Source organism: Camelus bactrianus, chromosome 23 (assembly GCF_048773025.1).
Source record: "Camelus bactrianus isolate YW-2024 breed Bactrian camel chromosome 23, ASM4877302v1, whole genome shotgun sequence".
In the NCBI taxonomy this organism is placed as follows: domain Eukaryota; kingdom Metazoa; phylum Chordata; class Mammalia; order Artiodactyla; family Camelidae; genus Camelus; species Camelus bactrianus.
This window is the reverse complement of record NC_133561.1, coordinates 6,629,035-6,701,123: the sequence shown is the minus strand read 5'-3', so window position 1 is coordinate 6,701,123 and position 72,089 is coordinate 6,629,035. Positions and strand designations below refer to the sequence as shown.

Here is a 72,089-nt window from a genome sequence, read left to right as displayed (position 1 = left end):
ACGTAGCTGAGGAAGAATGAGGGCTGGAAAAACAGAAGGTGGCAACGAGACCCATGTCACTGGAGGGAGAGAGCCAAAGGTCGTGTGAAGGAGACAATGTCAGAGAGGTGACGGGGGACAAATCCTGGGGGACTCAGCTCACTCCAGCGCGCAGCTGTAGCACCAAGTGGGATGGAAATGGGAAGGTCTGAGTGGAAGAGAAATACGATCTGACTTACATGCAGATATTTTAGCAAATATTATATACATATAAACAAAATAAACAGTGAAAATCGATGTGAATCAGTCTTACCAAATTTTTTTGAGGCGGGTTTCTTAAGAAAGTACTTAGTGAGAAAAAGATATTTCAGAAATATGTGTAAATGTTTTAGTGTTCAAGTTATAAAGAATTCTAACTCAGATAAAGAGCAGGTCAACTATAAAAAGACAAAATGCATTTTTTTCAATTAATAAAATCAGTGCCTTTAAGTAACCCAGTTAAGCTGTTTATATGAAAATTCCATCAGTAAAATTAGGGATTAGTTTAATCTACTTAATTTAGGATCTGCAAAACAAACAAAGAAAAACTCCTTTGTTTTACTCATACGCGTCTAATTTTTTGGTAAAATTTCACCGCATGTCAAAGTCTTCAGTAAATCTGATCACTCCTCACTACTTCCATTGCTGTTACCTTCATTGAAGCTACCATATATTCTCACCCGAATTATTTCAGTAGATTTTTACCACTTCCAGCTTTTCATTCTATATACAATACCTATAGGGATCTTATTATAATATAGCTTTGATTTTGTCCCTCCTATGTCTTCCCAGCTTACCAGAGAAATGGTAGGAAAAAGGAGAAAAAAAAGAAAAGGGTCACCCTGGTCACCAGGGTGAGAAAAGACTGCAGGGGTGAAGACAAGGACGGGGCACAGAGACAAGAGCTGTCATCCAGGGGAGAGAGAACTGACGCTTGATCAGTGTGGTGGTGATGGATGTGAATGAGCAAAAGTCAGGTGGTGGATGCATTTTGAAAGTAGAAGCAAAAGAACTTGGTAACTAAATGGAAGAGGAGTGTGAAAGAAAAAAAAGAGTTAAAGGAAAAGTCTACAAAGTCAAAATTATTTCCTCTCTGCAAGTCCCTGAGAAAATTCTAATGAGATAGCTAGAGATTATTCTTTCCTTATTTGCACTTAAATATGTGACAGATTGGTATAATAAAAGACTCTGATAACATTCTGAAATCAAGGACATTGAATTACTTCTTTCATAAGATTTACGGTAGTTGCAAATGAAAAATCTATTATCATCTTTCCAAGTGTATATTAGACACAAAACAAAACACATGATTTCAATTTATGATAATACTAGAGTACTGAATTGTTCCCTGTGAGCATTTGCTAAATCTGTCTTCCAAATGTCCCTTCCTTAAGTCTTCAGACATTTACCATTAGAATCCCAATTCTATTTAACTATGAAATTTCAATTAACAATGTTTCAGTAAAAACATAAGAAGGTTGCCTAATTATTCAGAGTCAACATTATATCCAGATTCAAATCACGAAGGAAGTATGGGTGTTTCATGGCAACACATTTCAAGTCAACAGTGTCTGTAACTCGGACAGTTCATTTGTTTCAAAGGCATCCTGTTGGCCAAGTTACCTGATAGCCACCTCTGCATCAGTTCTGATATCCAGATATGCAATCAGCTGCTCCACAAGAGATGCCCTGGTGGCACGCTCTCATTTCCTTGTATTTCCTCCAACTCATTTTGTCTTTCTAAAAGTGGCCATAAATCCTCTTGCAAGCTTTTGCTCTCTCTACCCACTACGTGCAGACCTTTTTAGGGAAGTTCTAAAAAAAAAAAAAAAAAAAAAAAAAAAAAAAAAAAAAATTCATCCTACAAAACATTCTCCTGAAGTTTTTGGCAAAATAATTTTTCTTGAAGAAACTTCTTTCCTGTTTCTATTATACTTTTTTCTTTGACAACATTGCTTCCTTCAACATTTATCCCAAGTTCACTCTGTTCTTTTTGATCACTGTATTCATTTTAACTTCATGCACTTAAATTATTCAATTCTAAGTGCAGTGATCTTGGAAATAAAAATCCTTTAAAAATACAGCCTATTATTTATTGTACAGAGTAACTCAAAATGAAGACAGCTCTCTTTAAAACTGCTCTTTGTGCGTGCATGAGTGTGTGTGTGTGTGTATTCTTATAAGGAGCTTTAAAAGGTCCTTCTCTTGATTCTGACCTTCCATTTTCAATATCCTTTGCTTCTCGCTGGATTGTGAATGCCCTTTTCCTGTGTCTGAAAATCTTTCAACCTTCACCATTCATTCTAAGAATCAGCAATATGTTATGTTTTTATAGAACCTTTCTTCCAGGGAACAGAGAGTGTTTCATATATATTACCACATTCATCCTTAAAATTTCTCTCACAACACCCATAGCCCCGGCGAAACTATGCCTCGGTTGAAACCTCAATCCGTATCTTTAGTTCTTCCTTCCTTGACTGCCTTTCCTGTAAACTCTGTAAATCACATTTTCAGAATCCTGCATCTGGAGAAATAAGCATAATTCTATCACTCAAATGACGTTTCTTTCTAACCTGGTTCTCAGGATTCACCGTTTTTATTTTAAAACTTTACCACCATCGACCTGGTGGGCCTTTGGTACTGAAGTCTTGCCACTCCTCTCTGGAACTTCTCCTTCAGGAAAATGAAATAATTTGACTTGATACCATGTGGTACCTGCTTTCTCAACTGTGTCACTCACATTGCTCTAAATTATAGCTGTGTCCCATTTCAATTTATTTTCTTTTTCTACTAATGATGAAAAATTAAAAGTCTAAGTTTTATTTGATTTTTATGTACATGCCAAATATGTGTTTTGAAATGCTGATTCCTTGCTAGTAACAGACAGCATTTGTAAATGTTTACCACGAAGTAGTTGCCTGTATAAATGCTCAGGTCAACTGACTGATGTAATTTTCACTATAGGCATAAAAGCTCAGTCCTACTTCCTATACATTAGAGATAGAAAAACTAAGGTTTTCAAAGGTTAAATAACTTGCCCCAGAGGATTAACATAGAAAGGAGTTGAACATGGACTTGGACCGAAGTAGCCAGAAGATATCACTATTTGCCACTCTACGTCATCTCTACACAACGATCTCAGGTTGAATTTTTTAAAGCAATATTACTTTTCCTCAGAATTCATCAATTATCTATAAAACACTGCATTTCATGGCTAACTCCTGGAATTCAGAAAGTCGCTCTGAAATCTGACCATTTACTTAGACAAGATTGCCAGTACTCAAATGTCAAAGTTTTTTCAGGCTTAAAATAAGCCATTTAATTCTTTAACCAGAATTAAACTAATTAATTACCTTCAATATGTATTTTAAAGTAAAGTAAAGCCACTAGGGAGCTCTTAAGAGGAGTGAGACATTCTACAGAGGATACGTTTCCTGTTTCTCTGTCCTGAGCTGTCCGGTCCCGCTTTGTTCTTCTTGATGAAATGGCCCGCTTGTGTCAGCTGAAGCTCCTCTGTTACAGACGGCCTGCCTCATTATCTGGCATTGACTTTCCCCTTTGATTTTTCAGTTCTGAGGACTTAGCATTTCCACATGAACTGGCTTCTTCTCATGAAGCTCACTTCTCGAGTCACTGTATGTAGCCCCCTAGGGGCCGAGAACCACGTTAAATGCTCAGACACTGAGACAGAAGCCAAAATTAAGAGTCAAATTTCAAGGATTGTTTGGGTAAAGCTAACAATTGTGCTCAGCATTTTCCTTTACAGGTGTATCACGTTGCTAATCCTTCACTCACAGGGCAAAATGAAATGCCAAGTGCACTACCAAATAAAAGAATACGAATCTCCCTCCCCACGCAACGTGATACTGAAGTAACATTACTCAGTTTGAGGGTATGTGAGAGAGAGAAGAGTTAATTATTTGAACTAAATCCGGAGAGGTCGGTCAAGAGCAAAAAACAAAGTGTGATAAGCTAATCTATTTAGCTTTTTATGTAACATCAGTGTTACACAGAAGATAAACCATATTCCATAAATTAATCTTTAGTGCCTTTAAATGCTTGAATAGGATGGGCATTAAAAATGATACGACAGCTATACCACTGCCAGATTGGGTATTTTATTCCTACAAGGAAGATTCAAAGATCTAGGCAGATGCAGTGCCTATTTCTTCCTCTTTCACCACTTCAAGTAAGTCTCTCCAATTTTAGGCTCAGTCCTTTTAAAAAAATACTCTTGTGTGACAATTTCCCTCCAAGTCTATTTAACTTGATGAAGATGGTGTTTATGCATTAAAAATTATTTCCTAATTAGCTGAAACCATAAAAATGGTATGTAGCTTTTAAGTATTTTCTATGTCCTTCAGATAAGCTTTGAATCATTGAAACTAAAGACTATAAGCCATGCAGATGTAAAATAAAAGATAAATTTCCTATGCAAACATTTATACCATATGTTAGTCATGCAAATGCTCCTTTCAGAAGCAGGAAAAAAAAGCTTGTTTTTTTTTTTCTCAAATGAAGCTCGTTCCTCAGAGCACAATTGCAAAGTTGAGATTTACATATTTTTGACTGAAAAAATCATTTACATATCACAAGGTAAGTGACTTCACAATGTGAAGATTTCAGGACCCACTGACACTATACGTACCAGACAATTAAAAAACGACACTCAGATAGTTAAGATTATTGTTGAACTTGATTTATTATACACTTAGAAGAAACACCACCCAAATCTAAAATCTAAACATCTTGAGTATGGAATGGATTCAGTGGTGTTTAGATATTAAACTTGACCTCAAAAATAACGCAGTTAGATGAAGATTGTGTACGAAAAAATACGATAGGCAATATGTCAATATAGAAAAGCTTCCACTTGGAAAAAAAATTCATCTAAAAGCAACACAGATTCTTCCATCCATCTGGTCAACAAAGAAGAAATCAAGGGAGCAAGAAGGAAAGCAATTTTCCCTGCACTGCATTGGTGTGAGTACAGAGATTTAACGTTTGTTATATAAATGAACTTGCTACCAAGACTAAAATGATGACATGCAAAGATAAAAATGCCAAATATTAGATCCTACTCATCAAACTCAGCAAGTTTAGAATCATAAAATGGAAAACTTTTAGTAGCTATTCATTTGGTAACATTTGCACAAAATAATATATTGTCACAGATTGTCAGAGAACTGATAGTCTGCCAAGAAGTCTTTGATTCAAATTTGTAAAAGAGTAAGGTCCACAAAGGACATCAGACTTCACAGGGAGGAAGAAAAGAGGCAAGACGTAGGCTCACAGAACCCACAGAATTTTGGAACTAGAGAAAACGTAAGAAACTACCGCATCCTTTTCCTAGATCTTTTTAGAAAAGCAACTAGAACGATACTAAGTAGACCTTACTCAAGGGAACGGTGAGCAGGTGGCTGATTACCATCGTCTCAAGTAATGTATTATATAAATAAAGGAAGTGTGATGTTATTTAGAGTATACAAGGCAAGTTAAATATAAAATTATTTTTCCTCTATCTGTATTCATGTATCATTAAATAACTTAAGCAGAACTTAAAAGGATTAAAAGTACTACTTTTACAATGTTTAAAATTTTAAAGATACATTTATCTTAGTATTTTCACTATTCTTCAACTTTTTCTTTTTAAAATAATTTTGAAAAACACAGCCTCATACCATCATAAATAAAAGTGTAAGTCTTTTAAAATAATGCATTCCTTATAAATAGTTTATATATTTTAACTGGTAATTTAGTAAGATTTTGGTAGTCAGCATGCACATTCTAACTCAAGAAGTGGTGTCACCATATTTGTACATTTACTATTACATGTACTGTACTAGCATATATGTGCATACAGTCACATATTAGTGATTGGTAACATGCTCTAAAATGTATAGCATCAAATGCTGACACCTCTTTCCCTTTGTTTCTAATATATATCATATTATAAAATATTCATAATTAATTTCCTCATTTATTTGTATTTTAAAGAAACCCATGCCTTGCTATTTCCAGACACTCAAAATATTGCATTATCCAAAAAACATAGTCATTAAACTTAGAAATGTCAAGTATGCTTTTGGGTCTGTGAAGGGGACACTACAATTTTCCATTTGACTTGAAAATAAATCAAGCAGCTACAACATCCTCGAAGTAACATTATTAATTACGTCTGCTAATTACCTCTGAGCCAAGTGCACACTGTGGGGCAGAAGCAGAGTGGTCTCCTATGCGGTTTGCTTTGAGGGACGTCACAGGATCTCACTCTATCAGCCTGTCTCCAACTTCCCCCTGCCCTGGGGCTGGACTCTGACCTTCCTATATTAGCAAGATCTGCCAAACTTTGTGTTGAGTTCAGCTCTTGGTTCTGGCCCTTTTGCAACATTGTTCTCTCCTGGGATTGGTCTACGTAGCAGAAAAAAAGGGGAAAGATATTTCTCATGGAAGAGAAACTCCTGTGCCAAACTGAATTTACTTCCCAGTCTTGGCTACACTACGTCAGTTCCGTCTTTATTGGTGGGATTTGTCATCTGGGAGACATTCTGATACCTGCACTGTTACTGACTCACCATCACGTTCATCACTGCTCAAGCATAGGAGAAAAACTATCTATGGAGAGAACAAGAGAGTTTCTGTTCAACAATATTCAGGAATTCTCAAAATGGTCCTTCCAAGAACTAATAGAGACCCTTAGTAACTCCCTGTCACAATCACCATGAAGACCTGCAGGTCGTTTTCACTGAGAGGTAAATGGGAGACAGAAACAATGTTCTAACTTCATCTGGGTGTCCATCTGTACACCAACAAACACAGGAGGGCCAGGTCCAAACCTTCCGCGTGCAACAGGCTTGGTGATACGAGATCCCGTTTCCAACTGATTTATCAATTTAGTTTTGATGTTTGTTTTCTAGGAAAATGAATCTCCAATTCATTTTTAAAACATGTATTTTCTACTCTTGATACCTCCCAGAGGTTATTTAACAATAAGAAAACACAGACGTATAGAATTTGGCATTTGAAAAGAATTTCACACAAATCTTTGCTAAGGCTGACGGTGCCTGTAGTTTGCGAGGAGTTAAACACCTGGCTCATCCAGCCAACTTGCCACAGTCTTTTTATTTATTTATTTAATTTTAAGTAGATTCATTAAAATGAGATACTGTGGTTTATTAAGAAAAACATGAGCTTTGGGGGCCGACCAATATTGGTTGAACTTCAGACTCTGTTGATGAGGAGTGATGAGAATTCAGGCTGCTTTTCTAATTTGTTAGAAGAGAGTGATTTTAGCTACTTCAAAGGGCACCTAAGTGGGCAGAGTTAATTACTGAACATAAAATTTCTGCTACCGTGCCTGACACGTGGTGGACACTTAACAACTGCCGGTTCCCTTGCCACTTCAGTCTTGACTAGATGCATACAACATGGTATTTTCAGCTCTTTCATTGCACACTATGCACCTTATTATAATGCTAATAGTTTAGACTGTTGTATCAACCACTGAGTTATTCTGTTTAAGCTAAGTATTAAAGGCTAGTGTAGTCCTTCCAGAAAGAGCCATTTGGACTGGATTGCACAAGATGGCTTTGAAATCAGAACAGTGCACCAGAGATGCTGGGAGCACTGGGGGAGTCTGGGGGTGGAGTACCCACATTCTAATCCCAGCCATGCAATCCTGATGAGACTGTGCAATTCTCCAAGCCTCGGTCTCCTCATCTGAAAACCAGTGATGGAGGGGAGTCAAAGGAGGATGCTCAGTTGAGCTGTACCTGTGGCTGCTGGGAGCTGGAAGCATTTGATTATAGGGCAGATGGGGGAGGGGTGAAGTGTATTACAGAGCAACATGTTTGGGTCTTTTAAAAAAGCATAAAACTGAAGAGAGACATTAAGAAACAGGATGAAATACAGCACAAACATCATTTAGTTATTTAAATTGAAGTATATGCATACACATAGCAATGCACGTTTTGCAAGAGTATATGCCCACGCAATGTTTCACATTTCAATGATCGCATGAGAGGTGGAGAATCAGAGGACAATATACAGTAGAAGCTCACTAAATGCTAATTCTGTAGCATAAAAAATGTAAAGGAAAGAATGTGTGAGAATGTGTAGTCATGCTTCAAGTTTTTCTGGTAAAAAAAAACACTGGTAATCTAAAACAGGGCTACAAACGATGGATTTTTAAAACATCAGAACAAGGTATTTATAATTTACTATACTGTTATTTTAATTTCCTTCTGTGATATTAGCAGTTTCAGGAAAAAGTGAGAATAAGGAAATAGCACGAGAGCAAACAAAGCCAATTTAGAATTAACTAACTAAAAATATTGAAAAATTCTTTTTCAGCTTGGCTGATCTCAAATTAATCATTTATATGCTTTTAAATCTGGCTAGCAAAAAAAAAAATCAGAAAGGCTAATTACAAAGCTTAAGGATTTACAAAGGTTTTAATCTCCACGTCTTTTTGTAAAGCTTGCAATTAGCATATTTTCAAAGAACAGACCATACAACAGGTAATATTATCATGACTTGGTCTTGAATTCATCTAATTATCTTTTAAAAATGAAATCTAATATAATGCAGAAAAATTCTAATATTTAAATTCCAAGCTAAGGCTTTACATCTTTAAAATAAGTATATTAAAGTTTATTAATAAAATCAAGTCAATATTTATAACATTATTTTATTGTTAAATTGAGATTTCTATTAAACCCATTTTTCTACTAAGCACTTACTTAGAAGAGGAAAGAACAATACACCTGGATTTTCCAGAAGAAATTAACTCTTTTAAACTGTCCATCAACTAATGAAACCACCAATTTAATTACTTTCCTCATTCTCAAGAATATAAAATGCTCTAATTTATCATTAGTGTTGTTATGACAAATGCCTGATAAACTTATGATTTGACATTATGGCTGAATTATCACTGGAACTAGTGGAAAGGTTTATGATGTGAGACTTTTCTAATCCCAAAGCATATTGATAAAACCCAGCTCCAATAAACAAAAATCATCCTTGGCCTTGCTGTTTTCTAGCTACAACTTTAGGTATTAAACATTAAAAATATAAATAAGAAAGTTATTGACACCTTATAAGAAGGAGTAAATCCTAATTGATTTTCTTTTTATGCCTCACTATTGCTTTTTTATGAATTATTTATATATTCAAATATAAACATGATGATAAATTAAAATATGTACTATATGACTGCACAATTAGTATAAATCAAAATATTTTCTCCATAATACTACCTACACACACTGATATAAAAATAAGAGCCCTCAGCTGAGGATAATGTGCTTTCTGAGTATGTTTTTCATTTTTAGTACTTGAACAAACCCCTCATTTTCAGCAGCACATTATATTATCTTGGAATGGAAAATTTAACTCCATAAAACAACAAAAACACAAATCCACACCCAGAAACTCTTTACCTCCTCCACACAGAGATTATAGCATGCAAATCTTTTGTTAACATCTCATTTTTAAAAAGGAATTTAATGCAGGTTTTTCTTATGATGTCCTTGGAACCACACAATATGTTCCCAGGAAATTAAAAGTGGAACAGCTAATCCAATATCCTGCCCTTGCAGGGGTCTACATCTGATGCTTCCAGGGAGGTTGACAACACACAGACAGTCCCCCAGCTTCCTATGTAGATGAGCCAGCCAGAGAGTTCAGTTTGTCCCTTTAGATTCATTTGAATCTAGAAACCTGACATTCAGATACTTAAGGTCAATCATCAGTTTTGTGGCAGCTGAAGAAAAGCCTATCATGACAAGACAGTAATCAGACTAGTTACTCTGAGTGTCTCTTCCCATCCTCACACGGGTATCTCCTTCAAATGCACAAAGCGTCTCTTAAGAAGACATTTGTAGAATTGCAGTCCTAGTCAATGGTACATATACTTTTATTTTTTCTTCAAATATCTTCCCACTTTGGACTTGGAACAATCTGATCATTATCTATGAATCAATAAATATTATTCACAAACTAGGGATTGAAATGTTGGCTTGCAATGATTCATTTTGCTCCTTTATTCATTGCCACCTTCACATTATATCTGCTGAATCAATTGTCCTCAAGGTGTTTCCTGGTTTCCCAGGGCCTCCCACCAATGCCATACCCAGCCTGGCCTGGATCCCACACTAGAGCCGACACTCCAACACCCCAACATGCTCTACCTAAATTTTGCTGCCTACTGTCCTATTCTGCATTCATTTCTGCAGAGTATAAACAGTGATTGGCTCATTCATCTAATAAACTGTCTTAAGTTTTCAATAACTACATTTAATTTTCTTTATCAATGTAAGTGTTGTCTAAAGGCACTGTAGCATTCTGACATGGGTCCTGGAAGAGAAGAAGGAAATCAATGGGAAACCAGATGAAATCTGAATACATTTTGGAGTTTAGTTAACAGTAATATGACAATGCTGGTTTCTTAGTTTTGATAAACATACCATGAAATGTAGTGTGTTAAGGGTGGGGAGGGCAGAATAGATGAGGGGTCTAGAATGGACTCTGTATTAGCTTTGCAACTTCTCTGTAGAACTAAAACTAGTGCAAAGTAAAGAGTTTATTTTAAAAAACAAGTACTGCATTTTAAAACAAGACTTCAATTAATTAACACAAAGAATGAGGAAGATGGAAATTTCAGATACAGTGATGGTTCTGCAAAGAGAGATATTTGAGAAGGAGAAACTCCAGTCACTCCTTGCTTTACCTTTTAGAGGCAGCTGCCTGTCTCTGCCTTTGCATAAAGGTTGGCTGTGAAGGAAATTGCACTGATTTGCATGACATCTGGTCAGGCACCGACATCATCTCAGATTTACTTTTCAGAAAGATTAACCGTATTGCTTCATGGAGCGTGGCCTTTAGAAGTCAAGAGGACACCAGGTGAACAGTGTACAAATATCAGACAAAAGCTGTCCTGAACTACTGAAAACAAAGAGAACGTAAAATGATGAATCAAGAGACAGCACGAGACTACTGTATATAAAATAGATAAATAACAAGGTCCTACTGTATAGCTCAGGGAACTATATTCAGTATCTTGCAATTAACTATAAGGAAAAAGAAAATACATACACGTATAACTGAGTCACTAAGCTGCACATCAGAAACTAACACAACACTGTAAATCAACTAAACTTCAATAAAAAAGAAATTTGAAAAAAAACTACAGAGGAAGTGAGAGAGGACTCCCAGACTGCTTTTGCTCAGGCCACCGAGTAAATAACAGGACAACTGACCGACGAAGAAATTACAAAAAAGAGAGCCACTTAGACAGAGGACCAAGATGATAAACACACACAGACTTCAAAGGCTACGGAAATTTTATTAGAGAAGCAGCTCAGGAGAAAAGGCCAAGCTACAAATGAAGGTTTGAAAATCATCAGCCTTAATGTGGTGTGGAGGAATTTTTTGAAGATTATTCAAATAGTTACTGGGATGATGCAATTAGAATGCCCATTCAGAACAGAAGAAAGTCAACTGTCAAGTCAGAGAAACGCACAGCCTATGATCAGACACCAAGTTCTTTATTAGAGAAGATTCATAGCCTTAGGCTATGGAATTTATACAAAAAAGTGTAGCTTGTAGGGAAAGACTGATTGTTAAAAGCCAATTCTGCCTCATGTAAATGATTATATTATGTTTCATTATTCACTCCTAATAAATACCACAAATGATAAAGAAAGGCAAATACATAAATACAAACTGAAAGGAACCACATGCAATAGGTATTGTTTCCACAGACACATGTATATTTCTCTATAAGTCATAGTGTCAAAAATTAGCACACAGAGTTTTCTTTAATAGTAAAAGTACCATGAGTCTTGTGACCAACTCTATATAGTTTCATTTTGGTTAAAATGAAGTTGGTAAAACCCTAGCATGATGATGAATTCTATGAGAATAATTTTACAATTATTCTACTTAAGTCATTTTCTCCCTAGGAGAGTTTTCACCTCACTTTGATTATTAGTCTACATTTGGTATAATTTTCCCCTTACTTAGGTTTCTTTGTGAAAGAGATCTATTTCACAGAAGGATAAGACATTAGTAGTTGCACTTAGTAGTGATTTCATGTTGTACTGGTTGTGAAATCGAACTAAAAGTCAAAAACATGATACGGTGTTCCCTTTGGAATAGTATTTCACCTTGATGTGAATTTCACACTGGGAAAATAGAAATAATGAGTATGTCGCACTTGGAAATCTACACATAAAAAACCAAAAGTATTCACAGAGGGATATATATTTATAAAATTTTTAACCTATATAAGAATCTCTATCCACACAAAAAAAATATACTGGCTCCATCTATATTAGTTAAAAACTACTTATCTCTTTTAACTTGAATGTTGAAAAATAAGTTATATCAAATCTCACCAAAGGTAAGCCTACAAAATCTATCCCATGCCAACAAATGTCTTAGTCACAAGGTAATCATTCAGTAACTGCCCTGAAATAATAGGAAACTAATGTTTCTAAGAACAGACTGAGAAAGTGAGACTTCTTAAGCTATGAAAAATCACTTCCCAAGAGAACAAGAAGACAAGTAACAAGTCACAAACTGCGAAAAAAAACTTGGAGAAGACACATCTGATAAAAGGCTGTTATCCAAAATACACGAAGAACTCTTAAAAATTAATAAGAAAACAACCTGACTAATAACTAGACAAAGATCTTAACAGACACCCCACCAAAGAAGATAAACAGATGGCAAATACATATAAGAAAGATGTTCCACACCATATGTCATCCAGGAAACGCAAATAACACAATGAGATACCACTACACACCTACTAGAATGGCTAAAATCCAGAATGGCCAAAATCCAGAACACCGACAACAAATGCTGGCAAGGACGCGAAGCAGCAGAACACCCATTCTTTGCCGGTGGGAATGCAAAATGGTGCAACACTTTGGAAGACAGTTTGGTGGTTCTTACAAAACTGATCCGCTTAGCATACAATCCAGCCCTTGGGCTCCTTGGTATTTAGCCAAAGGGGTTAAAAACATACCCACACCAAAATCTGTGTACGAATATTTATATCAGCTTTCTTTATAATTGCCAAAACTTGGAAGCAGCCATGATGTCCTTCGGTAGGTGAATATGTAAATCAACTGTGATACATTCAAACAGTGAAGTGTTATTCAGTACTGAAAAGCCATGAAAAGACATGGAGGAAACTTAAACACATATTACTAATTGGAAGAAGCCAGTTTGAAAAGATTATCTACTACATGAATTCAAATATATAACATTCCACAAAAGACAAAACTAAGAAGGTAGAAAAAAAGATTGGTGGCTGCTAGGAGTTGGGGTTGGGGGGAGGGTGTGGGAGAGAACAGGCAGAGCACAGGAAACTTTCAGGGCAGTGAAAATACTCTATATGATGTCATGATAATGGATACATGTCATTTTACATTTGCCCAAACCCATACATAGAATGTTCAACACCAGTAGGGAACCCTAAGATAAATCATGGATTTTGGGTGGTTTTGTTTTATCAGTGTAGATTTTTCAGATATCATTTGTACCAAATGTCCCACTCTGGTGGGTGATGTTGACAATGGGGAAAGCCATGCATATGTGGGGCAGAGGGTATATGGGAAATCTCAGTACCTTCCTCTCAGTTTTGCTGTGAACCTAAAACTACTCTTAAAAAATAATGTCTTTCAAAAAAAACATTTGTGATAGCAGGGATAAAATTTCCCTCTTCTCTCTGTCTTTAACTTGCACTATTCCTGTGAATAAAGACATTCTAGCTTGTATATCTTACTATTATACTTTAAAAATGTCTTGTGATGCCAAAAAGAATTTTGCTTTGATTAACTGGAGACAGATCCTGAAGGAAGAATATGGATTTTTTTAGGTTATTTTGTGAAAAAGAAAGAATATCCTATGGAAGATTGTAACTTTATTTATTACATTGTAGAAATAAAATATGGCTAGTCTGCAGCTAATAATTAATACTAAAAGGTATGTATCCTATAACTATTACAACTCTAGCATAAAAAAATTTAGAATGACTTGTCTAAATGGACTGACAAATCTGTGTAAGCTCTGTGGGACTGGATTAGAAAAATGCTAGGCATGACCTTAAAGTGATGGTATTCCTCTTTATGTTGTATCATTTGATGAGACAAACCTTATCTTAAAATACAGTTATAAGATAAACAATGGTGGTGTACCCAGGCTACTGGACTGGATAGGGAAAGGAAGAAGCCAAGTTAGTCTCCCCCAAATCTTTTAGACAAACCGGGGTTCCAATTTTAACTCTGTTTGCTAGTTTTATGAACTAAGTGAGTCAATTTCCATACTTAAAAAAAAAGAAGCCAGTTATCTATCTCAGTGTTAACTTTGAGATGATTAATGGAAATAATTTTCTAAGTACTCAAATATATGTGTGTGCTTATTATTTTTAAGTTGTACTGGCTAATCAAACAAAATCAACCAAGAAGGTTGTTATTTACTTTGATGAGTAAAACCCAAATAATTGGCAGTGTGAATAATCCATATGCAAAAATGAAATACAATTTTCTCAATTTTAGAAAGTGAAAGCATACACAATGATACAGTTCTGTTAAAATTAACACTAATTTCACATGCAGGATGTACTAACTCCATTTATAACATGCATACAACTGCTTTTTCAAATACAGCATTCCTCCTAAGCTTTGAAAGTTGCATTTAGATGTACCTACCCATCATTCAGGTCAATAAGGACATCAAATGTACCAGCCACTTGCTCAGAGCAGGTGAGTAACACCAATAAATAGATGTACATATGTGCATAATACCAACACAGTAGAAAGTGAAGTCAACAAAGCTTTCCAAAAAGTTCTAGCAGACAGAAGGCTCTAGTCCCCATTGGTCTGTTTTAGAGTATTATCAAGGATGGCAGGAGAACCAAAATATGCTTTGTCTTCTGATGAAATGTTTACTACAACGGCTCCTTTAGCAATGTCAACAATTTCTTTCAAAAATAGAATCTCTGGAAACACATTAACTCTTTCAATATGCACTAAATAATAGGGGTATTATTAAACTTCTTAGGAAGCTGTTAAGAATCAGACAAATAGCCTTAATAAGCAGGTAGATATGTGTGTTACCAAATGGTAAAGGGCACTGTGTGAAAAGAAACAAGGTGGGAAAAAAAAAAAAAAAAGAGCAGAGCCCAGGAAAGTGCCTACAGCCTTGCAGAAGACATCAGGAGGAGCAGGGACGTCACAACACTCGAACCACAAGCAGACTATACAATGTACAGATTGTATAAAGCAGATCTAGAAAGCAGGAAATTAAAAAGTAAAGAATACTGAATCTCAAAAATACATGAAATAAGGACTATTGTATTTTTGAAAGGAAAGTGAAAGTATCTTACAAGAATTTGCTATCCGGAAATCAGTTTTATTAAATAGTTAACTGAGTACTTAGTGCATATGGAAAATCAGTTATAACCTCAAAATGACGACATGAGGAAAAATCATCATGACAAAAAATTGAAATTCTGGCTTCATCATTTGTAGCAATAGAGTATTTAAAATTCCTTATGAGATGTGTATTATTTTTAAGTCACATTGCCTAATCAAGTGAAAACCAAGAAGGCTGTCTTTACTTTGATGAGCAAAATGCAAGTAATTGCCAATATGACTATATCCCATATGCAAAATAAAATACAATATTCTCAAAGTAAAAAAAAAATGAACACATACACAATGATGCAGACCTACTGAAATTAACACTAATTTCATATTATGATTATATACATATTATGTAATTTTATATTATGAACTCAACTTATAAAATTGGAGGTAAAAGAACTGGAGACAAAAGTTAAACACAGATGGTTATCACTCACCTGAAATTAGTTGGTTTTATTATTTGTAATTTAAGTGCTTAGTAAGTTCCGTGAATAATTTGTCTCTATGTTTTTCTCTTGAATCAGACATATTTACAAGTTGCAAATAAGAGTTTCAACCAAATAAGCCATTCCTTATGCTGTGACGCTTTATCACTTCCTTCAATCAGAATGGCAAATATGTAAAAAAATAATAAAAACTCATGGTACAAAAAGTTTGGGGAAATGCTACTGATGTAAATGCAAATTGGTAAAAAGTTTCAAATGGGCAGTTTGACAGTAAGTATCAAAATATATAAATTATGCATAAAATTTGATGCAGCAATCTCATTTCTAGGAAGTTACACTGATATAGCGACACATGTGTAAAACATGTACACACAAAAATACTCACCACAGTATTACCTTCAATAGTGAAAAAGGGAAAACAGGCCACAATTTATAGAGGATTGATTAAATAAATCATGAAATAATTTGCAGACACTAGCTACTATGCTCAAGAAGTATGTTTATTGATATGGAAAGATTAAAATTTGATACTAATAGGCTGTCATACTTCATAATATACACATGATTAAATTTAATTGATTTGTGAAGCATTATATGATTTTAGATGAATTCAAATAGATCAACTCTTACAATAATTCCATGAGCCACTTTTGTCTCCTTTTAAACAGAGATTCAGAGAAGTTAATGGCAATCAGAGTCATGCAGATAAAAGTTATCTCATCTAATAAATCACAAATTAAATATTAACAAATGGACATTTAGTGACTTAATATCACCAGGTCTAATCGGAAATAAATGATTAGCCCCTCGCTAAATTCAGTGAAAAAAAGTAGATATCGGGCACCCAAATTATATAGGACTGACCCATTAGCATGAGCACAAAATCCAATTCCTTATTCTCTTTTTCCCCTTGGATGTATGTTAGCTTTGTGATGAACACAAACTGTACATCATTCCATTGTTAATTTTGCCTCTCAAGGCCATTACCCTGAGATTAACCAGGTCTCCTGCAAGCATCAAAGCAATATTGTGACTGCTTCTGATTCTGAGTGTCCATTTCTGAAAAGAATAAAACACGGAAATGTCTTTTAATTTATCTGCTGACTACTGTTAGGAGGAAAAAGAGGTATCTATGCAAACTGCAACTTACATAAGAAAAACATCCCTGCTACCCTGACTTGAAGCAAATATTTCTGAGGAATTAAAGTTTTAAGGCAACGTCATGGACTATCTAAAGGAGAGGGATGTTTCTCAAATGAGGTGTGTTGTGCAATTAGTGTAAAACTGTAGTCAAATCTTTGTGCTATAATCTTTCTGCCTGAGGCCGTAATACAAATGAGGAAAGGTGGTCAGCAGAGACAGGAGAGAGCACAAAACTGAATCTTTCCCAAACTCCCCAAATCTACACATACAGGATAAGACATTCCTCGCCTTTTCCACATGATGAACAGGACTAGGAGAGGAGTTTATTTTATTAACAGAGATATTTTAATTCAATGATAGATTCCACCTTGCAGATAGGTTCATGGCAAGTTAAAGCCATGTTGCCTTGAAAATCTCCCTAGCAGTTGAGGGAAGAAGGAAAACATTAGTTATTTTTTATTCTGTTCTATTGAATTCTATTCTTACATCCAATGTTAGTAATATTACATGTCAACCAGTTTTGTTGTTAGGTATCAAGTAGAATGCTAGGTACAGAGAAGAACTTCAAAGCTGAAATGAAAACCAAACTTATCCTCATGGATAAAAATCTAGGAGAGACAGTAGAAGCACCCCAGGTAGAACGCGATTATGTGTTCTGCAGCGGCTGCGGACGCTCAGTGGAACGAGATCACTTGCAGTTCTGCAGATCCCAGACAGGAAAGGACGCAAACCAAACTTGAGTCATGGACGGAATTTAGAAAATTAAAGATGGTGAGATTTAAGCAATTTCAGAGGGAGGTTAAAGTATGGACAAAGGTACACAGTGAATAAATTAAAGTGGAGAAAAAGAGTTTTCCTAAAGCACAATCTACTTTGAGACACTAAAATGGAGAGAATCAGACTGAAACCAGGTTGTGGAAGATGTTGAAAGTCATCCTAAAAGGATTATACATAATTTACGAATAGAGAGACATCTAAGGTCTTAGGACAGAAAATAATGAGATTCTAACTTTTCTGTAAGACTCTTTCTTCTAAGATGTGTAGGATGGGTTGGAGAGAAAATAATCTGGAGACAGTGCAATCAGTTCAGACAGACGTGTTGGTTTAGTTGGTTACTTGAGTAATGTCGAAAGACTTGGGAGCTACACATAAACGTGAGAGATGTTTAAATGAGATCTGATAATATATTACCTTTGTGTGATGTAACATTGATGATGACTATTGAGTTTACATCTGAGACACTGAGAGCACAGCTGAGTCATAAGCAAACACTGAAGAATGAATGATGGAAGATGGAAAATGAAGAATTCATTTTTTTGACATATTGAATTGATGAGCTGAGGGATAACCAGGATGGAGGTGTGTAACGATTGGCAATGGGGCACCGAGACTTATTTTGGTAATTAATTGAGTGGTTATAACATAGCAGAGTGTACTGATTCCTATATATATAGTTTTAGCTAATAGTTATGGTGGATGTACACAGTTTGGCAGTGCCACCTAGAACACTTACAGTGGAGCACATGTAGCCCTGGGTAGACAGGATTTTCTGCATTCCTGTTTAATCTAGCTGCATGGAGCCGTGCAAACTTTGCACAATTTACTTTCTCCCTTCTTCCTGGACCAAAAAGGTATAGGTGATCTGATAAAAATTTTACTACTTTAAATAAAAGTGGGTGTGTATAATTTAAACTGTTTTTTTCAGCTTTATTGAGATATAATAGACAGGAAGGAATTGCGTACATTTCAAGTATACAACTTGGTGTTTTGATACAGGTCTACATTGTGAAATAATCACCACAGTCAAGCTAATTAACATAACCACCATGGCATACAGTTTCCAATTTCTTCCTTTGTGGGTCTGTGTGGTGAGAACATTTAGAGTCTATGCTCCAGCAGACTGTAAGCACACAATTCTGACCGTAGTCACCATGCTGTGCATTAGCTCTCCAGAACAAAGTCATCTTACATAACTGAAACTTTGTAACTTTTGACCAACATCCCCCATTTCCACCTTGTGTCCACCCCTGGCAACCACCATTCTATCCACTGCTTCTACAAGTCTGACTATTTCAAACGCCACATATAAATGAGACCATACAGTATTTGCCTTTCTGTGTCTGGCTTATGTCACTTAGCACAATGCCATCAAGGTTCATCCATAGTCACAAATAGTAGGATTTTCTTCTTTTTTAAAGAAATATATTGGAATATCATTCAGTCTTAATATATATGCATATATATGTATCACATTCTCTGTTCATTCATCCATCAACAGACATTTAGATTGTTTCCATAGCTTGGCTACTATGAATAATGATGCAATGAATATGGAAGTGCAGATACTTCTTTGAAATCAAGATTTAATGCCCTGTGGATATATATCTGGATCATACGACAGTTCTATTTTTAATTTTGAGGAATCTTCCTACTGTTTTCCATAGTGGCTGTACCAATTTACATACCTGTCAACAGTGTACAAGGGTTCCCTTTTCTCCACATCCTCATCAACACCTGTTATCTCTTGCATTTTGGGAATAGCCATCCTAACAGGTGTGAGATGATAGTTCACTGCGGTTTTGATTTTCATTTCCCTCATGATTATAGTGATGTTTAGCACCTTTCATATACCTGTTGGCCATTTATAGGGCAAGCACAGGGGAAGACGGAGTGAAGGGTATCTGGGACCTCTCTGTTCTATCTTTATCATTTCCTGTGAATCCATCATTATGTCAAAATACAAAGCTATAAAAAGTAAAATTAAACATATTGTATGACTTAAAATATAACTCAAAATTGTATCACTCATCTTATGGAAAGAGTGAACTACTTTAACATATGGCTCCCTAAACATGCTGTGGTTACAAAAAGACAGATTTCCTGTATATAGAGCATCGCCTCCGAGTCTGCATGTCCTTTGCTAATCTAGGCACTTCTATGGGAAAACTTCCCATCAGAAGTGTAGTAGAAAACACACTTATATTTAGTGAGCTCTGAGCTTCAATCCAAGATCCAGCAGTTATTCATTTACAAAGTTCACTACTTGTGTAACCGTATGTAAAACTATTAATGCATTTCCTGAGCTTCCATTTATAATCTTTAAAAAGTAGATAATAATAGTGATTGTGTGGCTTTGTGGTCCAGATAAAACACAATTTATGAAATGACTTCGACTAACATTCTTCCATTTTAGTGTTAGAACTGAATCTATGTTGGGAAGAACTTACATCCCTTCACAGAACAATGAGTATAACCTACATTTATGACTGTCATAAAAGGCCACCTAACATGTGCTTTTTTTTTTTTCTAATTTAGAAACTTTATCAAATAAAGAGAACAAGTAATGTTTAAATTATGCTGGAATATAAGCAGGAGAACTAGGACTCCCCCCACATCCCTCACTCCCCACCCGCAAAAAAAAAAGAAAAAATCAGGGAAAGACAAATGCTGAAGAGGGAAAAGATGTTTGAATAAAGAATGAGTTAAATTCTGAACAGACACAAGGAGATAATACATGGTGATTACCAGTGTGTGTATTTAGCTAACCAAGTAATAAAGGCATGAAGTGTGTGAAATCACACTGTTACAACTGCAAAAGAAGATGTGCTCTGTACCTACCCCTTCACTTTCTTTCCCTTCTCCCACCAAGACTGGGTTGACACCAGAGTAGCACTTTCAAAATAAATCATAAATCATTATGTCAGTGCAAAACTTAAAAGTTTGCTAATGAGATTGCCTAAATCCTATTTAAGTTGTATTTCATAAACTCTTCCAATTAAATATTTATGACCATATCTGGACTTTCAAATAATAGTATTCAGATATGATCTTGAACAGACGTGTTCATTATATTATTCTCACACATGTCTTCCATAAAATAACAATGTCACAGTCATCAGAATAACACCTGATACTTTTGTTCTTTTAAATTTACGACAAATACCTTCACAGCAAAGGATGCATATAATTTGAGATTTTAAATCACGCGCAAGGAGAGAATATAGGTTTCGGAATCAGTTAAGCCTGTATTTGAATCCTTGCTCTGTCACCTAAACCAAGTGACATTTGGAAAGAAAGAACTGATTTTTTTAGCTTGTTTCCTCATATACAATGAGAATCTTAGAACTTGTATGGGAGTGAACTTGAACACTCTGTGTAAAGCTATACATCCTATCTGGCATACAGCAGAGGCTTACTAATGGCAATCACTTTCATAATTACTTTATATATTAGCCTCCTCCTCATTGCTACCTGTGGGTTCATTAGCACTTTCAGTGTGCCCCTTAGTTTTACGTATTAGTTCCTACCATATCCACCTCACCTTATTCTGTTCACAAACATTCAGTGGGCATTCTTGGAGCACAAGTTACTAAGCCATGTGCTGTGAAATGCCCACGACTACAACTCTGCCTCACACAAGAAAGGACAACTGGGACACAGGATCACACGTAGGAAACAGGTGGTTAGTATACTGCGGTGCTACCGGCTGAAGGTGACTGACAGGATGATTTTTTTTTGGAGAACACCAAAGGCTTCTAAGTAAAGGCAATTTTTTAAGCTACACTCTAGACATATTTCAGAAGACAAAAAATGGATAGAGAATTCCAAGTAGAATCAATTCCATAAAGAACAGTGGTTAGATTGCGGGGGGAATACAGGAAGTCAGTTTGTCTAAAGGAAAAAAAAATCTGTGATTTAGAGAAATGGTTTACACACTGCTAAGCTAAGAACTGTGGACTTACTGGATAAGCAATGGGAAACCAGTGCTCAGGAAAGTGTACTCGCTGTAATAGCATTTAGGTTAACAGCTCCATATAACATCCTTCTGTGTAAAGCATACTGTCTAAAAATCAATTGATTGAAAATTAATGTACGAATGACATTTCTGAATTTCCTGTAGCCAGTCTATAAGTCAAGCCTAAGCACCACTGATCAGAAGATTAAAAGGCTCAAGTAGTCAAAGAATGATAAATTCAATGGAAGACGTTGCTCCTGTCTGATTCCCAGCAGTGCACATACTTGATGACTTCCTGCCTACTTTATAATGTTGAAAAGAGAGTTCTTCCAGCAATAATCTGCAAATTAAGAGGAAACCCATTCAACCTGTCAAAAAAATTAAATGGTTGGATATCTCTAAGTACGCAGTCAGATATTTTACTAACACTTGCTACAAAGAGTGAATAGTTTTTCATTGCCTTTGTTCCTTCCCCATTCTAGCAAAGTAAATTTCACAAGTTTAAAAGTTAAAATATATACATATATATGTATATACTCACATATATACTATATATGAAAGCAAATTATTATGCAAAGGGAAATACATGGTTATGAAGACAACAAATAAAAATAATCTTGCTATGGGTTGAGGGAGAAAGTTGACTGGTTTGGTGAGAATTTTTTTTGCCATTTTCCTTTTTTATTTTGGCTAACTGATAAGTAAGGTGGATCAAGTTATCCCGAAGCAGGAATTTGAATCTGGCTGTAATAACAGAATTAAATAAACTTTAATTTATATCACTGTTTGGATAATTGATTCTAGTAATACACAATGAAAGAAATGGAACCAGTGCCTTATAAAATCGTATGAGATATTGTATGCTATTTTTAAAATACACTTGGATATAACAGAGTTTCAATTTAGACATTCATAGTGTGAATTTGTGTTTCACCCTTTCTTTTTGGGGATTAATGCCGTCAAATACAAGGAGAACTTTAGCATCTTCTTTCTATTGTGTATTTTAAAATTAAAATGTACAGAGAATCATTCTTCTCATCACATCAAAATTCTGTTACTCAGACTGGTACTCCCTACTAAAATGTCTTAAATATTCTGTTGGGTCATAAAAAGTGACCAAAATATTTTTAGCCAAAAGATGTACACAGATTTCAGTTGAAATATTCTTTTAAAAGTTACAGTACTTAGCTTTATTAACATCTCCCATGACTTACGTATGTTTGCATTGATTACTGAAATCTCAGGCAGTAAGGAAAGGGAAGTTCAGCTCAGGGGAAAAGTCAGAGAGATGCTGCGTGTACAAGATGGCAACACACAAAATGGTTATTTTTCTCTACGTTGTTAAAATACACAGCTAGAGTAAAGAAAAAGCACAAGGAGCCAATTAATAACAAATATTATAAAGACTGTGCAATTATAATGTAGTGGTAAACATTCTTTACCAAAGGAAAAAATAGCTGATGTTTTGATTTGGGTAATACATGTAGCTTTACTCATTTCTATCATCTAGTCAAGTTTAATCCTAATTAATTAACTTAGGTATATGAATCATTACAATGTGAAATGGTATTTAAACTTTAAAATGTGAGAGACATTTCTGCTTGGATCAGAAGCTTGGTAAACTAAAGACTTCACTTCATGGAGGCAGATGTTTGACTCTATCAGTGACTTGGTATTCTGAGATAACAACAAAAAAAGTACATGTAGGACCTACAATCATGAGATGTGACGATGGCTGATTTGTCAGCCATCACTGACTTGGCCACCCAAATGAGCATGCTATTTCTAAGCAGCTACTATGGGAGATCAGACGTATCTCAGTGGTGATAACAGTGCTCAATATGTTGCAAACTTCTCCTTTAGAATGCTCTCAGGAATGACGGATGAAGCATGCAAGACTCGGGCTCATTGCTTTATAAATTGCGCCTCATACAGCAGCAAAATGGGGCAAAGCAGAGCTGAAATATACAATTTTCTCCTCTCTCGTTTACAAAAAGAAACTCAATTATCTCTCAGTGCTCAATTATTCAGTTCCCAAATAAACTGCATTTATAAGCCTATTATTTAAAGCCAGAAAGACAATTGTAAAAATAATACAAAAATCATCATCCTTCCTTTCCCCTTATAATTTGAACAAGAACATAGTATAAACTAGTAAGCCCACTTTTTTGTAAGCTGCCTCTCTCACCTGATCTCACTCTTCATGCTTCTATTTGCTCTTCTCGTGACCACCTCAGCCAATTCCAGTATTTCATTTCTCCTCAGTCTTAACTTCTCTTAGTCACCCGATGTTCTTGATCACCCTTTCCCCTCTAAAATCCCATGAACAGTGTTCTTGAAGGAAACTCCGTACCAGTCTACATCCTTAGTCTTTCTCTGACTTACTGTGCTATGTCTTCTTCCCTAGTTTAGGTGTTTCTTTACATTCAGAATTACTAAATTGTTTAAACAATGAATGAATGAATGAATGAATGAATGAATGAATGAATGAATGAATAAATAAATAAATAAATAAATAAATAAATAGTTAAGCTCTTGGTTCTCTGCTCTCTTCTTCTGTGCTGTTTCCCTTATTAAAGTAAATTTTACAGGTTTAACTGCCACCACTACTCAAATATTATGTCCCACTTCTCAGCCTCACTCCACCCCGTCACCTTCTAGCTATGTAACTGTGACCACGTTATTTAACTTCTGAGTCTTGGTTTTCTCATATGTAAAGTGACGACAAAAATATTGTTTATCTCATGGAGTAATGACTAGAGAAATCACGGTTAGGAAGCTTCTGATAGATTTTAAATGTTGAATTATTTTTAAATATTGTTTTTTTTTCCCAGATCCTTCAGGACATCCTCACTTGGATGTCACAAAAATCAATTTAGCGTATTTTTTAATGTAAACATTTTCTAGAACTTGCACCAAATTAAAATGTTATGCTTTCACTAAGATTAAATTATGCAAGTACCCAGTGTTAAATTATTTAATTATTTTTCTCCTACCTTGAGTAGTGAAGTGTAGACAGCAATAGTTTTCCTAGGTTAACAGAGAGGCTTCAGATAGACACAAAAGCTCTGCATTTTCTTGGGGCATGTTGTCAAAACGCTGTGACCTTTGACTGTAAAGTTCATCAAACCATGTCAACATTCTGCATTATCTCTAAGCTTTCTTTTACCTAGTGACTTCCCCAAACGTGCTTTTCTTATTTTATTGCCATGATCACCATTGGGAACACCATTCTTTCGGGCTATCAGGTTTGAAATCTGGTCCTTTGACCCTCTCTATCCCACCCCTTCTACCCAGGCACCACACGACTGATGCTCACTTTTCCATCCCTCTCTGATCGCCCTTGTCCAAACCCTTGTCATCCCATACATGGACCACTATACTCTACTTCTAACTCTCCCACCGGCCTTCTTCCTCACACTTTCAAATCATTCCACACACAGCCTCATCATTTTCCAAAATCATCAATTTCATACTGCCTGATTAAAATTTCATATTCCTATCATGTCCATCATATTGTACACCTGTAATTTATTACACAATGTAAACTGTCAAAAATTTGTATCCTTACACAGACACCTGCATTGATTGACAGTAGTGTTGTCTGCAAGAGTCCCATGCTACATGTTAACTATGGTTCTGCGAATGTCAAATAAGGGGAAAGGATATGAAACAAACATGTACAAGTAGCACTACGTAAGATGCTTTGTCTTAGTATATTTCCATTTAGTCTCACACAATAACCTGCGAAAAAAGTACTGTCTCCATTTCAGCAGTAAAGAGGCCCAGAGAGGTCAAGATTACTGTTCAGCAGGAAGCAGCCACCCTTCTATATGGACTCACCGCTCTGCCTATTTTATTCCACTCCTACCTTCTTTTAAGCCGTGTTTTAAAGACTCAGGTTCCTTGGATTAATTAGTTGCCCATTGCTACCACCTATTCAGTGGTTTAGAACAATACAAATTTGTTATCTTCGAGTCCAGGAGGTCAGAAGTCCAAAATCAGTTTTACTGGACTACAATCAAAGTGTCGGCAGGGCTGGTTGCTTCTGGAGGCTCTGAGAGGAAAATCTGTTTTTCTGCCCTTTTCAGCCTCCAGAAGCTTCCTGAATTTCTTGGCTCTTTCCCCTTCCTCACGTCACTCCAATCTCTTGCTTCTGCGCTCACGTATTTTACTATGTGCTTTAACACCCCTGTCCCCTCTTACACTGGGCCCATCTGACTAATCTAGAACACCAACATCCCTTTGTGTGTAGGGTGATACATTCACAGGTTCTGGACATTAGGACCCGGTCACCTTTGGGGGCATCATTCAGCCCCCACCAGGCATGAGCTCTGATAAGGGAGCCTGAATCCCCTGAAAATAAGAGCTGGTGATAATGAGATATCCCAACAATACCTACACACGGCCATCCTTCCTCAAGATGTACTGAATGCAACGAAGAACCACATAGTCTACGAAGACAGTTTATTTACTCACCTGCTTGTTTATTATGAACTTCCACTCTGGTAAATAAAATTCAATTCTATTCTTCCTGAACAATTAAAAGAAGCTTGGAAGAAACAGGAAGCACACATCAAACAAATAACAACTGTGTGTGTCCAAGGAGGTACGAGAAAGAGTGTATTAGCATCTTCACTGAACTCAACATAGAGTTATCAATTTTTGTTTTAAACTTTTAACGTAAAATAAGTCTATGCCTGGCTAATATTTTTTTTTTTTACTGACTTAACATGGTTTTTACAATGAGGGTCTTTAAAATTGGACAGTTTATTTTTCTAAAATGCACCATGTTCAAGCATCTATCATAAAGTGAGCACTTCATTATCCTCCTTCAGCAAAACAAGGCGAAACATGTCTAATGACTCCATTTTTGCATATCATAAGCACATGACTTAATGGTGCTTGAATTAACCAAATGAACTGATCTAACTGATAGCCTCCCTTTCTAACGATACACTGACTTTTTAGGTCATCTTTTCAATTTCTAAGAGTCTCATTAGCCCAGGACCACTTGCAGAGGAAGTGTCCTCTGGCATTTCTGTAGATCAGTGAAATGGGGATGTTACAATGCTAACTCAAGGAGATGCAGATTTTCTGCTGTCTTCCAACTCCTTTCTTTCTTCCACCCAGAAAATTGTCAGTCTTTCAGGGGGGTTTAATTGACACCAAGGGTCATGAATATATACCAGTAGGATTTTACTGCTGAAGAACTCTGTTGTGTTGACATGAGAGCTTGACGAAGCGTCGGGGGTACATGCACAAAACTTTTGACTACAAATAAAAATACCAATATAAGGCCTTTATGGTGATAAATATATTCAAGTATTATTTTCTCAAACATTAGCATTGCATAAAGAAATATTGGCACAAAATGCCTTTGGCTGCATGGTTAAATAGAGAAATGTGTGTTATTAGGCTGCAATAAATGCACACTTTTTTTAAAAGAAGTATGATGCCTTGTGCTAGAATATTTCAGTCCATGAATAAAACTGTAAAAATCCTTAAACATATGCAGTAAAACTGAGTATGAAAAAGTCCTCCTCAGACTTCCCGAAAATCAAAGAACAAAGGAAAAACAATGATCTTTGAGACAAAGACCTAAAGGTGAATAGTGAATTTCACCTAATGTTTTTTCCTGAGTTGATCTACCCCATGTGAACAACAGTTACCCTGTAAGCAGATACATATGAACTTTAGAAACCAAACTTTCAAATGGAATTCTTTTCGGTTATGCCACAGACACAAGGAAATGTCGCACTTTACTCAAAGAGTTATTCGTTACTTAGAAGTTTAAGTGATCTGACCACTGAAAAGTTAACAAAATGAAACAAGCCAAGAATTGCATGATTAAAGAATGCCAATTTGTAACCCAGGGGATAGGTATTTGCATACTAATTGTAATGTTCGTGCTGTTACATTCCCTTCAGCCTGAAGATCAGTCAGAAGGAGAAACTCGGCGTCATCCGTGACAGTCAGACAGTGGAACGAAAAATGCCAGTAAAGTGAGTTGCTGTTTAAAGCTATTTTTATCTCAGAAGATGTACAAATGAAACACTTGAGTCTTTGTTAGTCTCGATGTTTTGTTTCCTTCATTTATGATAAATATGCTAATTGTCTTTCCCCCTGATTTATTTTTTTCTCCTTTCTCCATTGCACTCTTCTTTTCTAAAATATGTTAACGATGCATGGCTTGCTTTTACAGTCAGTTCTTTCTACTTAAGATCCAGGAAGGTGACAAAGTGGAGAAAAACCTCTGAGCTCTCTTTATCTGAAGATTTTCCAAAGTATTAAAATTCGAGTTAAAGGCATATGATATATACGATCCTTGCAAAAAGTGTTTGTTGTTGCAACATTGACTGAGAAATGTGAAAATAGGTATTAAGTGCCGGGTAAGGCAGCAGCGTCACTTCCCCGAGCGCTCGGGCTCCTCGCGCGCATCCCCCGTTCTCCGGCACGCCGCTAATTGAGTGTGGCGAGCTCACTTGTGGGAGCGCACATTTTCTCATGCAGTACAACTGGTCCTAGCTGGCGCAATTAGCAAGATAACTGGTAGCTTTCACGCAGTTCCCATCTGGCCTGGTTCTTCGGACACAGAATGTGGGGACTGCTGGTCTTGATGGCACTCGCTTAATGAGGGAAACAGGAAGGAAGTCAGCCAAAACCCCATTCAATACTAAGTGCGATTTTGGCTCGAGATACATCGTGAATTTTCACGACAAATCAAAAGGACAAAAAAAGTAACTCTGATGGTGCATCACAACTTGAACTGGAAAGATACGCGCTCGCACAAAGGGGAAGAGCTCTGTAAAGTTACAACTAAAATCTGAATAAAAGGGAAAAAGAGAGAGAGAGAGAAGTGAGGGAGGGAGTGACATATTTTCCATTTATTTAAGGTAACATGTGTCAAGTAAAATTCAAATCTGTTTGTTTTTCAATCAAGCTACCCTTTTATCTCCCAACTTTAATTCTATAGATTTTTCTTAACATTCATACAGTTGCATTTCCAAAAACGTACAACATATTTCTCAGTCACATCTAATACCATGTCCTATTTTCATTTGATAATGTACAAAATCTAAGAATCGCTGTCTTCTGAAAACTTTCTGTTGAGTAGAAATTACAATGTAACTGTTATGTAGAGGAAATATTTGTGTGAAGTGTAGTAATCCTATTACAGAAAAAGCACTCTAAAAGTTACGTGAAACATTTATTACAGATGTTCCAAAATATGAACAAAGTGCAAGCGTATGTATGTTGACTCAACCGTTCTAAGAAGAATTGCGGGGTCTGGTTTACAAGCAGACAAACCTGTGTTTGAATTCTAACTGCCCATTAATACGTGTGTGATATTAACCAGTTACTAGCATGTCTGTGCCTCCTTACCCCTGGGTAACGTGGGATTAAAACGACTGTCATTTTCAGGATTCAGTGAGGTAAGTATATGACATGTTTAGCACAGTGTGGTATAGATTGTAAACATTCAATACATTGTTGTGCATTTTAATGCTATTATAAAAATTAGCTTTCAGTTTATTCATATATAGCAGTAAGTTACTCTTCCACAGAATTATATACAATCAACCCCAAATTAAAACATTTAAACAGTAAATTCACATTGTTTCTCAATAGTTGCATTTCACCTAATTTCTGAAAAGTTATGTACTGTGTTACCACCAATCCTTCCATCATATCAGATAGTCAAGATTGAAGCTTTCGAGTCAGATTTGAAATCTATTAGAAAACAGTGAGCTGTGGGCATTCCAGGCACTACTACATGTCAGCAGGGGTATGCAGGCACTTTTCCCAGAGGCTTGAAGGGCAACTTTCCCCTTTAAAACAATGTTACCATTTGGCGGACCTTAAATAATGCTAGAATACCCTGGTATCTCTAATTCCATTACCTCTAATATTCTGTATCTAAGGAATATCTGGAATACTTCAGTATATCTAATTCAAAACAGTAGGACTGTTCTTTTGCCCTTGGTTCTACACCATCTCTCAGACTTTGCTCTCATCTTTCTGTTTTTTTTTTTTTTTCCACTGTTTTCCTACCTTATCGAAGATGGTAAGAATAGCTTCCATTTACTTAAACACTTGCATTCCAAAGACACTCCTCTGTATCCAGTAAGTTCTTCACTGAATATTCCTTTTGCTTTTGGCTTATGCCAGCTCTGGCTCTCCCTAAGCACGTGGCTGCCCTGATGCCTTCAGAATGGATGTTGTCCGTTTCCTCCAATTTCACATGCTCAGGGGCAAGAGTGAGCTCCCTGGTCTGTCACTGCTCAGGGATGTTTCCATGCCATTTCTCTTCTTTCCTCACCCAGAACACACTTTGAAGCTAACGCAGTTCAGCTATATCTTGAATAACCTTATCAGCATCATCTCCCAGCTGCCTGAAAGCCACAATACCCTGTTGCATGAAGGCTTTCGTGCCTGCTTCTATTTGGGGTTTGGCCATTCATTCAAAATTTATTTATATGTTCAACAAATATTTCTTGAACCAGACACACTGTTCTTGGTGCTGGAAGACAATGTTTTTTTCCCTGTCATCAGAGAACTCACATACTAATGGAGGAGCCTATGTTCATTCTTGAATGAATTTTGCCTAGATTCTGTTTCTCAGGGTTTTGGGTTTTGTTTTTTTTGTTTGTTTGTTTTGTTTTTTGTTTTTTTTTTTTTCTGATGGCTGTTCCTCATTCAGAAGGGGTTTACTATACGGCCAGACTTGGAGTCCAACTCTTCTCTGCCTTATTCATTAACATATATCCCACATGAACTGAGTAGAAATTTGAATACCATGCCAACTTTAGTCTACAAATAGAGACAGCACTTTAAACATGTGCATTTTAAGAGATTCTATGATAATCTTTGCACTGTTTGATAGAATTTTTAATATTTGATGGAAGACCTAGTATTTGAGTCATATATGAAGTAGAACATAACTGTAATAGAGGAACAGGCTTTATAGCACACACAAGCTCTTCAATGCAAAATGAAGTCTAGGATTGGGTCCTGTTCTCCATTTATGAAAAATCGAAACTGAACACTCAATATATTTTTAAATGTTCACTTGAGTGAAAAACCACCATTTCAAAATGGCTTTACAGGAAACCTTGTGTCCCCAGGATTTAGTCGATCAAGGGAGAAGGGAAAATCATCTGCCCACCATTGGGGAAGGAAATAAAAGACATGGGAGATAGGAAGTAAAACTAATGGGAGATGGTAAAATAATTTCTCAATCACATACCCCACCCCCGTACCCCATGTAGCCTCTATGAGAACAGACTTCACTGTCTGAAAATACAACCACAACTGCAACAGCAGAAGGGAGCACAGGCAATGTCAACACAAGTAACAAAAACTGCGGAAAAGGTACAGGAAGTAATACAATACAAAAGCATAGAGATTGCTTCACACCAGCATCGCTCACACTAGCCTATTTCAGATTAGTCGCCTTGATATGCAAATATAAAATTTTCTAAGAATGATAGGATGTGAGACTATTTCATTATCAACCATTTTAACAGAAACCTACAATTAGACCATTCCTTTCCGTGACTAAGTCCTCTGCACAGCACAGAGCCGTCATCCGCGATTTTTTTTCTGGGCAGCAGAGGCTTTCCATGGATGGGGGCTGATTTCTGCAGGATCTTTGTTTATTAAGGGGAATAATGCATGATATATTTACATCTCAAAAAGTTTCTATCTTAAACCTGATTTATTATTTCTACATCACATCCCCCAAAGTATACCTTCTTCAGAAGACTTAAGTCAATAAATCTTTTGACTGCTTCGGAAAAGATGTTACTCTGTCCTGACAGATTCCTAGATTTAAATAAATCAACCCAGAGCTGGAAACATACTAGTCTAAAGAGAAATAAAGGCTGTCTCAGAATGGGGAAAGGAATTCTCAAAATACTATAAATAAGCTTTTTCAAGATCATCCCATGTTAGAGATCCTTAACCAAGACTTTTAAAAACTTTCTTGAGATGCATAATTATGAAATGGACAATTCTGTATAATGTGGAAACACAGAAAAATAGTTCTTCCACCACTACTGCTGAAAATAGTTCATCATCACTACTGCTATCATGGTGACTTTTCAGGAATAGACTGGAGTAATGCCACAGAAACTAACAGAATCGGGAAGAAATTCACTCTACTCCATAGAACGATGAGTAATCTCTCTCTCGTGCCTTTATGAGAGCCCAGGAATTTGCAAACATTGTTCACAATGTTGGCTAGAATAATAAATAATTTGCTCATGTCAAATTGCATCTCGCTTTGCTTTGCTACTGCTGTACACTGTGGAAAAATATATAATTCTTGTTGACCTTTTGCAGTTTAATTAACAATGCAAAGCTCACTTACATGACGTAATTCAACAAGTACACGTAACTCAGATATTACTACAGGTTACGGAAGAAAAAGATCACAATGCTATTGTCAAGGGCAGATGTTGTTTCCACAGGTCACCAACGGCAGAGGCAGTGGCGTGGTCTGAAAATATGGACACGCTTTTAACCAGCCAAGGTAAGACCCCACTAAAAATAGGTTTAAAAATACAATGATTAAAAGTGAATCATTAAATTCTGAAAGTTGTAGACATGTTACAAAGTATGAGTTTGATCAATATTGGAAGTATAAGATTCCCAAAAGCCACACAAAGTTACACATGTTTAAATGGACTTAGGCTGGACCTAAAATAAGGTATGATTATAGGAACTCCAAACAGTAAAACATAAAGAAAACCCCCAATGTAAGTGATAAACTTGTCATTTCCTTAGACTCATTATTATTTGATATGTATCATGACTACCTTTGCTACAAATGAAAAGAAATGCACAAACTATTGAAAAGTTGAAAATTTAAATAAATCACTTGTTTCCCATGTCCTGTAGGCTAAAATATAGTTTAAGTATTTATTTCAACTGAGTTGTTCTTATTTTAGTGAATATAAAAACATACCTAAATGTATGTGTATTTATTAATATGTACATTGTGGCTATATATTTATTGTTGATATCACGGTTTAAAAAGATAATCTTGGTCAGTTATAAATAAAATAGCCCAGAATTTAATTCAAAATAGTCACTTACAAAGATATCTAGAACTTCAGTTTTCATCATAAATAATCCTGCTTTGCAACATGTCTCACACGAAACAGACATGACATTATACACATGTAGAAAATGTTGAAAATGCAGTACTATTTGTTCTAATCAAATGGCATTTCCACTTTAAATGTATAAAGTATGAGAATATTAGAAAAGTTTATTTTAGAACATGATAAAGCTGAATAAATTCTTCACAACTGTTTATTTGTATGATATGAAGTTATACTGAATTAGATGAAATTACACTCCGATTCTATGATTCTGAAATAACTAATTCCTAAAGCACAGACATAAAATAATCCGCAATACCCCTAGAAGCCAACTAAGAACACATGTTAAAGATGCCAAGAATGTGGAATTGTGTTTTGTAAGTTCTGGATGGAGTGTTTCTTTTTTCCTTAAATATGTACGTGGCAGGACAGGCGAGGTTTGCTAAGGGCTTCAGGAGAGCATCTCTGCAGGAGGTAACTTGGCTGGCTCCCTGGGGGCCAGGGGCTCTGGGGACAGCATCACAGAAAAGGGCGCGGGAGGTGTTGTGAGGAAGGCAAGTGCTTCCATCTGCAAACCTCCTGGGCTTTTATACCTCATGCCCACATAAAGTAGAAACGTCCTAGGTTCATTTGCAAAGCTGATTGGTGTTTGCTTTTTGTAATACCAGAGAAATAGCTCCCATGTTTTTTAATGTTTTAAAGACCATATTCACCATATTATCTACTCGTTTTGTGACCTGAGCATATGCCTGGCGGGTACTGGGCACAGGTCCAAGTGTTGGTTCCACCACCTACTGTGACTTGCTCCACCTGTCACCCCTGCAGCACCCAACCGGTAGCCACGCCCCACTACGGAGAGCACCCTCGGATAATATCATCGTGACTATCTGCAGCATATTATTCCAAAGTCCCCTGACATCTTTTGAACATTCAGATTGCATGTACAGAAATAGAAAGTAGTTCAACAACAGTGTGTCCAAGACACAGACAACTGCCCCAGCTTCTGTTGTTTATTCTGTTCCCTTGTATCCTACACAGAACAATGGGAGGAGAAAAGACCCTGATAGTGGTTAGTTCAATGTGGCCCTTCATTAACAAGGCAGGATGGGAGAAAACATAACAGTTCCTTGATGTCTAACTTCCCAGCTCTCTGGAATGCATGCAGCTAATCCTCACTGGGAAAAAGCTTCCTATGCCTTAGTGACACATATGAAATAGTGCCCAATGTGACTCTACAATATTCTTTCAGTATTACTAAAGCATACTTTAACTTTTACATAAAATAGGTTTTAGTATAAATTCTATTTGGACCTCTCGAATCCACCATTGTTTGGACCAAATTCATGGAAAATTTTAATTGTGCTATTAACAGAATTTTTATAACCCGAATTTGTATCACAGAAGCTTCTCAGATATATTTTTAAATGTAAGAAACATGCAGTTAATTGAATTTTTATAGTGCTCACAAATTAACCACATCTGCACTCTCCAGTATGTCTACTGAGAATTTTAATTGGTACCTGATAACCTTTCACAACGACTTATTTCAACTCTATTTCAAATAATTAAAAAAATGGTTAAATCTATTTTTAATCCAGTGTTTTTAGACACTTTCATCTTGTTGCATAAAGCCCATTTCTCTTTTCTTTCACTAACCTTCACTTTGCTTCCTTCCTGCAGCAACAGCTACAGACTAACTCAGGCCCCTTTTCCGTATACTTTCCTCGGATCATTCCTTTTTTTTTTTTCCTAGTCCATGTTTCCTTTCCCCTGATTCCCCATAAATTTATTTCTCCCTGCTTGGCAACTTGAAGAGTCCGCTCCCAGCACACAGCCAGGGAAGAGCTGCTTTGAGCGCAGGCAGTGGGGCCCTCACGGCAGGTGGAGGAGGAAACTGGGAGCAAAGCCCTCCCAGTACCAAGCCTGCCGACGGTGTCTCCTCCTCTGAGATACACTCGCTTAGGAACACATACTGTGGTCAGCAGGTGCCAAGTGTCAAACATCAACTTAAAGTCCTGGCTTAGTTCAGTCAGGTGCAGGAATTTGATGATGATGATTCTAACCTACCTAAGTAGAGGCGCACTCTTAACCATCCTTAGCCCTGAAAGATTTAGAAAAATTACCCTCTCAAAGGAGCTCTAGGTATATTCCAAAGAAGAGTATATCAGGGCACACTGTGATGAGGAAAGTAGAGAAAGGAAGAGTCTAAACAGATGGTCACAAACTTAAATATTTATGGGAGCAAGGAATAATAAATGGGTAAATTTGGTTGAAAATAAGATAACAGGAAGAGGTGGGAGCAATGGGAATCCCAGGCTTCAAAGGTTACCTGTTGCTATTCAATTTAAAAAATGCTAATTGCAGAAGTATAGATATAAATATTTAATGTTTATGACTACTGATCCAAAATACAGTTCTCTAAAGCTAAAAAATAAAGTACATAAGTGTTTTATTTAGAGGGATGACAAATATTTGCTACTGAATACTCAAATGCTCACACTACCCAAGGTACTAGTTTTGGCCTTATTACTGCACTGTGTGATATACAAAAGTTTTTCTCACATATTTTATAGCCGGTCTAGATGCTTTTCGAACATTCCTAAAATCAGAGTTTAGTGAAGAAAATGTTGAGTTCTGGCTTGCCTGTGAAGACTTTAAGAAAACGGAATGTGCAGAAAAAATTGCTTCCAAAGCCAGGATGATTTATTCTGAATTCATTGAAGCTGATGCCCCGAAAGAGGTGAGTGAAATATTCCACGACAGTGAATCTTTTTCCATTAACAAATCTGCTCCCAGGTGAAAGACGCTAAGTCCATCTCAAGGGAAATTAAATTGTCACTAGGTTCTCAAACAGAAAATGTCTGTAAATACCAACAGAATTTCCTTAAGATGACCCTCTAGTACTGATTCAGCAAATATTTTAAGCACTTCTATGTGCTTAAACGTTTCTGTTTTCTGCGCACAACAGGCAGTCTCTTAAAAACAGTGTCTAATTATCTCAAATTAAACAGCTCTACAGCTAACCCTACAGAAATCTCACTTAAATGTGCTGCTGGATTTAAAATTCACTTTCTTTTTTCCTTTTGTAAACCAGGAGGTCAGTTTGTAATAGTCTTCTTGAGTAAATTTTTTAAATTAAAATATCTATGTGAGGGAAAAAACTACTAACCACAGTATAAATTCTTTACATTTAATATTTTGGAGGCCCACATAACAGCATATAATGATGTCTTAGCTTCCAAAAGAGGGGTTCGCCTACCGTCATTTGTTGGCGGGTTGCTGGGCGGCACTCCGCAGGCCTGCAAGGCCTGTGCCCGCCCAGCCTGGAGACGCAGGAAGGAGCCCCGAGTCAGCGACAGAGACGTCAGTCGTTTAGTGGACGGGGAGCTTACCTGTCGGCAGCAAGGTCCTGCAGCGACTCCCCAGCGTGTGTGGTGGACCGCAGCGGAGGACGTAGTGCCGGGCTTCGCTCCCCGGGGTCAGGGGGAGGTTAGCGGTTATATCGGAAGTGACGTCAGGGTGCCTCGTTGGTTACCAGGGAAACCCGCAGAGGGACACGCCCTTCACGCCTGTTTGATGAGAACAAGCACCAGCTGGGGCCTGGGGCTGGCACATAGGACGGCCAGGCAGGTGAGAGCTGTAGGTGAAGCAGGCACTGGTCCAGCAGGGGATGTGCAGGGGATGTGCAGAGGGCAAGAGCACAGCCGTCTTGAGCGGCCTGACCCTACAACGGTGAAAATGAGCCAAAGATGTGAGGCATTGTCTCCAGTGGTCAGGACCCACCAATGCTGCTTTAAGATCAGGAAAATAGAAAACCTGAAATGACACAGAGAATAGTCCCCCAAAAAGTGTTCTACGTGTGTAACATATCATTTATTTTTGACTTTATATCCAGAACCACACCACGATCATCTCTGCATATCCCTTTAATGCTTAACTTCAAAGTTTAAGCTATTTATATTTAAAAACTGTTTTGGTTCCTCATTGAACATAACATACAAGCAAAGAGTTTTAATGATAAGCAGCAAAGGGGAAGCTACATTAAACTTCTGGCACCAAACATAAACTACTAGTACAAGACGTCATCTTTCCCTACAGAGTTGAAATACTGATATCCTCATAAGTGACAGTTACTGTATTTTCTAATCCGAAATTAAAATTCATGGTATGAGAAGTTATTGTGCTTATGAAGACAGAGGACAGAATAGATGAAAGGCAAACACTTTCCGAAAACCTAGGGCATAAAGTTGCCGGATCAACAGTACAAGTTTTAGATGAACATTAATTACTGCTGTATGTATTGGCAGAGCACAACATTGCAGACATATGAAGCACTGAAACTTAGCCTGGAATTCAAAGGGGGAAAGAGAAAATGACTTAACTCCTATGGACCTATTTCAGCACTCATTTATCAGTCACTATCTAAGAATCAATAAATAATTCTGGAAAACTGAAACTGTAGTATATAAGATTTGTCATGTTGATTAATGTGTCATTCCCTAAAAGGCTCTGAAATCAACTCTAAAAGTATCCTATTTTCTGTAATATTAGTTTGAAAGCCAGATTTTTTTTCTTCTTTATGAATTTGTCTACTTAATAATGATTATTTTAGGATAACCTTCTCAAACATTATGTATGAAAAAATCTTCTAATAAGAAAGGTAATCTCTTAATTATAGCTGAATTCAAAGTTATGATATATAATAAATTATCAATATTGACAAAAGAGGTTTGCTTATTTTCCTCTTTCCTTCCAAAATAATTTTATGTGGTAATAATTTTAAATAATACAATTACTATTTTAGGATATAAAACTTTCATAGTTTTTAATAATTTGTCCATCTAATTAATCTTTACTACATAAAACATAATTAAATTTATGGCTGATTTTCAAATAGTAGATTATATTGCCTCCTTAAAGTATCTAAAAATGTTGTTTTTGGATATGACAAAATTCTCATTGAAAGCAAAGTGTATTTCTACATTTGAAATAGTCATTATCTTTCCTATTATTTGCCATTAGTTATTTCCAATTTAAATTACTAATGGGCATTTGTCTCTTATTTACCAATTGCAGTCTTCAAGGTATTTATAATTCCTCAGTTATATATTAAATATAATCCAACTCTTAGTATGTTACTTCATTAAATTAATTTTTTGAGTGCTTGTTTCCATAATGAAGTTGGAGTAAAAGGAGAGAGTGACATGTGAAAAAACCAGTCAAATACATAATAAGCAATATAATAATTTAATAATTTGAAGTTGTTATTAGCACAGTGGGAAAGAGCGAATTAAGTCTATTTGGAGAGTTGAAGGGATGGTTTTTCAGGCTAGTTCACATGAAAAAGGTATGTCATGAAAAAATAAGTAATATTTATCAAGAGAGCAAATGAAGAAAGAATATCTCAGACTGAGGGCACAGGTGTAGTAGGGATGAACAAAGCCCCCTAGTGTTCTCCAGAAATCACAAGCATGTTGATATTGCTAATGAGGAGGAGGCGGTTACAGAGGGATAGGCAGCAGGAGAGATAAAGAAAGACTGGGAAGAGGTCTGGATTTATTTGGTAGGCAGACTTAACAAGACAAGGTGATATATTTCATGTGGAGGTTGGAAAATATGATTGTCATAAGCAGAAAATTAATTCAAGAATGAGATTTCATGAGAGTATTCTCCATGTTTTATACTCCTAGTTATATACCTGATTCTTACAAAGAAGCAAAATTATAACCAATTTCCTTGACAGAAAACCTCAAAAGTAGAGTACAATGACAAAGTCACATTATCCAGATGTCTATTAAATTCCATTTACTTTCTTTTCAACTTTTCATGTCTTTATTTCCTATCTATAAAATTGCTAACATGACAATATGTTTAATTGATGCAATCACACAATTTACAATTAGACTATACTAAATTTACCAAATGACCGCTGTCGATAGACTGACGTTACTAATGGTTCTCAGTTTCCTATTCTAATAGGCAAAACTGCCCACAGCATTGGAACTTCCAGGTCTCTATGAGAGATGGTAATAACCCCAATGGACCTCAAACCCTCTACTTTACAGTGTTACATTCTCTGGTTTCTACACTAATAGAGTTTGTGTGACGTAGTGGAAAACCTAAAGGTTAGAGTTAACAGATTCAAATCCTGTGACCTCTTTCATCCCTCTGGGCCTCAGTTTCCTCATCTGTAAAAAATCATATAACAACCACACAGGACAGATGACAATGATAAACAAGACCATGTGTCTAGGGTTTACATCATGCTGAATAGTTTTTAAAAAGTTTAATCCTTTTCTTTCTTTACACAAGTCACTGTAAGTACCACTAAATCACCCTGAAAACAACCATTAGCTTCTAAGAACATTTGAGGACAAGCAACTTTAAAGGACTTGACAAATATATATACGTGAACACATATTAGAAAAACATGTTAACAAATCACTAGTTTCAGACAGAAAGAGCTACTCATTCAATGGATTGTACCTAGATATTTTCAGGAGAAGATACTGCAGAAAAAAAATTAGTTATGACTAAGTGATTTGAAAATAAGAAAATTATTAGATAAGCAATATATATTTTAAAGTGTCCTTACTTTGCACACAGTAAGAACCAGTGAGTGGCAAAGAAAACAATTCTTGTATTTGTTCTTCCTTTAATTTGGACTACTAGTTTCATAATATTTGGAAATTTTGAGGAGATAATATTATTACTTGGTTTTAAAAGAATGTAAATCTTCCAAAAATTAAAATAATATTTTCATAGTCAGCTAAGACATTGTTTTAAATATTTACATTTCTATCATTTATATATATTGTATTTATATCATTGCTTCTTTATATTAAAAAGAAAATTGGTCAGGATGGAAAATATGTGATTAAAGAGAAAACATTTATCTTGATTGTCATTCTGTGAGATGAGAAATCATTCCAAGTTATAATACAGTGAAATATTTTAAAATTATATAAATTCAACTTAATATTATGACCAATCCAGGAATAAATACAATGGCAATTTTTTAAATTAAAAAAAATGTTAATACAAAATATTTGATTCTTAAATGTATTTATTCAATGTGAGGACATCATAACTCATAAAACAGGAAATTATTGTCAGAAAGCAAAAGATATCTTAATGGGACTTTGCAGGACACTGTTTAAATATCTGTGTCTGGGTTTTTTGCATTTATTTTTAATGCAGTATAATATTATTTATTGACTCATATTTGATTTCACTTCAACAAATGCTTATTCTGTGCCTACTATTCACTTTCCCAAGATAAGTTCCCCCCATGAAAGGGAAGCCCAGTCTAAGCAAGAGAACAGGTAGTAAACACATACATATAATGCACTATGTTGTGTGAACTCAGCAGCTTGATAAGAAAATGCAAGAAAATACAATAGGTTGAAACTATGGTTTGGCTCAAAGGAAACTTTCCTTCTCAGGTTAAAAAATGAAATTTATAGAACTAAGAAAAAACAGCAAAGCAATAAATGATTAAGTGCAAAAATTTTTTAAAAAGTAGCAGATGAAATGGTTTGCATTATACCTAAAATGATATAATGATTGAGAAGTATTGAGGCAGGACATTGAGAGAAGGCCTGTATTTTAAATAAGGTTAGTTTTAAGCTGAGTCTTGAGGGAAGAAATAGATTGACGTTTTATTGGTAGTGGGAAGCCCATGGGCATCTGCAGGCATTTCCTGATATTACTATAAAGCCAATTTTGTATTCTCCACTTCATATCCGTATTTTCTTTGCATTTTTCAGTGCCACTTCCCCAATGTGCTGATGTTATTTTCAGTCTTAGTCCTGCCCCACAACTTGCTGCTGGCCCACAGTGTCCCCTCAACGATAGAATCACCTCCAGATACAATGTTTGCTGATTATTAATTTCCTAAGTTTTTACACACTGATCAATAGTTAGGTGTCTATTATATACCAAGCACCATGTTGGTGCAGCTAACAAAAAAAGACAGTCAGAGTCCCTGAATAAATGAAGCTAACCCTCTTGGTGGGAAGATTCTAGTATAGGAAATAGAGAATTATAATAAACTTTCATGAGTGTCGTGATCGGGAAGGAAATACAGGTGATATGGTAGCATCAACAGGAAAATCCAAGTTGAAGGCATCAGGAAATGTAGCTCAAAAGAATCAGTAAGCTTTGATCAGAAGTTTGAGCGTGGGGGGAGGGTAGAGCTCAGCGGTAGAGTGTGTGCTGAGCATGCACAAGGTCCTGGGTTCAATCCCCAGTGCCTCCATTAATACATAAACCTAATTACCTCCCCTGAGAATTTTTTAAAAATTAAAAAAAGAATTAAAAAATAAAAAGAAATTTGAGTATAGAAGGAACTATGACAAAACGGGAGGAGGGAAGGACAACAGGGGAGGAAGACGACAGATGAGTCAACCAGAGGACCAGCCAGTGCCCAGAAGGTTAGTCCGGGAGTGAAAGAAGCCTAGCACTGTGAGTCTCAGCGTGTCGGTCTCCTGCACCCCTGTGATGTTTGCATTCTTGTTTATTTCATCTTAAAGGGATCGCTTATAAAGGAAGAGAAAGAGAGAGAAGGTAGGAGTGAGGGAGAGGAGGAGGAGGAAGAAGAGAGGGAAAGACAAGGGAGCAGAGCTGAAGAAACTAGAAGCAACAACTGCCCAGTGCCCTCGCATGGACGACCTGATCTGATCACCACATTCGCTCCTAGGGAGGCATGACGCTCATCCACGTTGTACAGGTGAAAAATGAACTGAGACTTAGAGGTAAAATGATGAGGCCTGCAGTCATTAAGAGACACAGATCACAAGGAGAGAGGTCTTCCATCCAAGCTTTTACATTTCAAATTCTTTTTTCTAGATCTAAGACTAGTTTCAAGGTTCATGACACAGCCTGGGAACCTTGATGTTTATGCTAAAGGCAAAAGCATACAATTACCTTCTCACAAAGATTCTATCTTCCTTTCTATCAAAAGCTTTCTTTCTTTTCTCATATTCTCTCTAATTTGTATAACTTTTTAAAATATAAAGCAAAAAAAAAAAAAAGTGGCAGGAATATTTCCTCTAATAACCTGCAGTATCACCGTGGCCCTCTGAAAAAACGACGGCTGCATTTTCTACTCGAGAACAAAATGCTCAGGGGTTTTTTGAATTTCCACAGGTCCCTGCGCCACTGAAATTAATCTTGGATTAGCATATTGGGGTGGGTGAAGGAAACTGTGAGTCTAACTCCTTTTCAGCTGCCCCCATAGCATTTGCTACCTATATCTATTTTTAGCAATCCGTGTACATTATGCTTTTATGCATTATGATGGCATACATTTGATTTTTTTTTTCCCTTTTCTCTTGACCAGTTTAACGTGTTAGTTCCATGTTCTTTATTTCTGCCTTTAAAACCAATCCCAACAAAAGAATCCTGTCCTGTGCAGGGTAATTCCATCTCCATGTTACAAACTTGGCTCTTTTCAACTGTAATAGCCACCCTTGAGAATGTATTTCAGGACGTTCGTCCACCTTTAATGATGCCAAAAACGCAGTAAGACTGGAGGTGCTAGTGGTGATTAAATAGACTCATGTAACCAAAAACATGATTATAGGCAGCTTTCGTTTGAATAGTAATTTTTAAGCTTGGTTGTGAATGAGGTCTAGGAAGCTGCCTGCCCCATTTGAGTAAGGCGTTTTACATATGCATGTGCACACTTTTTGCATAATGACAGTTTCCAGCTTCGCTATACATTCTAAATGAGGAAAAGGCCACCTAATTTGAATGTGAGAACTCAACTGAAAACTTTCATTCAAATTATGTAAAAATACATAAAGCACTGTTTAGGGTCACAGGAAAGCCAAAAGGTATAGTTAAAAATGTATTCTTCCTGCTAAAATAATTTGTTGGAAGCCAAAAGAATTTAAAACTGCTGGTGTAGAAAAGAATTGGCATGCATAACTTGCACATATCAAAATCACCTGAGTATTATTAAAATACCCCTGGCTCGTTATAATAAAACCGTTTTTAAACAGCTACCACGAACATCATTCAGAAGGCAGTCATATTAATGCAATGGATTGTCGTCAATGTCAGCTGTGTCAAGGCCTTTTCAAAACTGACAGGATTTAAAAGCCGCTAAACAGTCGCGATGACATCTCAGCTGTCATTCAGTAAGAATCACAATCCTGAGTCTTGTTTTCTGAGATTGGCAGTGCTGTGGTCTCAGAAATCTAAGATAATTTGTGACCTTTTGAAAAATAAGCAGATTAAATGTATTTCTCAGCACCTTTGAAACTTGAGTGTATCCATAGAAACAAAATGCAAGTGGCTATTCGTGTCAGTAAATAATATAGATATAACTCTGTTTATTTCATCAACTGATATGCCACTCAGCCCATTCTCTGGACCCACGAGTTTGAGATACGGAGCCAAACTTTGTAATTCCCAAGTGCTCAGGAGGGCCTTGAGACCATGTAGCTGGAAGGTCTGCCTCGGTAGAGGGTTACCTCCTCACAGCGGCCCCGCCTTCAATCCACTCCAAGATCATCACCTCCTCTGCTGTACTTTTTGAGATAGAAACTTAGCAATGAATGGATATGAATGAATCTTCCAGCAGAACCCAACCAAAAATCAAGTTTGAGATGAGTGCAAAGTTGGGGCTGCAGTTCGCAAACACGTGCTTAAAAGTGATTATATTAAAGGAATATGTGTCTCAAAATATATAATGAGGCCTGATATTTTCACTTTTTTCTTGACACTGAAAGTTCAGGGGAGTCAAGAAGACAAGACAAGGCACTTTGGGCAGACAGTTCTCAAAGCTCACCAGGACAGACTCCTGAGGAGCACTTCACAACATGATCACCTCTCCTAACTGACACGCTATGTTCAGTTGGCTTCCAGAACTGGGTTTCCTCCTCTTAGTGACTACTCTGTGCTGTTTCCACTCATGACCCAGCACACACCATCCTGAGGGGAGGCGGTCCTCACCTATTTGCTGCTCGGTGGTCTCTTCCAGTCTTATGGCTTTAAAAGGGCATCTCAAACTTAAACACAAATCTGAGTCCTGATTCTCTGCTCAGAACTTTCTTCTCCCTGAGCCTCTGCAGCCGAGTTCCTGGCCACTCCACTCTTCTATTCTCTCTGGCTAAATAATCAATAGTCACCCTTGATTCTTTTCTTCTGTTTATACACCATATCCAATCCATCAATACTTGCTATCATCTCATTCTTCAGAATATTTCTAAACACCATTTTTAAAGGTATTGTTCCTTGATAAATATTCAATCGTAAGCTCCACCCATTCTACTTTCTAAATATCTTTGAAATCTATGCATTTCCCCCCATTCTCTGTGACATGACCCAGCCTGATCCACCATCACTGACCACCTGAGTTTCTGGTATGACTTCCTAATTTTTCTTCCCTTTATCCACACCTAGTTATTATACCACACAGCAGCCAGTGATATGTTTTTTTCAAACACGTGTTTACATCAGTCCCTTACTTAAAATTCTCCTTTTGCTCTCAGGTTAAGTAAAAATTATTTACCAAGACCTATAGAAGTTTGTGTGATTGGACCTTCATGCCTCTCCAGGCTGTGGCCCTTCTTTCCCTGAAAACCCACTGGGCTTCCTTCCGTTTTCCCTCCCTGAACAAGTCCCTTTCTTCACCTTCTCTACTCATAATAATACTTTGAGGCTCAGCTTAAAATCTCACTTCTTTCAGAAAGTGGTTTTTATTTTTCAGAAGGTATATTTTTCCCTTTGAATTATTTTCTCAAAATCTGTCTTCTTGATTGACTTTCAACTTAACCATCTTTATATCATCAAACCTGAGCACAATTCAATGAAATACTTCAAATGAATAAATTCTAGAAATGACTACCAAAAACCAACTACTTCTTCAGATGAGTTTTTGTTTTGTTTTTTCAGAAAAAAGGGGTAATAATACTATCTCATAGTCGTCTGCGTGACACCAAGTAGCTGTATGAAGACTGAGACTTAGCACAACTTAGCAGTAATAGTTGATAAACATTAGTTATTATTATCTACTATCATTACTATTATTATTATTATAAAATAATCATATTTAAGTATCCTTATGATTATTTCTGAGTTAATGCCATTGCTCAAATATTTTGAAATGGGAGAGACAAAGTCAACAAGGAAAAAAATCCAGGGAGAGAAGAAGACTTGGGACAGACATTAGATGATGCTTATCTGCTTTGCTCATGCTTGGAGGGACATGTAGGAAAAAAAAAAGAATTCATGAAAAAAATAAGGAAAAGATAGCAGATAAAAGACAGATTAACTAATTCCTTGTCACAAACTACTGAATTTCCTTGGTAGTGACAAATCTTCTTTCTCTGATTATCAAACTGAATACTTAACAGTAACAGAAACAACTGTATCCAAATCTGTTTAAGCAAGAAGTCAAACTTCTTAAGATTTTTAAATCAAAATAATGTATGATGATAAGGAAATTATAGTGACTTTCCTTCTGTGATCAGGGAAGGCTTCTTGGAGGCTATTCAATTTAAGGTAAATCATCAGGGATTGAGGATACTCTGCACAGAGTAAAATTTTGGAGGCAAGAGGGATTTCAGATGGTGAAACAGTATAAACAGGGCTTTAAATGCAAGATTCATTTTGGGAACAGAAAGTAGGACAGCTTTATGGACAGCACTGAAGATACGTAGGAGATGATTTCAAAACAACACACGGAGTCCAGGTGTGAGGAAGCTCTAATGATGGCGTAAGATGTTTAAACTTCATGTTATAGTAAGTAATGCATTGTCAGCTGAATATTCAAACAATGAAAGTGATGTTTTGGTGAAACTGATCTAGTAATGGTGTCCACAGTGTTTAGAAAGGAAAGACATTGTAAGAAGAGGCATCAGGTAAGAGGTAAATTCCATGGTTTAGGGGAAGTGTTAGGTTATGGGAGATTAAACTGGAGACACAGGAGTGAGAATGAAAAAGAGCATGTGAAACTACAAAATAAAAGGTGAATAAGGAAAGCATATAGAGAGAGAGAGAGAGAGAGAGAGAGAGAGACAGAGACAGAGAGATCAGAGGGAAAAAGAGGTGTCAGAGATGATTCTTACATTTTGAGCTTGAACAACTTGGAGAAAAATAATGACATTTATACAAATAATGTGGGTGTGATATTTTGTCACTTACATTAAACTGAACTGCCAAGTCACATCATAATACTACTGATTATCTCCTGGGTACGGTATCTCTGCTCATCACTTAGCAATCAAAAGCTGATGTTGGCAGCTCCTTGGTAGGGAAACAGGCAAATCGGAAAAAATGGGATGGATAAGTCAGAAGTACAATCTCAATATATTGAACAAATAATATTAATTATCAGTATCAGACTAAAATGGAATTGTTCTGTTTAAAATCTTAACATGACTTGTAACAAATGTAGAAACTTTTTTCACTTTATTTATACAACATATATTTATTGAGTCCTTAAGGCTGCACAAAACATGGTGAGGGACGGGTGAAATGTAAATATTGTGGAAGTAACACAAAGTCTTTTGAGAAGTCAGACAAGGGGAAAAAAAATCTACAAGTAAACTTCACAAGGCAGATGGTATTTGAATGTAGCCTTAAGGACACAAAAGACTGTGAAAGACTTAGCTGAGCAGGAGTGGCTTTCAGCTCAGTGGGGATAGCGTGGGAAAACGTCCATTGCTGAGAGAGTACAAGGAAGTTGAGGGGAGGAGAGGACATGTATCCATTTGGATCATATTGCGAAGGCCGTGAATGCCAAGGTGATGGCTTTGGGCTTTTTAAATAGGGAATGAGGAGTTACTGCAGAGGTTCAGCTGTGACCGAAATAACAGAATAGTAATAGAAGCCAGCACTCAGAGGCCCCGATATCAGTGAATGAATGCCTGAGGGAGTGAACTTGCTATATTCATCATTACAGGGGATATAAAGTTAAACAAATTGCAGACGAGGCCATGACAGCATGAACCACACAGTTAAAGGAGAGAGCAAGCAACGCATATTCCCATATCCTCATATCCCCACAACACAAGGCAGGATGCATGAAACAGACTAGACTCCCCGCTTACCAGCCACTCCCCGATCTCGGCAACACCCGCCACTCACTGGTTCCCGCCACGAGGGAGGCACTGTCCTAGGTTCACGATGTGTTGTTATGCCGCTTCCCTGCTCAAAGCTCTCCAGTGTCTTCCCATTGCTTTCAGTAGAAAAGCGAGAAGCCCTCGCCACAGGAGACAGGCCTACGGGACTCGGCCTGAGTCTCCTCTTCCAGCCTGACCACAGGAACTTTCTTGCTCGCACCGTCCAAGCTCAGGGGTTCTGCAGAACATAACCAATTCTTTCCTGCATCAGGGACTCTGCCTTTGTCGTATTTTGCCGGAAATGTTCTTCCTCAGATTCTCAGAGAGCTGGCTTCTTCTCATCCTTCAAGTGCACATTTAAAATAATACTATTTATTTAGTGCTGGGTGGTCTCTCCCCAAATACAGAAAGAATCTGGCACATAACAGACGCATAAATATTTGTGGAATCAGTGAATGTACTGGTCATCTCACTTTAATCCTTTTAACAACCCAGTCGAGAACTGCCTAGCTTAGAGATGAAAAAAGCTGAGCTTGGAAGCATGAAAGTAACTCACCTCTGGTCACAAGCTCAGAAGTTTTAGAGCGCAGACTTGAAAAGTATCCTAAAATGTTCCCACTACTCCACACCATCTTCCTGTACAAAGAAGCAGAAACTGATCCCAGATTTTGAGGCCTTCAAGGAAGTTGCAGCATTTGATCTGGAACTTTGCTGGAGGACCTGAGAGGATGATCAGAAAAACAAAAGGGCAGGTGTATCCTGGGATCCCTGAGGAGCTGAAATCCCTAAAGAAAGAAAACATCAGTGAGCAAATAGTGGCCTTTGATGATTCTTTTCAAAATGAATTTTTTCTTCTGTTCTTCTTCCTAGAATAACAATATTAAAATAGTTTGACGTGACTTATCTCATTTAGTCCTTAGGACACTTTAAGATCGATGCTATTACCATTCCCTTTTACACCACGGAAATTGAAGATTGAAGCAAATTACAGAACTTGCTTTACTCATCTGAATAGCAAGTAGGCGGCTGAGGAGAGATTTGATTGAAGGTCTGCCTGCCTGTATTTTAGCTTCAATTCAATAAGCATAAGTGGTCACTTACAGTCTTTTACCAGACCCCCAAATTCTGGCATTTTTAAAGTCTCCCCCATTTTGCCAAAAGACATTTTAATTCTACTCAACAAATACTTATTGATGGCTTACTGTGGGGTAGACAGTCTGCTAAGTGCCAAAAAATAAACTGATGAATAAGACGAATCTAGCACCTGCCTTTGGTGAGATTTGAATTTTAAGATTCAGATCTCTTTTGCACTTCATGAATATCTTCAGTTGAAGTGAAACAACTTGGATATGAAATTTTCTGCTTCTCAGAATATAGCCTGGAATCAGGGAGGAACTGAAGAAGTATCTCCACAAAGTTTGGGCATTTGCAGATGAATGGTGTGTTCCAGCATAACAGATCTCTATGAGACCTTGCTGAGAGCACTCTGTGGGAGTGTTATGGGGACAAGGATGTATGCACACACATATATATGTATATTATGTGGGAGGCATGGGGGTCTGTGAACTGGGGGGGGGGGCGCTGTTATTTGGTCCATTTTGGCAAACAAGAAGAACAAATTAGAATGAAAAGCAACATTCTGGGAAACAACACGAGGAGGTATGGAGGGTGGGGATGGGTGATGGGAGCAACCTAGTCAATTCTAATTACTATCCTGTCTGTGGAAATCACATATTAGATACTAAGGTCAAAGTACTAGAAAGAAATAAAGGATGGGTGGGAAAAGAGATTCACAATCATAAAATACCTTGTTTGCCTTTTCACTTTGCCATTTTTCATAATCTGAAAATAAGGTTTGACCTCTCTTCTCTGTCAATGCCAACTTTCTCGACCTAGGAAAAGTAATTAAACCAAGCACGTGTTCTGCATTTCAGAAAATGAACACTGACTTTCTGTTGCTTTGCATCGGATTAACTTTGTGTTTAGAAAAAAATTCAAATCATTTGTGCATCTATCATCTGTACAAAACACGCACTCTTTGATTAAACTAAACTAATGCTGTGCAATTTATTTCCACAGATTAACATTGACTTCAGTACCAGGGACCTCATCTCAAAGAACATTTCAGAACCAACTCTCAAATGCTTTGATGAGGCTCAGAAGTTAATCTACAGTCTCATGGCCAAGGATTCTTTCCCTCGATTTCTAAAGTCAGAGATTTATAAGCAACTGGTAAATAGCAAACAGGTTGGCAATCATAAAAAATGGCTCCCTTTCCTGTAAAGAAGGTAAATGACAATCGGTTATAATTGGGGGAAAACAAGTGATAGCATAGATTAACTCTTCATGACTATACTTCAAGGCTAGAATGTTTTAAATATTCAACCACAACATAAGTTTTTTTTAGGATTTAGAGAACATGTCATACTCCAATAGGCAAATAATATTTTATATATGAAGTCTGAATGTCTAAGTTATTTGTTTGGAATGCATTTATTTTACCAGGTACTTAAAAATCTCCTACTGGGAGAACACAAAGGAAGTTTATCGAAATATAATACACTCTTAACCATAAGTGAATACTCCTACGACATTACAAATTCAAGAAACTATATATCTTCATGTTGCTGAGTGGGAGTCTGTTTAGCATCATATACATGATTTTAAATACCACTTGCGTTATTCAATACCTCACTTCTGTAAAAAGAGAAATTCTGAACCAAAACATAACCCTTCATTTAGCATATTCAACTACTTCTTTTCAGCCAGGATCTGCTACATAATAATGTGGTGGTTATCAAAACTACTATGGCCTTCAGGTTAATGAAAAAGAAAAATGGCAAATATATATATAATTGATCAAACTGTCAAAATATATCAATTAGTTTAATTCAATGGCATCACATAGGCATGTATGGAAAAGGCCCTGAGGGTGGGGACGATTGATTTTCTTAGAGCAATAAAAATACAAAGGAAAGAGGAGAAGCAAGGAGTATGGCTAAGTCCTTACACGGTGAACTGCACAGCAGTAACTGTCCCATAAAATGAAAAACTGCTGCAACATCGCCTCCTCAAGTGAGTGCGGAGCTGAGTATCCACTCGGTCCTTCAGCATAGGGACTTGTTTATAGAACTCAAAGAAATTTTAAAATGCATTTATTTTTAGATGTTCCTAAAATTGCTTCTTTTTACATGTAAATGTCCCACAATCAGTAAGAATAACTTCATGTCGATATGAGAAACTATTAAGATTCAATAGATCTTTCATGCTTCCATTTCATTTTCTGAGATTTATTTAACTTTGTTGATATCTCTATTTTGCAGGTTATTTAAACATTAAAAATGGAGGAAAAATAGCATGATTTATTTTGTTTCCACAGACTACCTATTTGATAGACAAAATTTTGCCTCCTTTTTGTCTTGAAAAATAAAGATTTAAACACATGCAAATGGAACTGTCCCTGTACACTTGCAAATTCTTTAAAGGAAAGACAACACGAACTGGTCGTGAAGTATTCAGTGCATCTTAAGGTGCACTTAATAGAAAAGAGTTACTTCCTTTTGAACATTTCTTCTGAAGATTCCAGCCTTAATGTAGTCCCTATTTAAATAGGAAATTTTAAAATTATTCCTACAGATGAAAAAGACTTTAAAAGACAAAGGGGACTTTAGAAATGAAAACCACATCTTTCCTTTTAGACATGAAAAGACAAAAAAAAAAATCTCGGTTATTACCTAAGGTCACACGCTGGTAAGTGGCAGAGCTGGTAGGAACATGATCTTCCCACGGTGCCACAGCCAGCTGCTTGTTCCCACAACAGCAGAGTCATCGCCTTCCCAATTAAAACTGCGCCGCAGCCTGGGAGTCTAATGTTCTACGCGTCCTCAAATACCCAGGCGCTGTTCCTTTCATCGAATGTTGGAATTGTCCTTTCACAGTCAGTTTGCAAACTCCTTCTTGTTAGTGTAGAGTAAGGCCTCATGTTCCACGACTGCCTCTTCTCTAAGGACACAGAGGAGTCGCAAATCAAACTTTCATCACCTAGAAGCAGACGACTGCCAGTGCGTAAAAAATACAGTACGTGTCTAAATGATCTGTTAAAAACATTGGATGTTGAATGGCCCCTAATAGATCCCAACCAAAGACCCTCAATAGCAAAACTTCCCTCATCTCCTCAACTCAGTCCCCCTCCCAAACTATAATGATAGATTTCCTGGCTTAACGGAACAGAAAAGAAAACAATTGCAAGTTTTTGGAATAAAAATAATTTCAGGTTTTTGGACCACTTGGTGTTCAGGAATTTCAGGAAAATATCAGAAGTGCATCTTTCAGATGCTGTTCTCTGTCTCTTTCACTCCACAGGTTACTTTATTTCATCAGTTATCACTGATAAGTGATTTTATAGATGGGATTTTTATATAAAAATTGACTTGTGAAAAAATGAATAACAACATTAACGTTCCTGGTAACATACTTAAATATTTAATAATTGTGTAATGCCACTTTCTAAAAATATTTACATCAGCTTTAAGATGTGATTATGCTTATATTAAAAACTAAACTAAGCACTAGTAAAATGACAAGATAGTGGCATAGATATGATCTTCAAATTATAAGGAGGGTTTTTCCAAGCATAGTGTTTTCCACTTTCTGACACTTCCTACGAAATATATTTTAAAGCAATTTATACTTGACCTGCATTTGATAAGACCCAAAGAAATTAAATGATATATGTATTCCACAAAGAATTTGAGCTTCTTTAACAATCCAATATGGAGCCACAATCCATCAGTTAATCTAAAATTCTTTTGAATTCATTTAAATATCAAATAGTGATAATTCATCAGTAATGAGTACTGATTCCTAAAAGTTTATGAAAATAGTTTCTTATACTTGCATCAGAAGGATCTATTTCAGCCTCAAAATATAATCAGATTTTTTTAAACACTATATTACGAAAATCTAAAACCTTTAGGGCATTACAAGCATAAGCTAGTGTCAAACTTTATTTTCCCAAACTTTTGTCTTAGTCTGTGTATATATAGAATTCATTCTATTCACCATTGTTGCTTTACCTTTTCCTAGATTTTTTTCTAATTTTGTGTGATGTAGTAACTATGTCTATCCATAATATTCCTGATGAGAGGACATGTTGACAGAATAAAAGCAAAGAAATTTGTTTTTCTATTTCCTTTCCAATATCATTTCCAATAAGCTTGGTACCATCTTGGCTTTTAAACAATAGTAGTTTTCTGGCCCATAACTTTGGAGAGCAATCTGGATTTATTTTCTGGAATTTCAAGGAAAGTTCAAATCCATTATCCTAGACTTGAGGTTTAGATTAAATGGACCTTCTCGTTGTTTAAATGGAAGCTGATCAGCTAATCTTCCCAATCATATAGGCCATGTTCTAACATGAGTAATCAATATGAATCATTGTCAGAAAACTAAAAAGATCCATTCCAAAAAAAAAGAAGAAAAAAAGTCTCTTTAAAAACAAAAACAGACAATTGAGCCTCAGTGTCAGTAGCTTTCACACATTTATTTCCTATGCAAAACTTCCCTCTTCAGCCTTCACCCACACTATCCCTACAGAAGAGTGTCACCCCAACTATACCTAGCATGGGCCTGATCTGCTGCCCAACGACACAGTCATGTAATTTACTTCACGGTGATGCCAATTAGTTTAAAGTGAACTCTTTTCACAGCGATGTGAAACTGGTGGGATGATGTCGCAGCAGTAGTCAGTTAGTAGATGAATAGAGTCACTCACTCTGGGTCCCTCCTATTCTGTCAGAGTTGCCATTTCATTTTCATGGGGAAGGGGTGGGAATGAGTATTAAGGAATAACTATTTACTTTGGCTACTCCATTTCAGAGGAATTTTATGTTTTATTAAAAATACTATTTATAGTGTGCATTTGAATATAAAATGCATATGCATAATTAATCCTAATAATGAACAGATACTGGTGTGTTTCAAAAGTATAATACAGAATGTGGGAAAATCAGATTTTTTAAATAACCTAATTTATTTAAGAAACCACATCATTTTTTTCCTCTTTATTTCATTTAAGATCCAAAAACAGAACTGGATGTCTAGTAGAGAAAAAAAAATGAAGTTTAATAGGGTTATTGTTTAGCCTTGAATATTGAATATTTATGCCTTGTGTTATATTCAGATAAAAGTCAGCTATGAATATTTCTGAAAAAAGAAAACTGTCTTGTTAAGTTCACATTTTTTTCTTGGGTGATGATTGTTTATTTCTGGATATCTCACATAAAGTATCTTTTCATCAACTTATATTTTTACAAATAAGAATTCTGAAGCAATTAATTTTTTTACAAATATGGTGTAGTTTCTTTATTCTAATACTTTTGTTCTTTTTGTGCATTAGGGAAAATAAGTTGTAATATTTGGATAATTAATTTTGTGACTGATGATGGCTTAGATATAAAATACAATAAATATCTGGCTCTTTTTAAAAATTAAGAAGAAAAAAATTAAATGTCCTAAAGGAGGTATATTACATATTCTTACATTTGTTTCACATAGATTTTAATTAAAATGTCTTATTTTTAGAGTATCACTTTAGGTCTTTATGAAGTAAATATTTTTGTCAATAACGCCTTTGAATTACTGTTTTTGTTCTGCTTTCCAAATATGTCATGTTTACCACAAAGACATAATCATGAATCAAAATCACAAGACTGGTTTTCCTCACTTCTTATAAACAAGAAAGATAGGGGAAATTCCTATTATGTAGTAGACAAAAATAGATTTTAAAATTAATCATTCAAAGCAGTGTTGTTTAATGTCTGAATATGAATCTTTTATGGGATCATACCAAAATCCACTATTGAAAACCAGGAGCACTTCAAGGGAGATGTAAATGTTGAATTTATGATGGAGCTACTAAAAATTTGCTTTTAAAGCACTGTTTATTGTCTAACAATTCTATAGATTCTATTATTAGATTTTCTTTTTTTGTTAGAAGCAGTGCTTTAAAATGAATAAATGAGCCCCAACACTAGAAAGTTAAAGATTGATTGGAAACTTCAAACCATGAGCCTTCACTGTGTTTTAAGCCAGATAAAAGTCATTCTCTCAAATGTAGTTTTTATATTAAATGGCAGAAGCCAATGAAGAGTAAAAAGTATTGTTACATAGTGGCTTCAAGTAAACTTAGAATTTCTTTGAGAAATCTAAGGTTATACATATATGTGAACACATACATACATCCATTTAGGGAACTGTTTCTGTTTAAGTTTCTGTCTTGTGAAAGCATTACCTACTTATTTCAAGTGGTTATTTTTAAGCCCATATAAATTGTGATTCATGACACGTCCATTTCAAACAAGAATAAAGCCTCAGAAAAAACAAAATGCAAGCAAGTGTTAATCAAATTAGACCTATTTTTCTAAATCAAAAGCTTTGAAGAAAGAGGCTAAATATAAGCAAAATACATTCATTTTCTCATTCTGCAATTAAAATTGAAATGTAGTCATTAGCCCTGAAACATAAATGAACACTTCTTAAGTCAATGTTGAAAGGCTATAACAGTATAAGAGTTTGATATCCACTGTCTGATCAATCGAGTTTTAAGAATTTTTCATTGAATTAATTCTGAGGTAATTAATGTGAAAAATGCAAAAGATTTTTTAAAAGTCTAAACTGGAAAGACAGCAGAATCTGGACAGCAGCTCATAGCTTAAAGTATTTTCACAGAGAAGAGTAAGCTTTTTCCTTTGCGTAAAATACACAATTAAAAGAACTAGGGCATAAACGTTAACTGCAGGCTAACGTGTACGCAGGATGGATGTTGATGATTAATATCACTGTATACAAAATATGCAAATATAAAGACATGGACTAGTTGAAAGGGGCTAGCTGAGACTTAGAAAAGACAGGCTGTGCACTAACACGTGAAAAACACAGTGGCCATTTACCAGAGATGAGAGCAGGGAGCACGTGGGTGAGCGCAGTCAAGAGAGGTCTGGGGAAGAAACAGTGCAGGTCACCTGTGATTGGCTTAACAAATGGAAGGAAGGTGGATTGTCAAGATTTGGGCCTTGGAAAAATGGTAGAATCATGCTAAAACGCATAGGAAATCTTGCAGAAGAGAAATGACTGACTCAAAGACCACGACTTAGGTTTATGTTGAAGGAATTCCGTTTCACAAGTAAAGTTGTCGAACTGCCCGTGTCCTGTGGCTTAGAAGGATGTAAAGGAAGTACATGCTTGTCCTTCAGCTGCGTGAGCAGTACAGACGCCCGAGTCCCCCGCTCTCCAATGGAACAGCTGTCTCTCATTATTAACCCCCGGTCTAGCTGTGCCATGATTCTTAGTCCTCACCACCAAGCATCATGAAAATGGTGTCTGCACTTTGTCTTCACTTGCTCATCTTAAGTTCATGACTCAGTACAATGACAACTTGTACTTGTCATTAGCACTCACTTTTCACCAAAACTGCCATGACTGTTTGAGATAAATCTAGTGACCAGCTCTCAGCCCACTCATGGCGGCCGTTCTGTGGAACTGAAAACCACTAACCACTTCCTTCTGAAAACTCAACTCACGTGACTCGACTCTGTGACACCTTTCCCCACTAGCTGCTCCTTTTCCACCTGCTTCAAGGACTCCTCTTCCTCTGCCTGCTCCTTAGTTTCCCAAATTTGGGTTTCCATTCTCGTTCTCCTTCCCCACCCCTCAGTGCACTCTCCCCAGGGCTTCCTCACCCCCAATCTCCATCACTGTGAGTATTCTGACTCCCGGAGGGATTCAGGTCCTGTGAGGTCTGAAGCTTATATGATATAGAAGACCTTCCTTATGAAAAGGAATACAGAACTCTGAATATGAAATTAGTTTAAAAAGTGAACACGTATTTGAACAAAAAGATTTTTTAAAAGGCTGACAAATACCTAATATCACAGAAGCCAAAAAAGAAACACATTTTCATTAACTGTCTGACACAACTCCATACTTCACTCCATTTTCATTGATTATCTTAGAATATTATATAGAGAATAGAAAGATAAATCAGTCTTTCATCTGGCATGGTTAGTCAGATATTCCTTATTACTGATAGTTGGAATGAATGCAGAAAACATGAGACTTCTCACACAGATGAACTCGTGTGTAATACTATTAGAGATTTGTGTCCAGCAAATTCAGGGGAATTCAGATAACTTCATTTCTTGAATTCCCTTTGAAAGCAAGAAACATGGTGCATTTATAATCATGTGTTTCATTATCAAATATATTCATAAAAGAAAAGAGCTGCTGTTTTGATCAAGCACTAATTTAAAGCCACATCTTCCACACAAAGGCTTTCACATCTGGGTGACTGGAAGAACTTTCCACAAAACGTCTTGTGGTTCCATCCATTGAGATTTTATTTCTCCTCCGTGACCCATGTGTTTCTATGCCAGGCAACCTGGGACACAGCCCTGCCCCTTCACATCCTAAGGTCAGGTGAGTTGGCACCGGGGACCATACACATGTGCCTGAAAGCCTTTCCCGAGCCAGGATGGCTAGCACCAGGGTTGTAAACCCCCCACACACTTGATTCTAAACCTAAACTAGTCTCTCCTCCACACCTTTCAGTTGGAGCCCCCCACACTCACCCAGCCACCGTCGAGAAGGAGAGTGTGGGGAAGAGAAGTCAGAGGGAAGGGCAGCGGCCATAGACAGCGGAGGCTGAGATATCTCATTGTGCACATTTTACAAAAGTGTATGTCCCTCCCAGAGTCATGCAAGTGAGGGGGACCGGGTTTGTCTAATCCAGATGGACATCCCCACCTGCCTGCTACACAAACATCTCATCATCGAAAATGATGTGCCCTTCAGGCAGTAAGACCTCTGATACCCTCTAGCATTCCTTCCCTTACCAGCCACTCATCACCGAGATGCCTAAGCCTGAAATCAATGAGTCATCTGAACATTTCTCCTTCAGTCTCAGGTCTAATTAATTGGTAGGTGCTGCTGATTTGGTGGGTTCCCATCACCACGGTCACCACTGTACGTCAGAGCCCCATTGTTTCCTCTGCCTTTCCAACAGCCACCTAACTGGCACCCCCTTTGTTGGTCTTAACACATTGTGATCCACTTTTGTATTTTGTCAGAGCTCTCTGAATGGAAAGTCATATCAAGTCACCCTCTTACCTAAACCTTTAATGGACACTCATTTCCAAACTTCCTAGTCGTGCAGGCCAACCCCTTCATAACATAGCTCCTGTGTTCTTTTTGAGCCTCACCTCGCATCTACTATCTACTCCTCATCTCTACACCACCTACATCCCAATAATATGAAATATTATAACTGGCTACACCATGATCAAGTATATGTACCTTTGCTCCTTCTGCCAGAAATCTCACCCCTTGAACGACTTGGTTAAACTCTGGCCTTTTGAATTCCTTTCCAAGATGTCTTTTTTCACCACTGACATCACTCTTTATCTCTTTAACCTTTAATCAAGGCTCACCAGATAAATCGATTTTGTACCTTTATTAGGGTATGAATCATATATTATAATTTATATCCACATTCACATTTAAAAAATACATTAATTTGGTATACAATGCTCTCACTGGAGGGGACTGTGATGGGTTTAAGTTTGTCTTTTGACAACATACTGATATCTTGTTAATGTTCCATGAGAGCTGATAATAATCCAAGTGTCCTATGAAGGCAGAAGCTGTGTAACATTCATAAACTCAGATTTTTTAAATCTCAGAGATCAAATCTGCTTAAACATCTTTGTGCTTTTTAAGCTCCTTATTTGACTGCATCAAACCCTTATTCAACAAGATCAGGACCAGTTAAAGTGGAGAATCACAAAAATAAATACAGAAGTAAATAAGTAAGTAGTATCTAAAATATTTTTCCTCTGCGTTTAATCTATGAGTTTGGTTTCAACTTTGTCCCCTTTGTCTTTTGACTTCATACCCACTGTAAAAATTCTTCAAATCACAGTTCCAGTTTCTTTAAAGGGAAGGAGAACTTAGAGAAGTAGTCTGAGTGCAGGAATTCTCCCTGATTTTTATTTTCCTAGCCTGGGAGCCCAGTCTCATTGTGGGGTCAGCACTCAGACTATTCACAGTGAGTCCCTACGTTTCTCCTAACTTGGGTAGGGAAGAGTTGAGCTATTTAGAGCAACAGACACACCTGCTTTCTGTGCCTTCCTGATGCCTCCCAAGCTGTGCTCTGGATCTGTGGGCTGGGGAGTTAAGAGAGGAGAGTCTCCTGGTGACTGAGATTTTCACCCCAGTTAATTCCCATTAGCCCTAATCCCCACGTAAGAAGAAGATGTAACTACCCTGTTATTACCATATCACACGAAAGGTAATAAGCTTTCTGGTTGTTATGCGCCATGAACACGGAGATGTTCACATTTAACAGAGGGGCTTGCAAGGAGCACTGGTGTTTTCAAAACTGTGCACTTCCAAGCAGAAGCCCAGTCACAGCCACGCACGTCAGCCTTTGGCCACTGCTTCACCCAGACTTAACTGCATGGCGATTATTTAGCAATTCATCTTTGTTGAATCTTATCAAAGCCTTCAATGTGTTCTTCATTAAATTCACTCTCTCTTCCCACCACTGATTTTATTTGTTTATTATTTGATCGAATCATGAGTTAACAATAAGCAAGACTTACATACAGAAAAAAGGGAAAAAAATCACTGTCTCTTGATAAACATACAACTCTTGGTCTGAGGAGATGAGCACTAGATCCAAAGACTCAGTATTGCCGACATCAGACAGGATGTTAAAAAGAAAAACAGAGAAAGTGGAATAACTTAGAGACGCCTTTGACTGGAGTTTTGTGGAGAGAATACCTAGAGTGGCTTCCACGATGAGAAATACAGGAAAACCCACACTTAGTCACCAACATCACGCTGTATGAAAACACTGTGAGAACCGATACCTAGACAGGGAAGATGGAGGTGGCTCATTTACTGTCAAAGCTTACATTTCTAAGAGTTTAAAATATCATCCAAATGCAAATATAAAATAAATACATATTGACAAAATCATTCGACTTCTTAATAAGGGAACCAGCAGGATATTAAAGCTGTTTTGAAAGAGAATGAGAGACACTGGACTACTTACAATCAATTGAAGATGCTGAAATAGAATTACAAAGTTATATATGAAGTGAATTCATGTCCTGGAGGGTGCCACAGCCATATGCTTTAGGACTGTCTTTCCTACCAGACACAAATCTATTGCCTTTGCACTGGACAAAATTCATTTGCAACTTATCAATCTATAAGTTGTCATCTACCTTTTAAATCCTGATCAACAGTAACTAGTAAATCACACAATGGTTCATTCCCTCAGAGAAGGGATTGGCAAATGTTTTTTGTAAAGTGCCTGATAGTAAATATTTTAGTATTTGTGTGCCATGTAAAATCTCTGTCACATATTAGTCTTAGTTTCCTTTTTTTCCCCCCATTTTTTAGGAATGTAAAATCCATACTTAGTTCAAAGGCTGAACAAACAGGCCCTTAAGCAGATCTCATCTGTGGGCCATAATTTGCCAACTTGCTTCCCTAGACAATATAATAATCCTTGAATGAACAAGTTGCACAAGGCTCTAGTGTGACACCAAAAAAAAAAAAAAAAAAAAGTCTTCCCTCGCCTGTTTTCCAAGTTTTGGGTAATTGGCTAATCAAAGAAATGAAGGAGCAGAGGCAGAAAGAGTTAATTAGCCCAAAGCTGTAAAGCAAGGTGCGTAACTGGGACTGGAGCTGGACTTCAGTGCCCTGTTCTCTCGTCTGTCTAAATCATGTACATGCATACGGTACCTACACACACACACACACACACACAAAATGACACAGTTTTAATGAACCATTTTTTAAAAGACTTTGTTTTACTTACTTATTCTATATCGTGATGCATAAGATGGTTAATAAATTCAGTTAACGTTGTTTTCCATGTTGCTACATTAGGTAGTTGCAATCACAGTCTATTCTATGTGCAAACATCGATGCCAGTCAAAGAATCAAAAATGAGAGAAGAGAGAAGAACCCAGAAGGAAGGAATAAAAGGGAATGAAGAAACTCTGACTAGGAAATGCCAAAAAGATGTTTTATCCCTTCAAGAGAGTTGTCAGGGTCCAGTAGGGAAAACGGAAGCCATTCTGGGTAGGTTAATGAGAGGAAGCTGGATACATGGAACTAATTATTAAAGTGATGGGTGAGCTGAACAGCTAAGCAGAGGATGGTGGTGAAACCTGGAGACTAACATCAGCAGCAGCACTGCTGTTTTAGGGCAGGAGGTACATCAGAGGAGGGGGTGTTAAGGCCTCAAGAATCGGAAGTGTCTGTTGGGGCCAGAACACCATGTGAGGGTTGACCGGCGGTAGATGGAACCACAGAAGGCAGGCTACACTTGGAGGCAAGAAGGCACAGTCACTGATGGAGACACCACCCAGGACAGAGAGGGGGGAAAGCATTCTGGAGTCTCCCTGCCCCCTCCGCCCACCAATCCCTGTCTGTAGCGCCACAAGCCAACCCTTCTAGTGTGTAAAAAAGAAGAAGAAGAAAGTAAGGTAAATATGGAAATAGAAGTAGGGAAGAAACAAGAACCAAAGAGGAATGAAGAGAGGAGAAAGCACAGTGCACAACAGAGCACGCTTATTCTCGAGAGGAAGCTTTCATTGCTGCACAGTGGACGTTACCAGTCCCTAACAGGCCTCCCAAGTTAATCTATGAAAGACAGGGTGTTAAAAAAAGGGAAACAAAAAACTGTACAATATACAAAACCCACTAATCTCAAACATATTTATCACTATGAACAATTATCAGACACTATTAAAAAAATGTAAACTTGCATGAGAAAGAACACTGTTACATCTCACTGAACTTGCATTTTCAGATAATTCTAAATTTGAAGTATAACAAAATTATTGTGCTGGATTACTTTTTATTAAATCTACAGCATGAAATAAAAGATATTTAAATCCAAGTAAAGTGCTTAATGAAAAAATTTATTTTATGCAATGCATCTATTATGAAACTATATTTGAGTTATTTAAAACTGTTGTTTAAATTAGGCTTCTGTAGTATTTTAAGAGAATGCTACCAACCTTATAAACGATTACAATTGTTCCTTGAATTTAAAATAATATTCAGCAGAATATTTGAATGTGAACAAACATAGGGAGTTTTTTTAAGCATGAGTACTTCAGAAAACATGCCTTGGGGGGAATAATTTCTTGGGGACATGAAATACAAGAAAATAATTGAGGAATTTTATGAGGAAAGTACTGGAAAATTTTTAGCTGTAAAACTCTTTTAATTTAAGATCACTTCTCTCTCAAGATGAAAATGTTACGCTTAGAAAAGTCTCAACTTTTCAACGAAACATGCAGGCTGTCAAGAGCTATGCAATACATTATGCAAATTTAATTTTACCCTCGTTGTAACACTGAATAAATGCACATATAGTGTCATAATGAAGCATTTCTTCTTAGTACTATTTTAAACTTACCATATAACTCAGCCATCAGTTAAAGTGTTATTTAATATATTTTATAAGTATTTGTTAAAACCAAAAGTTTAATTAATTAATTCTATATCACAATGCTTAAAATAATATATCTTACCTTACTGTTCTCACTTACTGGAAGGATCTGAGATGTTATCCTACTTTCAGGCTAATAAGTTAGCCTGCTACAACTCCACAGATGCTAGCAAAAAACACAAGACTCCTGAATACGAAACAAAAGATGTTATTAGTCACAGCAGTAACAGTAACCAAAGTATCAGGGCCCTCGAGTCCCACCTCCCACAGGGTAATGTGCAGAGGGCCAGGTGACACCCGCTTATTCAATGGTTTGTGTTACATACTCATTGGTTTGCATTACAAGAGGGAAAACCTCAGCTTAGGGAACCTGAATCTCTATAATGGGCAGTAAACATGCCTACCCTTTGCTCTGGAGAGAGACACACTGTTTTCTAAGGCTATTTGCAACACAAACATTCTCAGAAAATTAAAGCAGAACAAAAGTAGCCTGTGCCTCTGCAAGATGGGCGGAAATGTGAGGGGCCATGGTTCCCTGCAACAACCATGCAAAGACTCTCAACAACCACCCAAAGGCTGGAAAATAACTAGCCTTACCACAGGGAACATGGGGAAAATGCTGAGGCATCTTTGCTCTGTGGATGGTGAATGCAGAGCTGCACTTGAGCTTGCAGGAAGCCCTTCCCTGAGAGCAGGGGCAATGATCAACAGAGAAAAGGTAACAGTCACCTTCCTTAGAGAAGATGCTCTCCATAAAAATATGGCAAAGTCTATTCCTTCGGAGGAGATGGACTTTTCTCTTGGGAAGCTCTTCAGCAAGCTACCTGCAAATGGTTAAGAGAAGTGCCCTGGAAAAGAGGCCTATACTTTCTAAAGATGGTAATACTTGGAGTTAAACAGATTGCATTTAAAATAAGTGTCACAAGTGAGATGACTCAACTGAAACTTCACTGCTCCCCGATCTGCTGTTTGCTGTCTTCTAAAAAGAAGTCATCGTTTCAGCTCTCAAATGCACCATATATAGTCTCCGTGTGCCACAGCCCTGGAGCTCCGTGCTTCAGTTATGCAACACTGCGGCGGGACAACGCTGCCCTCTTGGAGTGAGCTTCAGCTCCTGTGCTGCTCGAGTTCTGAAGGCCCTTTGAGAAGACATCAAAGCAACCATTCCATGTGTGTTTAAATCAATGTATGTCTGTTGGGAGTAATGCTAAATTCTGGTGCTACATACATTTTAAAAATAATTAAACACATTTTCCACTCTAAGTGGCACAGGATACCTCCTTACCAATCCACTCACTCATCAACTACACAGATATAATTTATGCATGCACTAAATAAAATATATAGTAGGAGGTTTAAGGAAAACCATAATCATAACGATGCATTAAAATAACTTACTTTCTTTTCTTTATTGGTCTCCTCTTTAAAATTTATACTATCTCTACTCTAACCCTCACAAAAATCTCCACAAAGTAGGGAAATATCTTAAGTAATTCATGTACTGTTGTATAATGCTATAATATAAAAGTTTAAGGCTGTGCACCAGACTGCTTGTAATAAGAGTATTTTATTTTGCTTATTGTTTTGCTATTCTTTCCTGCAGCATTTTTACTCTTATCTACCTAATCTACTGTTGGAATGTAAGGATAATCCAAGTTGACAAGAGAATGCAAACAAGATAACGTAAAAAAGCAGTTACTGCTCCAATTCATCCATCCATCTATCCATCCATCCATCCATCTACCCATTTATTTGGTCATCTATACAACCCTTTCAACCATTAATTAATTCAGTAGATAATTAATTTTTGAGTTGCTGCATAACTGTGGTTGATAGAAAAGCGTGTGAGGAGGGACTTCTTTGAATGGGTTACATAACATGTTACTTTCACGGATCACATTATAGGGAAATTGTTACAGGAACACAATGATAGAAGGCCATGTATGAGAGTCAGCTGGGATGGGGCAGAGAGTTTAAGAAAGTGAGAAAGAGTGTGTGTGTGTGAATGTGCCTGTGTGTATCTGTTTGGAACAGGAAGAGTCTCAGAGGAAAATCTAAGTTATCAGGTAGGCTTAAACCAATCCTAAAAAGCTACCGGACAGCATGACAGGATATGAAAATTATGTTAAGGACAAAAACGAGAGAGTGAGAGAGAGAGAAAGCATACGAGTTCAGAAAATCTCAACATCCAGACAGCTCCAGAACTGAGTGACCCATCTGCAGCCCTGTCCGGTCTCGGTGACTGGTCTCCTCACTTCTGAGCTGAACCTGAAAGCGGAGACACATGCAGCCCTAGAAATCCTACCACTCCTCTCCCCAGCCAACACCTGCTAAGCCGGGATTGTAGGTGTAGCACAAAGGAGGAACAGAACATCCCCTTCTGGCTTTGCTTTGTTGCCTGCTGACTGCAACCAGTCACAGGTATTCATAGTCGCACCTTCCAGAAACGTTCACTGAATACTTGCTATGAGGTATGCAATGTGCGAGTTTCCAGGGGCACAAGAAGGAAAGGGCGGCCAGGACAGCCACCTCCTCGGAAAGGACAGCTGAGCAGCGGAGAGGAAACTAAAGGAGCACAGTAATATTTTCTACTAAAGGGAAAGGACAGGGCTCACGGGAGGATGTATCAGAGCCTCTGACAGCGATGGAAGCTCAGGTACAGCCTCCAACAGGCGTCTAAGATTCTGTGCGCACAAGAGAGGAGAAAGCTAGTCAAAAGGTTTAAGCAACAAAGTAACAAAATTAAAATTTTTCTGTAGAAAGATAAATGTCTAGAGTGTTGACATGCCTTGGAAATGACCAAAACTCCTGCTTCAAATGATCTTATATATGTAATGCATATAATGTAGGGATGGTCACCCAAATACTCTATTTCTTCAATGTCTTTTCCACACACAAGTTACAAGCAACTTTAGGACACGTAACTTTCCTTTCACCGAGTAGTGAGACAGTGCTTCACACACAGTAAACACATTTCAAATACTCCTGTGATATCTAATCCAAACCCAGAAAATGCAACAATTGAAGGTGGCAGTGTCTGTTCTGTGAACAATAAATACGTTCATCACAAACCCTAAAAGTGATTACAAATAATGGTTAATGCAATTATAAGCACCTTGATTTTGTAAGGCTTTCTTATTCCATATGCCACAGAATTTTAAAATTATGCCAAAGTTTGACTAAAATTCTGTAGCCAGTTCCTTAAAAATATCAACTAGCCTCCTTTTTGCCTATTTCCTTGGTCTATCCCCTAGGAGTGGGGTTCGCAGATGGGGAAACCACTAACACTTCTCACAGAGTAAACTCTCACAAGAACCTCTCCGGCTAATCTTCAGGTGGGATTCCCAGTGGGACCCACATACGTATTTTACAATGAGACCAACTTCCTGTCTGATCAATCCACATCAAAATTCATACCATTAGGGGGGAAATTTTACCTCTAAACTTTAACTCAGTTCAAAGTCTAAATATGGGAGGAAGTGAGAGAGTACCTTTCACAATCCCCCACAGAAGGCGGGTAGCCAATTAGGCTTCAGGCTGAGAGCCAGGGCCTTGCGGTCTGGCCCTTACAGAACTCACAGCCGTAGCTTCAGGGACTTCTTTGTCCAGAGCATGGTTTCAATTCCACACTAATCTCAGTGACATTTTACCCTAATGCACTCAACCCAAGAGAGGGCACATCTACCTTCAGAATATTGCCATATTATTTAAGATTGATTTTCAATTAATTTTCTTCTCTGAATTTTAACATATTCCCTGGTCTTTGCTATTTACTTACTTTCTGATAAACAAGATTAATGCTGGAGAAAAACACCTGTGGGAAAAGGTGAGCACAAAAGTATCATCATAAAACTCAAAACGCACAATTTAATAAAATTCAGAACTCACTACACAGTTATTTTTTGAATCTCACACACAAAAAAACGACTCCTTTTCTCTAATTTAGAAAACATTCCAAAAACTGTCAGTTATAGAAATCTCAAATAATCTGAAGGTGAGTATATTTTATGTCCCCGCCCTTGCAAAGTTAGGGATTTCTATTACTAGTCCTCTCCTAATTTTTTTTTCAGGATCCTGACAACTAAGATTTTTCAGGATATATTATCCATCTAATAGTGACAGGAGTAAAATTGCAAACCTGCGCCTGACCCACTCTCTTTTCAGATTTATTTTTATAAGTAAGTGAGTTGCTATGCCTCCCAGTCACCGTGACAGCTTTCGGCAGCGCTGAAAACACACCCTTTCCCTCTGACCCTCTAGTCCTCCTCAGATTCCACAATTTGCATTGAAAATGAACGAATCCTTAATGATATTCTTATTCCAACCTTCTGCAAGTGGGTTTGCATCCAGGTTCCTGGTGGAGTGTGAGTAATTTCCATTCTGCATTCATTTGCCATAGAAACAAGCAAAGGCGACGTACAGGAAATGATGGAATCTGGAGGCCATTTTTTTCCTCTTCAGTGGTATTACTGATTTCTTGACTTCCTTTCATTTCTCTTTAGTTCTAGGAACGCAAATGATAGGCAAGAAATTTTCTAAAACATCATTCAAAATTACCATCTTTCACGAAAAAAATTGTATGTGAATTGGGACAGGAAGAATATATGTAAATGAGAGAAATATAGAAAAAAGACAAGCGTCAATGCCCAGACAGGTAGAAAGGATAAAAAGAAAAGAAAAGAGAAAGGCAGTTATGTAACTACTTTACCAATGATGCTGATAAAGAATGTAATGGGTTCTACCTCGCATTCTTTGATATAAGCTTCGTCACAATCTAGTCACGTGCCACATTCATGCATACTATACCTTGGCAGTTTTCTCTGTGATGGTCCTAAGGTTTCTGATTCTCTAAAATTGTGTGAACATGTGAAAAGAGAAAAGAGGGCAGAAAAAGAAGGGACATTATGGAAATTATTCTAAATCAGATCTTTTTAAGCTCTAGTTTAATTAAATAAATAACATTACGAGTAAATGCATAGGACAATGAGAAAAAGAGGTTTAAAAACAGATACATATAAAAATTTTCTACTAAGCAATTAATCATGGTAGAGAGCTTCAAGAACATTGAGCAAATCTACAGAGGAGAAGAAAGCTACACACTTTTCAGAACTTCAGTCCAGGGCTGCGAGGGCTGCCATAACAGAGTACCACGAGCTGGCTGGCTTAAACAACAGGAACATATTGTCTCACGGTCTGGGAGGCTAGAAGTCTGAAATCAAGATGTGGCAGGGTGGTTCCACCTGAGGGACAGGAGGGAAGGATCTGTTCTGAGTGCCTATTGTTGGTTTGTTGGTGGCCGTCTTCATGTTCACATGGCATTCTTCCCGTATGTGAGCCTATGTCCAAATGTCCCCATTTACAGGGACACCAGTCATACCGAATTAGAAGCCCACTCCACTCCATCATGACCTTATCTTAGCTAATTACACCTGCCCCAGTCCTATTTCTAAGTCAGGTCATATTCTGAGGTGCTGGGGATTAGGACTTCGACCTATGAGATCTGGGTGGTACACAATTCGACCCATAACAGGTACGAGGTTCTTTTAAAGGGAAGAATATGCTAACAGACAGCCAACATGAATTGTTTTTGTTTTAATGTTAGCTAAGTGAGTAACAGAAGAAAAGTATTTCTTAATACTTCACATAACACTAATCAGACAAAAACAAAATTATAAATTCTATACAAATAAAATAAATGTAAATTAACAACACTGATTTATCATGACAGAAATGTCATTTTGCTGCAGCCAAATCATGGTTAGAATGTGAATGTGCGTTTGTAGCTACAGTGTTGGTTCTTTTGATTTCAATATGGGCACTGAATGAGGCCATCTTCCCTCTAACTGTCTCTGAGCTTCCAAGAGCAGCTGTGATCTCAGCAAGATACAGCTTCACCCTTCAAGGAATCAAGTATGATTGAGCTACGAAACAATATCATCTCTTGCCCTGCGCCTCTCTTGAGGTGTTCATGTAATATTGGATTTCCCTAATTAGATAATCTGTGTATTCATTCCTTTACCCTCAACCACTGTTCCTCCTTCTCTTCAACTATGTCCAAACTTTTCCACCTTTGGAAGGGACTTTAGGTTTGGCCGCTCTGCTGGTCTAGCAAGTATCCCCCTCAGTCCACTCCCATTCACACAGGGTAAGGTTACAATGGGTGCCAAACAAGTGGGCCCCCCTGACCAGTAGGCAATACAGCTGCATTCACGGTCATCCCGGTTTTGCCAGATGGGCGAAGGAGCAAGCCTCCTCAGCAGGTTCTTTGGAATTTAGAGGCACAGTTACAGCTCCTTGCTTGGACTCATCGTCTCTGTCTTCGGCAGGTGGATTTGCAGCCCTGGTCCTGTGACCACCACATTAGGCAGGAAAAAGAAAGCTGAGGTGATGTGCAGAAGAAAGAAAGGGAAAGAAGGCATAGTCATACCTCTTCCATCCCCTCTTCCCCAGACCCACCAGAAAAACCAAGGGTCCCTCCAGTGGGGACCCTCCTTCAGTCCCACTCATGCTGAGTCTGAGCAAACACGCATAAAGGTGTAAGCCACACTTGCTTCACAATTTTCATAATTATGGAATTTTATATTCCAAAATTTCATTTAAATTGAAATTAAAAGTGTGAGGCAATGTGCTCTTTATTGAAAACAAAACGAAACAAAACAAAATCTTTGTCCCATACAGTGGTCATAGGCTCCGAGCACTACCATTTCACCACCAAACTGTGCAGAGAGGACACTGGTCATTTCCTTTATATGTGTCTTACCAAGTCCAGGGCGCTCTTCTTTACTGTGACTTCTATTACAGAATAACACAGAACATCTTGTACTGAGGAGACCTGACTGATCAATTCAACAAGAACAGAAATCATTCAAGTCATGTCAGACATTCATTAAATATTAGACATGCCACATGACACCTCATAACTGTAATTCAATAATTTCATTAAGATAACCACATAGCATAAAACAGTGGCCGCAGACTTGGAAATAACGGAACATTAAGGAAAAGATTTAATAGCCGTCTAAAGATGACCTTCCTTATTGCACATTTGGCAGGTGAACGAAGACAATAACACCCTCAGCTAATGACCAAATGTGAGCATTATTCACATGCTGATATTTGCAAAGATGGTTCAGATAATTGCCACAAGCCATTGAGAGTACATACTGTCAGGCATTAGTGTACTTGACCCTAAGCATTTAGAGAAATGTTCTGCTTTTTCAAAATGTAACTGGCTAAGATAGTAGCCATCTGTAACTAAAGTACAGTTGTGCTCTTTGAAAATGAAAATACAGGTCTGTGCATTGCTATAGATTAATATTGTTAATCCATTTCATGAGAAATTTTAAAATAATGGAAACCTCAAAAGATTGTAAAGTTCAGTTAATAATGGCAAGATGGCAAAGTCGGCACGCTAAATGAATTACAGCTGACTTTTGAACAACATGGGTTTTACTGTCCTGGTCCACTTAGGGGCAGGTTTTTTTCAAATAAACATACAGTTGTCCCACTGTATTCTTGGGCTTGGCATCCATGGATTCACCAAACCATAGATCAAAATTTCCATCCAAGGTTGGCTGAATCCACAGATGTGAAATCCATGGATATGGAGGGTCAACAATGGGACTTGAACATCTGAGAATTTCGGCATGTGTGGGAGCTATTGGAACCAATCCCCCATGGACACGAGTGATGAGATTGTAACGTCTGCTCAAGCCTTAGCCTCCCTTGTAGGCAGTACTTTTGCAGATACATAGAAATACCCACCTCTAAACTTACAATGTTGTGTGATCCAAGCTGTTGTTTATACACATAGGAACTTCTACAGATGATTAGGGTTACCACTTGGCTACTATTTTAACATAAAATAATATAAACCTTCAAAAAAATTCCAGTAATATTATTCAAGCATTCATAAAGTGGCAATGATAGTGATTAAAATCAGTAACTATGGAATGGAATTTTTAAATATGAAAAAAACCCCTCTATGATGGTAGGCAAAGAACCAGCATGATTCACTGTCCTGTTAATCTGAGAACGTGCACTCTTGTTGCCTCAGAACCTCCTTGGAGCTGCCTGGTTATAATCCGAAATGACACCCTCCCTCCTCCCACCGCCCAGTACACAGAGGGCAGGGAGAGACCAAAGAAAGAGGCAGGTCACCCCAAATTGGTAGGTGGAAGGTTTAATAAACAAAGGAATTTGCATGAGGCTTGTCTTGAGCAGCTGTAAGATGAGTTGATCTCCGTACCCACCTGCCAGAATCTTGAAAGTTTATATAGAGACCTTAACAGAGTTCAGTTGCGTACTCACCCTGATAGCTTCAACACCATGTTTCTATTTCAAGGCTGTATCCTTGGAGCAGCTTCTGGGAGCAGGAAAGCAAGTAGATACAAGTTCCAAGAACAGGAGAGGGGGTCAGGGAGCCTCCAATGCCAGGGACCAGCTGGCAGGTCAGTAGAGGTCATGTCTTTTTGACAGCCTCCTCCAACAGCTCTGTGACCTGTTGGAAGTAAAGCTGAGAAAATAAATATACCATTAAACCAGGCACACCTTTAAACTAGCCAAAATCATAACATTCCAGGCAAGAAAAATAGAGAAAATACAAGCAAATTGTTGGCATGTGGTTGCAAGATGAACTTCTCCTTGTAAAGTGCACGAGTTTAGTCCTAAGGGAAATTAAACACATTTGATGACCAGGGGGCCTTAACATTCTCTGCAGCTTGACTTAACTTTAGACTCGAGGCCCCCGACCTTGTTTTTCTTAGAGCACTCACTCGAGAAAACTTGTGATGGTAAATGTTTTTTTCATTTGAGAAATAAATGTTCTTTTCAAAGCCTCTTGTCATTTTATAACCAGAAAAGTCTTTCGCAAGGACCTAGGAGCCCTTGAATGTAAACATCATGGAAGACAACACCCTTCTCTCCCAGGCTCAGTGGGCAGGGAGGAGTCTAACCTCCCTGGACACTTTGCTCCAAGTAGTGAAACTTCCTCTTGTCATGACGATAGGAGAAAGTTTACTTTTCCTTTGGTGAAGGTCAATTAGCAAACACATGCTCCCACCCCAGCTCTTAAAAACTCCTGCCCTTTGTTTTGGGGGAGCTGATATCCAGACTTGGTCTGTCTGTGCTGGCTTCCATATTGCTGGAAATAGTATCAGAAAAAATCAGCTTCTCTCTGCACATCTTGTCTGGTGCAAATTTTTTTTTTTTTAACAGGTGAGAGTTGAGGAATACCGCTCCTCACACAGAATGTGGCCTCTCTATGCTGTGGTGGTGGGAGACGGAAAATGAGCAGATGACACAAGGTGCCAGAAAATGGTTTTGGAAGACAACGGAATGTCTGATTCTCAAGGATTTAACCTGTCAGCACCAGATGAAAAACATAGGGGGAGAGGGTACTAAAGGAAGGTTGTAGCTAATATATTCTTATTCCATAATTCTGGAAGCTGTCATGTATCCACCCTCCACAGTGGAAGGAGTACATTCAGTGGTAACAGGATTTATATACAAGAGGAGAGAAAGAACACTGGGAGAAGAGGACCAGGACAGCATTCATCAGGAGGGCAGAGTCTTTGAGGCTTGTATGGAGGCTGAGAGCAGGATGGACTTCAGGGCAGACCACCAACATGGCACCTCTTCAATTTTACTGAAGGGGAAAGAGCGGGGAAGAAACTGGTTTTTCCCATTAGTCAACGTTGGATGTTTCTTAATTTATGTTCCATACAAAGAATTAATCACATATGATTATCTGAATCAGATGTTCTTGGAAGTCAATGAGTTGCAAATTTAGAGACTAAATCAAGACATTCGTTTCAAGAAAACAGCTCTCCTGTAGTCTCATTCAGTTTTAGGATCTCAGCGGATTTCTGCTGCCATGTTCCGGGAACTGCCAGCCCGCAAGTCTGGGACCTGGTGAGGGGCCAGTAGTTTCTCTGGGCAGCTTCCATGTGTCTTTGAAAAAAAAAGAGGCCATCAGAGGTCTGATGGAGAGTATTTTCTGCCTTTTACTCAGTGGTGTTTTCTTTTCAGTGGACACGAGGCAGTTCCTAGCTCGGCACTTCTGCTGAGAGCCCTGTACAGAAACCTGAATTCACAAGCCTCCTATTCTTAATTTATTCCTTGTCGACCAGACTCTCCAGATGACTGCTTTCTACACTGACTCTCAGTGGGGAGAACTTAAACTGGGTCTCGGGACAAATTAAGGTAAATTGGGCCAGAAGGAGGACGAGGAGGAGGAACAAAAGAAGGAACAGAAGAAAATAAGGAGGAGGATGAGGGAAAGGAGAAGTCATTAGTATTCAGCTCCCAGCTGGGAGAAAAATGTCCTCAGTATATCCTGAAGAAATCTGAAATCCCTAATCTAAACGGGGAGAGTTTAAGGCCTGCACAGAGTAGGAAGACTTCTCCACACGTAAGCAACACAGATGTAACTCCAGAGCTAACGTATTCATCCAGCAAATCTTCACTGAGCACCCAGCATGTCCCAGCACCGAGTCGGCAGAGGAGGTGCAGGAGAGAAGGTGAACCAAACTCTGCTGTCCGACGGCGTCCATTCTCCTGGGGCAAAAACGGTCAACTGATCAATATA

At 37.4% G+C, this 72,089-nt stretch overlaps 1 protein-coding gene across 1 annotated transcript; it reads left to right on the top strand.

The window, feature by feature from the left end:
- Positions 1-17,695: 17,695 nt before the first annotated feature.
- Positions 17,696-49,286, top strand: RGS21 (regulator of G protein signaling 21). The gene is made up of 5 exons (XM_074351451.1): positions 17,696-17,818; positions 27,720-27,787; positions 32,258-32,319; positions 35,467-35,633; positions 49,048-49,286. The coding sequence occupies exons 1-5, from the start codon at positions 17,696-17,698 to the stop codon at positions 49,249-49,251; spliced, it is 624 nt and encodes a 207-aa protein (XP_074207552.1). The 3' UTR covers positions 49,252-49,286.
- Positions 49,287-72,089: the final 22,803 nt, after the last annotated feature.

Bases quoted from the DNA above. Each gene is read 5' to 3' on its own strand.
- RGS21 (XM_074351451.1), top strand. From the start codon at position 17,696: ATGTGTTCTGCAGCGGCTGCGGACGCTCAGTGGAACGAGATCACTTGC. The intron at 17,819-27,719 runs GTGAGATTTAAG...TTCAGCCTGAAG, and splicing joins AATTTAGAAAATTAAAGATG to ATCAGTCAGAAGGAGAAACT. The intron at 32,320-35,466 runs GTAAGACCCCAC...CATATTTTATAG, and splicing joins CACGCTTTTAACCAGCCAAG to CCGGTCTAGATGCTTTTCGA.